General features: G+C 41.3%; 1 protein-coding gene across 2 annotated transcripts; it reads left to right on the forward strand.

The window, feature by feature from the left end:
- Positions 1-19802: 19802 nt before the first annotated feature.
- CLDN18 (claudin 18) lies at positions 19803-47437 on the forward strand. 2 transcript variants are annotated; one of them, XM_053600076.1, is made up of 5 exons: positions 19803-20101; positions 40341-40505; positions 41026-41143; positions 44118-44228; positions 45154-47437. In XM_053600076.1, exons 1-5 carry the CDS (start codon positions 19882-19884, stop codon positions 45323-45325), a joined length of 786 nt encoding a protein of 261 aa, XP_053456051.1. In that variant the 5' UTR covers positions 19803-19881; the 3' UTR covers positions 45326-47437. The 2 variants fall into 2 exon arrangements, with proteins under 2 accessions (XP_053456051.1, XP_053456052.1); XM_053600077.1 differs by lacking the exon at positions 19803-20101 and adding an exon at positions 27863-28203.
- The last annotated feature ends 14082 nt before the right edge of the window (positions 47438-61519 follow it).

Genomic DNA, 61519 nt, shown 5'->3' on the forward strand with positions numbered 1-61519 from the left:
GGTCTCTCCCATGGAGCATAATGGGAGGACTTTTGAACTCTGCTCCTTTGTTTATGGGGTACTCTGAGCCATTCTCTTGGGGGAGGGGACTCCCATCTGCTTGGTGATGGATTTTGTACCTTTTATTTGCATCCTTGGGGTCACAGCTTGCCTCGGCATGGTTGATGCGTGCTCCTCAACTTTCTCTTTTGGTGAAGCTCCAATCCACCAGGTTACTTGCTAAATTTCTGTCCTTTAACACTTTTTCTGGATGGAAGCCTCTGTGGAAAGCTGGATTCAGTCAGCCATCTTGTCCCGGAGTCTTCTTTTGGGGGAGATTTCGTATAGTTGATTCTATTTCAGTACTTGATATAAGTCTGATTCTTTCTGATTAACTCCAGGAAGTTGGTGTGCTTCCAAGTATTGGTCAATTTCTTTCAGATTTTCATATTTCTGAGAATAAAGTTTTTGTAGTATTCATTAAGGATTTTTTGAATTTCTGAGGTGTCTGATGTTATTTTGTCTTTGTCCTTTCTAATTGATGATATTATGGACTTTAATTTTCTATTTTTGGTTGGGTTGACCAAAGGTTTATCAATTTTGTTGAATGTTTCAAAAAACCAACTTTTTGATTCATTAATCTTTTGAATAATTCTTTTGCTTTCAATTTCATTTAATTCTGCTCCAATTTTAGTTATTTCTTTTCTTCTGCTGGGTTTGGGGTTGGAATGTTCTTCCTTTTTCAGTTGCTTAAGATGTCCCCTTAAGTTATTGACTTCCTCTCTTTCTGTTCTCTTGAGGAAGACTTGCACAGCTATAAATTTCCCTCTTAAGACTGCCTTTGTAGTATCCCACAGGTTCTGATAATTCATGTCCTCATTATTGCTTTGTTGCAAAAATTTGGCAATTTCCTTCTTAATCTCATCTATGACCCAGCTATCATTCACCATACAGTTATTTAGTTTCCATGTCTTTTTATGAGTACGTAGATACCTGTTATTGGTGAGTTCAACTTTTATTGCATGATGATCTGAAAAAATACAAGCAATGATTTCTATACTTTTAAATTTACTGAGGTTAGACTTGTGAACTAAGATGTGATCAATTTTGGAGGATGTCCCATGGGCTAATGAGAAGAATGTGTATTCAGTTTTGTTAGGATAAAATGTTCTGTAGATGTCTGTTAAATTCAATTGTTGTATGGTAAAGTTTAAGACCAAAATTTCTTTGCTTAGTCTTTTATTGGAGGATCTATCCAATACTGACAAAGGGGTGTTAAAATCTCCAACTATTATGGTGCTAGAAGATATTAAATTGCTTATGTCTGTTAGGGTCTCCCTTATAAATGGTGGAGCATTCTGGTTGGATGCATAAATGTTAATAATTGGTATCTCATCATATTGAGTGTTTTCCTTGACAAATATGAAGTGACCATCCTTATCTTTCTTTACTTTTGTTGGTTTAAAGCACAGGGTATCTGCAAATAAAATTGCCACCCATGATTTTTTCTAATTTCCGTTGGCCTGGATTACAGATGCCCATCCCTTTACCCTGAGTCTATATTTATCCTTTAAGGTAAGATGTGATTCGTGTATGCAGCAGATATCTGGCCTGAGTTTTCGTTTCCAGTCAGCCAACCTGTGCCTCTTAAGAGGACAGTTTAAGCTGTTCCTATTAATTGAGAGTATTGATAAGCCTGGTAGTATTTTGGGTGTCAGGTTTTTTGAAAGTCCAGTGGACATTTTTAATCTTTTCACCACTGTGCAAATTGGATTTTGGTCAAGATTTTCAGAGTAAGTTTACTGTGGTGGTAGAGCATTGTGGTGGTCATTATGGAGGATGAGTCTGAGGATATCCTGAAAAGCTAGATACGGCAAATTTCTTCAACGTGTGTATGTAATTATAGTATTTAACTTCTCTGTCATCAATGAAGCTCAATTTAGCTGGGTACAGGACCTGGGCTGAAAGTTATTTTGTTTTAGGAGATTGAAGGTCAATAACCATCCTCTTCTGGCTTGAAAAGTTTTAGCAGAGAGATCTGCAGTGCTTCTAATATTCTTCCCCTTGTAGGTTATGATTTTCTTACATCTGGCTGCTTGCAGGATTTTCTCCTTCATGTTAACTTTGGTGAAGTGAATTATAATGTGTCTAGAAGATGCTTCATCTGGGTTGAGTCATGCTGAATTTCAGTATCTCTTGCCATGCTTGGGAAGTTCTCCTCAATTATCTCTTGGAGTAGAGTATCTGTGCCTTTCAGACCATCCTCTTCTCCTTCAGGGATTCCTATGTGGTGAATGTTTGCTCTTTTGGAATGGTCCCACAATTCTCTCAGAGAATGATCCATTTTTGCTCTCCATTTCTCTTCCTCTTTGAGCATTTGGGAGCATTCAAAAGCTTTGTCTTCAATGTCAGAATTCCTTTCTTCTGCCTGTTCCATTCTGCTACTGAGGGATTCTACTGTATTTCTCAGATCTTTGAGGGCTGCAAGTTCTTGCCTCAATGTGTCAAAAGCTTTGGTGATTTGTCTTTGAATTCATTGAATTCTTTTTTTTTCCTTTTTTTTATTTATTAAATCATAGCTATGTACATTAATGCAATCATGGGGTACAATGTGCTGGTTTTATATACAATTTGAAATATTTTCATCAAACTGGTTAACATAGCATTCACTGCATTTCCTTAGTTATTGTGTTAAGACATTTATATTCTACATTTAGTAAATTTCACATGTACCCTGTGAATTCATTGAATTCTTGAGACAACTTTTGAACTGCTCCTTGAATTTCTAATTCCATCTTTACCTCCATTGTAGCAGCCCATATAGCCTATGGCTAGGAGGAGTGAGAGTTATAAGAAATACCTGTATAGCTCAATAATGGAGCACCTTGGTGAAAAGGGCATGGAGAGGGATTTGGCTCTCCTAACAAGCATGAGAGAGCTCGTGAGATGAGAGCATTGGTGAATTGGCAGTCTCTATGCCTGTGGTGTTGAGAGGCACGAGATCAGCCTTATATTAGACTGGAGGAGAAGGTAGTCAGGAGCATGCACATTCTACCATAGACCCGCTCACTCTGACTCTGTCACTTCTCCTGCCTGCAGAATGCCGGCATGGTGTCTCTCTGCTGAAGATCACTAAGCTCTACTAAAGACTAAGATCTATCTTTCTAAGAAGACTGCTTTACTCTCTCAAAGACTATCTTTCTCTCTGTGTCTCCCTTCTGCTAAGGTAAATAGCTATCAGGCACCTAAGAGCAATTGTTCCTGAGCAAGATAATAGCATAGCATCTGTGTCCGGAACACAGCTAAATAGACTGGGGCCAGAGACCAACCAGTCCCGGGCCCTGATAAGTGCCATTCATGAAGGGACCCCAACACTTCATTCTGTTAACCTTATTTGCGATTCAAATTCTGAATTCAATTCATCTCAGCCATTTGTTTATTAATGGGATCTTCTGTTGTGTCTCCTTTGTCATTCCTTGGGGGAGTTGATCTACTCTGATTATTCATGTTGCCAGAGTCTTTCCACTGATTCTGCCCCATGATTATTTTTCACCATTTGGCTAGAGAACCTGGCAAGGTGAAATTGAATTGAGGGCTCCTGGAGTTGTAATTAACCATCCCTTTACCAAAGAACTTGGACTGCTGAATGCAGTTTTTCCCTTAGAGCTTTACAAAGGTCCCATTCAGAACTACAGCCTACAAGTCTGGGGACCTGCTTGGTGTGATGGGGCTAGATGGTGCTGACCAGTTCAGCTAGTCTCTGTCCAATTCTAGTGAATCAGTGGCTTTGGGCTGAAATCACAGCTGTGGAGATATATAAGCGACTAAGACCCCCACACACACAGGCAACAACTAGAAGGGGAGAATCCCACTCTCCCACAACACAACCAGGGTACAACCTTGTTTGGTCCTCAGGTGAACGGCCTGGATCAAGAGTTCCAAACCAATTGTCTCGATCAACACAAACGCCAATCATGTGGGAGAGTTCCAAAGGTCTTCAGGCATCTAGGCAGCTTAATTTAACCCCAGTGGGAGGGACCGTGGAGCCACCACCACTATCAGGGGTGGCTGTTGCCACTGTCAGGGGTGGTGCCGTCAGTCTGGGGCTGTGTGCAGGTTGCAGGAGCTGGGGAGCTGGAGGGCATTGCCACCAGCCACAAGGGTCACAGGAGCCAGACAGGGAACTGGAGAGCAGAGCCACTGACCCCTGGCCTTAGGCCTCAGGAGCCAGGCAGGGAACTGAAGGGTGGAGTTGCCAGCAGTGGGTGGCATGGGTCACAGGAGCCAGGAAAGAGTCACTAGCCGGTGGGCCACAGGTTGCAGAAGTTGGACAGGAGTCACAGCCACGGCCTCCTCCTCCTAGCCACAGGAGCCCAGAGGGGAGTCTAGCCACCCACCACAGCCTGTTGAGCAGGGGGGCCAGTGGGCCAGGTCCCTAGTGGCTGGTAGCATGAGTCCCGAGCTATGCTTTTTCCAACATGGGCAACTCTCTCTCCCCTTGTGACTCCCTGCCTCTGTTTAAGTTATAGTTTCAGTGCAATTGCCCCACAGCTCATGAGGTGCCCTCCCCTAGCAAAAATCTGCCAAATGCTCCAGATTTTGCAGGAGATAGTCTTCCAGACAGGGGTGGGGGTGAGGTGGATTGGGAGTTCATGAAGGTAGGGAGAATATTAGATCCCTACCTACCAAGAGACTGCCTTGGCTTGCAGTGGTATCTCTCCATGGAGGGAGTCCTGGCCCTCAGTCATTCTCTCCCCTTTGGTGAAGCAAAAGGTCCTCTGTTCTCTATTGACTTCAAGCCACTCTCCTGAGGCAGAGAGGGGAAGGATTCCCCTCCTCTTTGGGATGGGTTTTGTATGTGGAAATCTGTTTCCTTGGAGTCCCAGCTTGTTGCAGCAGGGGTGATGGGAACCTATCGATCCTCTCTCTCAGCTCAGCTCCCGGTCTTCTGCTTTATTGGGTTATTTATGGCCATTATTTCTCCCTCTGGATGGAAGCCTCTGCTGAAAGCTGGCCTCAGTTGGCCATCTTGCCTCCTCCCCATAGAATTATTTTCATAATGTCATTTTAAGATTTTCATTGTGAGAATACATAAATTCAATTTATTTTGTATATTGACCTTGCATCCTAAAACCTCTTTCAACTCATTTATTAACTCTATTAAGTTTAAAGTTGATTCCTTAGATTTTTGTTATATAAGGATATAAGAATAAAGATCTTATTATAAGATTATATTATCTGCAAATACAGATAATTTTTCTTCTTTCTTTACAATCTGAATGTCTTTTATTTTCTTGCCTAATTGGCAAGAAATGTTGAGCAGACATTATTGTCTTATCCCTAGTCATAGGGGGAAAGCATTCAGTCTTTTACCATCAGGTATGATTTAGTTGTGGGATTTTCACAGATGCCTTTTATAAGATTTAGGAAGTTTGTAGTCATTTTTTCTGTCTAAAATATTCCTTTAGAATTTGTTACAGATTTGCTATTAGAGAACTCACTCAGTTTTTGTTCAAAAAAAATTTCCTTTCCATTCTTGAAAGATATGTTTGCCAAATATAAAATTCTAGGTTGACAGCTATCTTCTTACAGCACCTTAAAGATAATCATTTCACTGTCTTTTATCTTCCACTATTCCTGACAGTCCAACTATTGCTTCTTGAAGGAAATCTCCTTTTTTATATGCTGCTATTAAAAACACTCCTTCTCTTTAATTTTCTTCAATGTCATAATATGTCTAGCAGTATATTTCTTTTTTATTTATCTTGCCTGGGATTTTGAGACTTCTTGGAACTGTGCATCAATGTCTTTCATCAGCCCTGAAAAATTCTTAGAATTTTTTTCTCAAATTGTACTAACCCAAGCCAGCCAGTTAACAGATGTTTAATGTTTATATCATAGGGAATTGAATGTACAAAACTGAGTCATGCATCTCATAGTGCCATTTATTTAGATCTACCTTTTAAATTTTAAACTCTTTAATAAGTCTATCAAGGAGATACCTGCTCCAAAAAATCATAAAACTATAGGGAAGAATAAGAACTACAAAAAAGTGAGAAACATTTTATAGGATATTTTTAAGATAGCAAATTATTAATAAAAATTAGTTTTTCTTGCCGCTTCTAAATAAATGTTGAACAAATGGCTTGCTTTTCTTTTGATGACTTTTGTTTGAACAGAGAGCTCTGAATTATTAGTCTGCCTGTTCTTGATTTCTCCTTCTCCTAGCTTAGTTGCTCCACAAAAGACACTCACAACGTAATTTAGAAGACAGTTTGTCAATATTTTACTGTTAACCACTCTAGGCAAGGGAACAAATAAAGTAATAAATACAAAGAAGTAACAAAAATCTGGAATTTTCAAAATCTCCTACATCAGTGGTCCTGCATTACTATTTCTTATTACTTGCTATAATAATATCCAAGTCCCATTGGAAATAAGTTCACCACTTTTGTTCCCAACCATTAAACTCCATGCAACTATCTCTCTCCATGCAATTATCTCTTTTACCTTACTTGGGTGAGGTCTGGTAGCTACTACTTATAACTCCTCTCACCAAGTATCAAAATACAGAATGAACAATATCTTCTGCCAATAGTATATCTCCTTATCTCCATTTGATCACCACATGCTATTTTTGTGAGCACTTTATCACTAAAAGTAAGAAAAACTCAATCCAAGCTGGCTTGAGGCAAAGGTAGGATGAGATGGGAAGGATAAAGAAAGATATTTTGGCTCTTATAACTGAAAACATTTAAGAGTAAAGCTCTCTTCAGCCATGGTCTGGATATCATTGAGAACTAGTATTTCTCTCCATCTCTCCTTTCTACTTCTCTCTATACTGTCTTTATTCAAGATTCCAAAGCATCTCAACGCATTCATCAGACTCACGGCCAATGGTCCCTGGGAAAACATCCATTTTCTTTCATAGTACTCCCCAGAAAATGTCCCGAATTGAATTCCTTTGCCCTGGTTTGTATCATGTGCCCATCTATTATCCAAACACTGTGAGAAGGAGATGAAGATGCTTACTGGCCAGGCCTCAGTCTATACAGGAAACCCTTTACTGGAACCTAGTGGACTGTTAGGGATAAGAGGTTGTTCCTCAAAAGAACAAGGAAGTTGCTAGAATTGAGAATAACTAACTATCCCAGTTTACCTAAAGCTATGGAATTTCTCAGGAACTAAAACTTTTGATGATATAACCAGGACAGTCCTGAGTAAACCAGGATGGCTAGTCACCCTTTTGCTGTTATCAAATGATTCGAAAAGCTAATACTAAGCCACAATATCCTATGACCTACATGCCTATCAGAATCAGTACAAGATTCTCCTTTGAGATTTATGGCTCTCCTCACTTTCCAGTTTCAAGTTAGCCCTTCCTACTCTGTCTTCTATAGTTGAACACAACTGTCAGTCATCATTGTATGACAGCTGGGTGTATCTCACACAGAGAATATGTAAATCACAGTCTCAGCCTCATGCTGCTCACTTAGCCGGGTCCAAATAAGAGAAATCCACTCCAACCAGAACTTCTAGCTCCCTCTCTGTCAGTAAACTCCATCTTGGGGGACACTTACCAGTTTCTTAATCATCCTACTTATTCTCCCAGCCCCAGACTACACATCCTTTCTTTCTTCTCTTCTTTTTGCTTCATTTCAATTCAGTGCATTCTTTTTTCCTCTCTTCTCATTAGTCCCAAAGAAAGGGGCCACTCTCTCTCTGAGCCTCATGTCTTTTCCTCAGCCTCATAGTAAAACTCCTCTCCCCAAAGCCATCCCAGCACTGCTACTAGCCAGTCTCTTTCTCAATTTGCTCACAACTGATTTGGCCAATAATCTCCAAACAGGGAGTGTACCAGCCCAGGATAGACAAAATAATCAAACAGGGTATAGAACAATAATTTCCAAACTCCTATTTATAATCATTTTTATTATCCTCATTTAATTTTCATGTAAAGGTACATAATACAGAAATACATTAGCACATGTACAGTCACACATCACTTTGTGACAGGAATGCATTCCGAGAAATGCATCATTAAGCTATTTTGTCATGCAAACATCATAGGGTTCTCACACAAATGTAGATGAGATAGCCTACTACATACATGTAGTATAATCTATTATTCCTGGGCTACAAACCTGGACAGCTTATTACTGTACTGAATACCATGGGCAATTGTAACATATTGTAATATATATCTAAACATAGAAAAGTAGGGCAAAAATGTGGCATAAAAGAGAACTGTTTTATATATATAGGGCACTTAACATGAATAGAGCTTAGAAGATTAGAAGTTGTTCTGGGAAAGTCAGTGAATAAGTGGTGAGTGAATTCAGTACCTCTCCTCAGAATCACCTTCAGCTCAAAAGTCACATTTCTGGCCCCACTATGCTGGTATCATTCCTCCTAACCTTAGTAATGAGCATGTCACTGGCTCCCAGTTCTCTAGTTCAAGACTTCTGCATTTGGTTCATGGACTATCATGGTCTATGATGGTTTATCCATCTGAAAAGGAGATAAACAATGGAGGTAATGTAGACCATAAATACACACACGTGTGTATGCACACATATATACATGTATGTGTGTATATATATATGTATATCTTCTGGATGTCAAACATGGTCCTTTATTCTGACATTGACATTATCTATCATTTTCATATTAAAATATTCTTTCCCTATACCTCATGTGATTATGGTAATTATTGTCCTCACTTGACGAAATAATGATTTGGTAGGTCTCTTTGGGTCCTGGAATCCTTTAAATAAAATTTATTCATTCATAAAACCCAAAAGTCTGGGGATAACAAAACCATCAACAGCAGAAAATGTTCTGTTTGATTTTTTTTTTTTTTTGCAGTTTTTGGCCGGGGCTTGGTTTGAACCCACCACCTCCACCTCTGGCATATGGGGCTGGCACCCTACTCCTTTGAGCCACAGGAACCACCCTGTCTGATTTGTTTTTAAGGTTGAGAGAGAAGTTGATTCCTAGGGTAAAATAGAAATAGTCCAGAAGAGGTTACAAACTAAGACTTCCCAATTAATTATCATTCTTTAGCATGTTTATTTCCTAATAGCAGATTTTGGAGATGCTAAGAAGATAATGAGCCCAGGGCAATGAGCACCAATAAGGGGAGACTGAGGACCATCAGTACCATTATCACACCCTGTCAAGGGCTGTTTCTATCCTAGAACTTTTGCCCTAAAAAGGCTTCCTATATCTCAGAGAAGACCTTAATATAGGTATGCCCTGGTAACAGGAAAAACATGGTATCATGGAAGGCCTACTGCCCTTCCCCAGATTTTATACCCAGGAATTTTACATTTTCACAGCTACCACTGAATCAAATTCCCTGCCCCTACTGAAGCCTGATAGAATGACATAAGATTTTGTCCATGTTCCTAATGCATTTTACTTTAACACCAGTGGAAGCAAGGTTTGAGTTTCCCAACTGAATCCCTACTGGGCAAACAAATACACATCTACTTCTTGTCTAGCCTGAGAAGATAGATATTTAGGTGGGGTTTTCTTTAATTGAAAATCCATATGCTATTAGTCATTCCAACTGAGGCTTAAAAACATAGCCAGAAATAAAAAGTCAGTGAATGAATTCTGGGCAATGTTTTAGTTAGTCATGCTTTCTAGCTTTAGAATTGAATCTTGAGACTGCAAATGAGATAGAGTGCTTGAGCTATTTCTTCCTCTTGTCTAGTCAGGGGAATATTATCTTGTTACTCCCATAATCCAAACCAAGTGGAAATGAGTCACTACTTAGCTGAATCCTGCCATGAAACGCCCACATTAGGCTGAAACTCGGTTTTCAATGGTCATTTTTCTGAGTCATATTTGACCCAGCAGCATGAGCTCATGACAAGAACATACCGAGTGTGACCTTCAGAATCTGGAATGGGCATTTCACCTGGGAAGAGTAGGTGGGGCCTCCCACTTCTAGGAACTTGAATTTTCCTTTTCTGAACCCACGCTTATTGACGACAACCTCCGAACATAGTAATATTCAGCCTATTATTTTTCAATATGTTTCTATGCTGTAGATAAGAAATATTGTTTACTTCTTTGGAAATCAGAGACTCGGCTTGGTGAAATGATGTAAGTAAAATCCCACAATACTGTTAGAGTTTGGTCATGAAGGTGTTCACATGTGATTATATATACTGAGATTGCTTTACTCCCCGTTCTCAGATTTGGAGAAAAAAAAATCCTGCAAGTTTCTAAACATCCTTGCCCACTGACAATCAAGACAGAGGTTAGATTTAGGGAGTATCCTCTTGGCCACAGAGCTAAGGTATACATCTGGAGGGTCATCTGGGACCCTAACAGCCAGAGGGGAAGAGCTACAAAGAGCCAACCTCCCGGCCACTGAGAGGTCTTTTGAGTCCGAATTCTTTGTTCCCAGTTCAGACCCCAGTAGTGTCCCATTATTAGGAGTCTCAACATGTGCACTGACTTTGGTCCTCTTCAAAACACAGACCTTCACCAAGATACGATCCCTGTTCCTTTGGCCTTTCATGTAACTTTAATTCTCCCCCACCCCAACCCCATCCCCTGGGTTCCACTGTCCCTGGAGACATAAGTGAGATTGGTTTAAGCCTTCATTCCACACCCTGGGAAAGCCTACTGCCCTTCCCCAGATTTTATACCCAGAAATTTTACATTTTCACAGCTACCACTGAATCAAATTCCCTGCCCCTACTGAAGCCTGATAGAATGACATAAGATTTTGAGCGTTTTTTCATATGCTTATTTTCCTTTTTTATATCTTTTTGTCTGTTCAGCTCTTTTGCTCATTTTTTCTTCTTTTTATTTTTTTATTTTATTTTTTTCTTTAAGCATATTATTTTTTTTCTTTTTTTATTAAATCATAGCTGTGTACATTAGTATGATCATGGGGCACCATACACTTGGTTCATAGACCGTTTGACACATTTTCATCACACTAGTTAACATAGCCTTCCTGGTATTTTCTTAGTTATTTTGCTAAGACCTTTACATTCCACCTTTACTAAGATTCATATATACCCTTGTAAGATGCACCACAGGTGTAGTCCCATTAATCCCCCTCTCTCCCCTCCCTTTCCCCCTTCTCCCTATTCTTAGGTTGTAACTGGGTTATAGCTTTCATGTGAAAGTCCTAGATTAGTTTCATAATAAGGGTGAGTACATTGCATAAAAACAGAGAAGTAGATGTCTGGAACAGAATAGAGAACTAAGAGATGAATCCAGCTACTTACCATTATTTAATCTTTGACAAGCCAATTAAAAACATTCAATGGGGAAAAGATTCCCTATTTAACAAATGGTGCTGGGTGAACTGGCTGGCAACCTGTAGAAGACTGAAACTGGACCCACACCTTTCACCATTAACAAAGATAGACTCTCACTGGATTAAAGATTTAAACCTAAGACATGAAACTATAAAAATACTTGAAGAGAGTGCAGGGAAAACCCTTGAAGAAATTGGGTTGGGCGAGTTTTTTATGAGAAGGACCCCCCGTGCAATTGAAGCTGCTTCAAAAATACACTATTGAGACCTGATCAAACTAAAAAGCTTCTGCGCAGACAAGAACACAGTAAGTAAAGCAAGCAAACAGCCCTCAGAATGGGAGAAGATATTTGCAGGTTATGTCTCCGACAAAGGTTTAATAACCAGAATCCACAGAGAACTCAAATGCATTAGCAAGAAAAGAACAAGGGATCCCATCGCAGGCTGGGCAAGGGACTTGAAGAGAAACTTCTCTGAAGAAGACAGGCGCGTGGCCTTCAGACATATGAAAAAATGCTCATCTTTAATCATCAGAGAAATGCAAATCAAAACTACTTTGAGATATCATCTAACTCCAGTGAGACTAGCCTATACCACCAAATCCCAAGACCAGAGATGTTGGCGTGGATGTGGAGAAAAGGGAACACTTCTGCACTGCTGGTGGAATTGCAAATTAATACATTCCTTTTGGAAAGATATATGGAGAACACTTAGAGATCTAAAAATAGACCTACCATTCAATCCTGTAATTCCTCTACTGGGCATATACCCAGAAGACCAAAAATCAAATCATAATAAAGATATTTGTACCAGAATGTTTATTGCAGTCCTATTCATAATTGCTAAGGCATGGAATAAGCCCAAATGCCCATCGATCCACGAATGGATCAATAAATTGTCGTATATGTACACCATGGAATACTATGCAGCCTTAAAGAAAGATGGAGACCTTACCTCTTTCATGTTTACATGGATGGAGCTGGAACATATTCTTCTTAGTAAAGTGTCTCAAGAATGAAAGAAAAAGTACCCAATTTTTCTTCTTTTTAAATAAAAACTATATACTTAAGGCATGCAATATGATGCTTTGATACACACATACATAATAAAATGATTACTGTAGGCTGAGCACATTGGCTCATGCCTATAATCCTAGCACTTTGGGAGGCAGAGGTGGGAGGATGGCTTGAGTTCAGGAGTTTGAAACCAGCCTGAGCAAGGGTGAGACCCCATCTCTATAAAAATAAAAAAACTATCCAGATGTAGTGGCGCATGCCTGTAGTCCTTGGGAGGCTGAGGCAAGAGGATTGCTCAAGCCCAAGAGTTTGAGGTTGCTGTGAGCTAGGACACCACAGCACTCTACCCAGAGCAATACAGGGAGACTCTATCTCAAAAAAAAAAAAAATGATTACTACAGTCAAACAAATTAACATATCCATCTCCACATACAGTTACTTTTTAAGGTAAGAGCACCCCATTTGTAGATTTCTACAATTTTTTATCCATTCTTCCATCAGTGGACACTTAGGTTGTTTCCATAGCTCAGCTATTGTGAATAATGTTACAATGAACATGACAGCACAGACATCTCTTCAAGGTACTAATTTCATTTCCTTTGGATATATACCCAGAAGAGGAATTGCTGGACTATATGGTGGTTCTACTTTTAATTATTTGAGGAAACTCCATACTGTTTTACATAATGGCTGTACCAATTTGCATTCCCACCAACAGTGTACAAAGGTTTCCTTTTCTCCATATCCTCATTACACTTGTTATTTTTTTTTTTTATCATAGCCATCTAATTGATGTGAGGGGACAATTCATGGTAACTTTGACCTGAATTCGCCCGATGATTAGTGATGTTAGGTATTTTTTCATGTCCCTGTTGGCCATTTGTGTATTTTCTTTGGAAAAATGGCTATTCAGGTCTCTTGTTCATTTATTAATCAAGTTATTTGCTATTGAGTTGTGTGAGTTCCTTTTATATTTTTTATATTAACCCTGTATCAGATATATGTCCTGCAAATATTTTCTCCCAATCTATAAGTTGCCTTTTCATTTTGTTGATTATTTTCTTTGCTGTACAGCTGTTTTTAGTTTGTGTAGTCCCTTGTTGATTTATTATTGTTGCCTCAGCTTTTGGTGTAAACACCAAAAATCATTGTCAGCACTAATATCAAGACACTTTATGTTTTCTTCTAGAAATTTTATGGTTTGGGGTCTTATGTTTAAGTCTTTCATCCATTTTGAGTTGATTTATGTGTATGGAATGAGAATCCAATTTTACTCTTTTGCATGTGGATATCTAGTCTTCCCAACACCATTTACTAGCCTTTCCTCTTTGTCAAAAATTAGTTCACTGTATATGCTCAGGGCTATTTCTGCGCTCTATGTTCTGTTCCACTGGTCTATGTGTCTGTTTTTATGCCAGCATGATTTGATTATTATGGTTTTGTACTATAATTTGAAATCAGGAAGTGTGATCCCTCCAGCTTTGTTCTTCATCAAGTTTGCTTTGGCTACTCAGGATCTTTTGTAGTTCTGTATAAAGTTTAGAATCACTCTTTCTATTTCAGTGAAAAATGCCACTGACATTTTGATAGGGATTATGTTGAACCTGTATATCAGTTTGGGTGGTCTAAACATTTAAACAATATTAATTCTTCCAATCCATGAACACTAGATATCTTTCCATTTACTTTTGTCTCCTTCAGTCTCTTTCAGTGATGTTTTATAGTTGTCAGTGTACAGATCATTCACCTCCTTAGTTAAATTTATTCCTAATACTTTATTCTTTTTGATGCTATTGTAAATACTATCATTTTCTTGATTTCCTTTCTGGATAGACCATAACTGGTATAAAAAAAATAAGTGATTTTTATTTTTTTTTATTGTTTGGGATTCATTGAAGGTACAAATAATTAGGGTACACTGATTTCATTTGATAAAGTCTCTCTTATACTTTTGTCTCACCCCTAAAATGTGTGCCATACGCTGTGACCTCCCTCTCCACAAGTGATTTCTGTATGTTTATTTTGTATCTTGCAAGATTTCTGAATCTGTTTATTAGTTCTAACAGTTTGGGGTATTTTTTGTGTAGTCTTTAGGGTTTTCTACATATAGGATCACCTCATTTGTAAACAGAGATGATTTTATCTCTGTCTTTCCAATTTGGATTTCTTTTCCTTATTTGGCTCTTGCTATCATTTCCATTGTTTTAAATCAGGTTGCTCATTTTTTTTTTTTTTTTTGGCCAGGGCTGGGTTTGAACCCACCACCTCTGGCATATGGGACCAGTGCCCTACTCCTTGAGCCACAGGCGCCGCCCAGGTTGCTCATTTTTTATTGTTGAGTTTTAATAGTTCTTAGTGTATTTTAGATAAGAATCTTTTATCAGATGTCTTGTAATATTTTGTCTAAGTCTATGGTTGGTCTTCCCAATACACATATTTTGAGTTAATATTTATTTCTATTCTCAGTCTTTAAAAATAGAATTATATCATCTTCTGTATTTAACAGTATCTGTAATTACAGACAATGTCTGGAATTAATTCCTTTCTTTCAGGTTTTGTGATGATTTCCCTCTTTGACTTTGGTATTTTTCAATACTTCAACACATCCGGGTATGTATTTATTTTTATTTACCTTTCTTGGAATTTACCTGTGCAAGTTTAATATGATGCATATGCCTCTCATCAGTTCTAGAAAATCCTTAGCCAATAATTTATTAAATATTATTTTTCTCTTACTCTATTTGCTCTCTTCTTCTGGTATTCCTCTTAGATGTATACTGGAACCTCTCATTCTTTCCTCCAGTCCTCTGACCACTGTTTCATGCTTTCCATTTCTTTAAGTCTTGATCTACATTTTCCATAATTTCTCATTTCTATGTTTTAACTTATAAATGCTACCTCCAGCTGTGTCTAATCTGCTAATACCTGTTGGTGGTTTTCTATTGCTGCCATAGCAAATTTCCAGAAACTTAGCAACTTCAAAAAATACGAATTTATTATCTCACAGTTTCTATAGATCAGATATATGGCATGATAAAGTTGGATCCTCTACATAAAATCTCACCAGGCTTCAATTTAGCTATATGAAATGCCTATGGTTTTCGTATAAGGCTTGGGCTCCTCTTCCAAGCTCATCATTGGTTGGAAGAATTCATTTCTTAGCGGTAACAGGACTGAGGTTCCTGTTTCCTTAACATATGACCTCTTTCATCTTCAAGTTAGCAATAGTGCATGAAATTCTTTTTATTCTTCAAATTTCTGTGACCTTTTTGATGCATCACTCTTGCCTTCTGCTTCTTTGGGGGGTTCATAGGATTTTATTGGGCCTTTTTGAATAATCTAGAATAATCTGTTTAGCATCTGGTTAGCAGCTTTAACAGCTGACCTTAACCACCTGCAAAATCGTTTTTGCCATGTAATATGTTACAGCCATGAGAGTAACACAAGAGCCAGAGATCATGAGTGGGGTGAGAAGGCGCAAAATTACGCCTACTACACCATCCATTGAGTTTTTGTTTCATTATCTTTTTTTTGTTTTTTATGGTAACTTTTACTTGCTTATAGTTTTAGTTCCTTCCTTTATATCTTTAACTAAATATTATCTGATGGAGCTTCATTACAACCGTTTGTTAAATCTTGTGATGTTGTTTATAACCAAGTGATGTGCTGGAGTCAGCTTGCAAGAAATAATTCTGCCCATCTCTTTCCACCTTTGCATTCAGTGGCTTTACATTCATATTGGTAGCTTAAAATCAGCCATGGCATAGTGACTCCATGAAAATTGGCAACTTTGACTACATTTGGCGTGTTTTTCTTTTTTTCTTCTAAGAGTTAGAACCAATGTACCACCATTTGTAACGTATGTTAAGTTTAGGGTTTTGAGCTAAAGTTTGACAAGACTTTAAATGTAGAAATCCTGTGCAACACTCATTGAGGATTTGGCAGTTACCTCTGAGAGTCATTCCAGATGCATTATCAGCCTGAAATCACCTATTATTTTCTTCTCTCTTGTTTTTAACTCTAATTCTGTGATAGATTATGGAATTGCCTTTTAAAGCTACTTTCTTAGTGTGAGAATTACAGGACCATGAAGTGCATGGTGTAAATTTAAACATCAGTTACATAAGAGATAGAAGGTCATCGTAATGCAGTCTCAAAAGATGTTTTTCTTCTTTTCCACACATGGACCATCTCAGGCAAAGCCTAACAAGTTTCCTTGCTTTCTCCCTAGGAGAGTGGGCTCATTGTTCTAGTCTGTTTCTTCATTATATAAATCATTAAATAGATCACTAAATAAATCTTGTCCAGTGGTTCTCGAGTTACATTCCCTGGAGCCCTGTGAGATTCTAATAAATGACCCTGAGTGAGAATAAGAACAAAGTTTCCTCCCTCCATGCTACAATCCACAGCAGCACCCTGTGGGTGAAAGCTACAGTAGGCTAGAGTCACTGAGGACTTGCGCAGGTTATAGCCCTGAGCCTCAGCTCCTCCATTGCTACGCATGCCTAAGGTGGCAAAGGGGGTTGGAAGGTTCCCCAGAATAGATGAGAAACCAGTCTGGGAAATGTCTAGATAGAGATCAGCAGCTTAGAGACGGGATATAAATAAAGCTAGAAAGCAATGATAAGTACCCTTCAGCTGCAGCTATCTAACCTGTGGGCTGTAATTTTCCCTCATTAAATCCTACCTAAAGTATCCTTTGATTTGTAGTTTAGTGCTCCTCTGTCCTTCAGCCTGATAGCTTTCTTCCTTGGACAAAAGACTGACTGTTTAATTGAAGCATGAAACTATTACCATCTCACTTTTTGCTTTGTATATGTACATCCCCAAATCCCTAATAAAAGCCCTTGAATATTCTGCTCAAGGCAACATCCGTTAGCCTTCCTAGGGGCTGATATGGTGTCATCTCTCACAGTCAGAAAACTGTGTGTGTGTGTGTGTGTGTGTGTGTGTGTGTGTGTAAATTTTGCACACACACACTCTTCCTTTGTCTCCCAGACTCCAGGTAAAGTCTCTGCATAGAGGAACTCCCAGTTGGTTCCCAGGTTGCAACAGCATTATCTTCCTCCTGCCCTCCCACTGCCACACAAGAATACACATCCAAACACACACATAAACACACACACACACACTTTTTATGTACACAACATATTTGTCTTTCTAAAAATATTACCATCATAAAAAGGTTTCCCCATTTTTAAAATTAGGAAATGTCTAAGATATTCTAAACTCTTAAGAAGCAACTGAGGCACAGAGGTGTTACCCAACCGTCAGTGAAAAAAAGGTTGAGACTGGAATCCAGATTAAAAATAGAAAGGAATGATATTGGACAAAAAAAAATTAAGCCTTTTGTAACTAGAGATATTTTGTGTGAGAATCCTGCAATTTAACTCCTGACCAATGTGAAAAACACAAAGTGAGAATGGACATTAAATCAAAGCTTTTAGTTATATTATTGTTCATCTGCCCTACTAATATTAGCTGGTATTCTCAGAGTCCAGAGCTCCACATGTAATGCTCAGCATTTTGTATTTATCCCCCTCCCCCATTTAATCTATAAAACACTCCAGGAACTCTCCTCCTTGGTGCCATCTCCTATTTGGCATCATGGCCCCTCTTCGACCCCTTGAAGCCCAAGATAATCAAAAAGAGGACAAAGAAGTTTGTCTGGCACCAGACTGATATATCAAAATTAAGCATAACTGGCAAAAACCAGAGGCATTGACAACAGGGTCCATAGCAGATTCACGGGCAAGATCTTGATGCTCACATTGGTTATGGGATCAATAAGAAAACAAAGTACATGCTGCCCAGTAGTTTCCAGAAGTTCCTCATCCTCCTCACCTACAACATAAAGGAACTAAAAGTGCTGTTGATGTGCAACAAATTGTACTGAACAGAGATTTCTCACATTTCCTCTAAGAACTCAAAGCCATTGTGGACAGAGCAGCCCAGTTGGCCATCAGAGTCACCAATCCCAATGCCAGGCTGCACATCAAAGAAATGAACAGACAGCTCATGTGCACATTTTATTTGTGTTTAAATAAAACCATAAAAACTAAGAAACAAAATCCAGGGAAATAAGCACTATTATCTCATTGCACAGATGAAGACTCCTCCATGATTTCTCCACTGTTTAAGGCAGAGTCAATCCACAGTAGCTACAGTTTAACCACATAGTTCCATCAAATCTCTGCTAGCATCCATTCTCATTAATCATGTGTATCATGTTTGTGAACTTGCCTACTTACTAAAATTTATATTAACTCCAAAATCAATATTTGTAGCACTTCCACAGTTACAGTTGAACACGTACAGAGGGCAAAAATGTTGAGTTGCCCAAGTTGCATGTTCCCAGATGAGATGCAACAGGTTGAAGCATTACCTTTTTTCAGCTCTCACACTGTAAACAAGTATCATTTCTGAAGTATGTTTACTGCCACATTATTCACGCTTTTGTGCTTTTTGTTCATTTCATTTTATAATATGGCCCCTGAGCATAGTGCTGAAGTGCTGCCTACTGTTTGTAAGCAAAAGCAGGCTTTGATGTCCTTTATGGAGAAAATAGGTGTGTTAGATGAACTTTCAGTGGGCATGAATTTTAGTGCTGTTGGCTGTGAGTTCAATGCTAATGACCCAGCAGTTTATGTTAAATAAGGTCTTTAAACAGAAATACACAGAAAATGGGTGTGGTGGTACATGCCTGTAATCCCAGCTGCTCAGGATGCTGAGGTGGAAGGCTCACTGGAACCCAGGAGTTTGAAACCAACCTGAGCAACATAATGAGGCCCTGTCTCAAGAGGGAACAAAAAACACACAAGAAAGAAAAAATACAAAGTAAGGTTGTCTGTTGGTAAAAATGTGACCAGAGGCTTGCAGGCACCTCTAATGGGCAAGGATTCAGCATTCACTAATCCAACTTTCTTTGTGCTTTTATGGAATACAGTATGTGATTAATGGGAAGCAACTGTGTCTCATTGTGCCTCATAAACAGCCTCAGCCAAGTATTTTTGAATTAAGGTGACAACATGAACCTCAGCACGCACTTACCCTGTTTCCCCAAAAATAAGACATCCTCCGAAAATAAGACCTACTTACAGGAAAGATAAGACGTCCCCTGAAATAAGACTTAGCGCATCTTTGGGAGCACACCTTGACACTGTCTTATTTTCGGAGAAACAGGGTAGGAGGGCCAGGTAGATAAGGCCCTCGCATCTCCACATATTTAGTGGCTTAGCTATTCGAAACTCTACCTGGCAAACTTCAGCGCCTTTCAGGCAGCTGCCTCTGTACTTGTTTTACCCTCTACAGAGGGGAACCTGGTTAATCAGGAAAGAACCTCCCTGAAAAGGTAAACAGTGAGTAGAGTGTACATATGGTGGAAAACAAATGGCTCTTGGTACCATGTTGTGGAAATTATCTCTCGCAGATAAAGGAGCAGGGCAAGCCCAGGTGGCATTGGTGAGTAACCTCCTCCATCACAGGACCCATTCCTGACGTGTGCACTGAGAGAAAACTCCAGCCCCACACTCAGCACTCTCAGAACTGTGCTGTCCATTTGTCGTGTGGCACTCTGTGTCGACATCACACACCACCATGGCTGTGACCGCCTGCCAGGGATTGGGGTTTGTGGTCTCATTGATTGGGACTGCAGGTATCATTGCTGCCACCTGCATGGACCAGTGGAGCACCCAAGACTTGTACAACAACCCAGTGACAGCTGTATTCAACTACCAGGGCCTGTGGCGCTCCTGTGTCCGAGAGAGCTCCGGCTTCACAGAGTGCCGGGGCTACTTCACCATGCTGGGGCTGCCAGGTAAGGAGGTCCAGGTGCCTGGCTGGCTGGGGAGCAAGGGGGATGGTGATTGCAGTTGGAGAGGGGACTGCAGCCTCTGCATGGACACCACAAGCGGTGTCCATGGAGGAAGCAACTGCAATTCGTTTTGACTAGACCACCAGCCACTGCCACCATAGGAATCTTAGGGAGAGCAATTTTCTGGAGCTGTTGGAGCTTCCAGTTCTCTTAACTGGATGTGCTCAATTCTCCCCAAGAAGTTTTTTTTTTTTTAATAACTCCTATGTAAGCAATGGCATAGTTTCAATTATCCACAGAGAGAGGAGTCAGAAAGCCCAGACTTAGCTATTTTCTTCCTTTATCCCTGAGAGTGCCCCTCACTAAGTTGGGGACTGCCTATCACTTTGACAGAGTTCCATCTTCAGGCTCCCTTGTGCCTTGCCTCAGCCAGGTCAAGACACAAAGAAATAATAACAAGTGAAGACTTTATTCATATAGTGATTTTGTTATTTTATATATTCAACACTTATTTGTGGAGTGATCCTTACAACCTCTGGATTCTGTGGCCTTACCACCCCCTAAAATATGAAAGTATGCACCAGGCTGCGTATGATGAGGTGCCAAGTAAGGAGGAGCCGGTGCTGCAGGGGACAAGACGAGGGTGAAACTGCTGAGGGAAGACTTCCTCAAGGTGGAAAAACAAGTGACCCTCAAAAGGTAGTTAGAGTTTGGAGGGGACAGCAGTACAGCAAAGCCATGAGGGTGCTACCACTCAAGTCTTCCTCGGGGGCAAATGAGAGAACGACCTGGGCTAGAGGAGAGGGTTTAAGAGGGGACAATTATGGAAAGCAATGAATGCCAAGCTAAGGGGTTGGAAAGCCTGCAAGAGTTTTATTTTTTCTTTTAGAATTATGGTATTTTAAGAATATTAATCTGACAAGAGCATACAAAAGAGATTGAAGCAGGAGGACAGTCGAAGGCAAAGGCAGTAGAACCAGGGGGAGGGGAGGGACTGGCTATGCCAGGAGAACATGAGCTAGATGGGAAGGTGACCAGCAGCTAGTCAGTGGGGGCTCCCCAACTGGGGCTGCAGGGAAGATGAACCACTTACATGCCCCTATGTCTTGCTGACCCCTGCTTAGCTCTGGGTCTAACACGGGCTTCTCCTTAACCTCAGATGGAAAGTACCCATATCCTGCCTACAGGGTACGGCAGAGCTAAGGTCATAGTAGAGAGAATCAGTCTGCAGTGCTGACATCTGAAGGTTTCAGATGTTCTTCACAAAGGAGAAGTAACAATGGTAAATCATATACTGGTACTTGAGTAAGCAACTGCCTTGCAATTTTCATGACCTCTTCAGCCACCTTGTAAGCGTGGTGCTATCACTATCACCCTTTGAGACAAGAAAATTGAGTCTGAGTAACTTGCCCAAGGTCACATACAGCTGTAACCAGGACTCAAACCCTGTCCTGTCTATGCCAAAGCCCTGGTTTGTAACCCTAATAGGGAGTCACAAAGCACAAAGCAGAAATCTCTCCTGACCGAAAGTGGAGCCCCACAGCGCAGAGATACCTCCCTGTCCTCATTTCTTGACTAAGCCTAGCGCTGCAGCCTCTCAGAGCTGCCAACATCTCTCATACTTACATTTAAATGACAGCACAGAATTTTAAAATTTCCTTTGAGATATGTGCTCTCAAGAATGCAAGCACAGACTCTCTCAGGCTCAGCAGGAAGAAGATACAACTGAGTCTTCCAGGGAACTCCTAGGCATAAAACTGACGGTCACTTTCCTCAATAAAGTCATTTCATGAGGCCTATAACCAATAGCACAGTTGTTCTAGGCTGACCAAATTTAAACAAGGTCCCTTCTTGAAGGGCACAGGAAAGGAAAAGCAGAAAGTCTTTGGTCCTCTCACATACACAGAAATAATAAAGAAATAAACAATACATAGTAATTGTGGAGTTAAAAAATGTCTATTCATCTAACAAACATTTGTTGAGCACTGACTATGTCCCAAGCTGTCTACACATGGGGAATATGCACAGGGTGCCAAAAAAATATATACACACTTTAAGAGATGTCATCTACGTAGTTCTTTCCAAAGATGAATTGAAGGTACCATTACTGGTCAACTGTACCTAGACATGAGTATCCAATGTACCTATGCTTTTTGGGAATGGTCGATTTTACCTTCAAAAAGATCACTTAAAATGTGTATATACTTTCTTGGTACCCCAGGTAGATATCAAAAGGTTCATAAATTTAAAAAGAAAGATATACAGTAAACAGATCATTGCAAAGCAAAGTTTCTCAACCTCAGTACAACTGACATTTGTTGCCATGTAAGTCTTTCATGTAGGCAGCACTGCAGGACATTCAGCAGCATCTCTGGCCTCTACCGACTAGACAGGAGTAGCATCCCCACCCCACCCATTTAACAAGCAAAAATATCTCCTGACATTTCCAAACATCCCCTGGGGGGCAAAAACATCTCGGTAGAGAACCACGGCAATTAAGTGTAGCAAGTGCCATATACGGAACAGTGTACACACTGTGAAGAAAGAGAAGACTTCCAAGAGCAATGACGCTGAACTGAATTAACCTTATACTAACAAATAAGTTACCCAAGAAGGCAAACAGGCGAAGGATTTCTCAGAAAGAGAGACCATCATCTTGGAAAAGACACAGTGGCATGAGAGAGGATAGTGTGTTAAGAGAATTAAAAGAACTTACTTCTGTTTGTGTATGATAATAGATAGGGAAGGGGGGACACAGTACAATAATATATGTTAAATACTTAAGAATAATATGTTTGGGGGGAGTTTGGGGGTTTTTTCTGATTAATATGAGGATACAGATGATTAGGTTACAAGAAAAATGTTTAAATATTTGGCAAGAATTAAATTTTTTTTAAAGCTTTACTATGAAATTGTTTTAAAGACTTAAATGCAAATATTTACTTTTTAAAGACTTATGTGGAAATATATACTATAGGTTCCTAGATGGGAATATTCTAAGAATGTGAATTTTCCTCTAATTCATATATAATAATATTTATAATGGAATTGATTGAGACCTTGCTCTGTGCCAGGCATTGTTTTAAGAAATTAACAAATACCTGTATTAACATGTCTAATTTATATGATTATATAAATTTAAATAAATTACCTATATACACTTTAATCCTTGCAACAACCTTATGAGGTAAGCACTAGAATAATCTCCATTTGATAATAGAGGAAATTGAGGCACAGAGTTTAAGAATTTCCCTAATGGTGCTGTAGTAATAAATGGCAGACTTTCTCCAGAGTCTGAGCTCTTCCCCATTGCAAGAATTCTTATCAAAATACATGTAAGCAATTCCTGATAGGAACATGACAAACTGTATATTTATAAGAAAAGTGGGTGAGAAATTTTTTAAGGTTTTTTTTAAGAGTAATAAAAAATATTCAATCAAATTTTAAAGGTCTCATAATTAAAAGTGAGTTTTTGCATAAGGATGGACAAACAGATTAATGGAACAAAATCTAAATTTAGACATATGTGTGAATTTAATGAAAGATAGAGGATGTTTTACAAAGCACTGAGGAAAAGGGAAGGTTGTTCACTAAAGCCTACAGAAATTTTTGACTGGATTTTTCAGAAGGAAAAGGGAATTACAGTATACACTTACCAAAATAAAGCCCAGATTAATTAAATGTAAGAAAAATACATAAAACACTTTTAAATATTTCAAAACTATAAAATAATTCTAAATTTTTTTTGTCTCTTAAATGGAAAATCATTTTCTAAGCATTGAAACGAGGGAGGAAAACACGAAAGAAAAATAAGTTCATTTGACTACATCATTCAGCAAATATTTATTCAACACATTTTTTCTTCGGTCCCCATCCTCCCAGTTGATTATTCACCACATCTTATGCACCAGGCACCGGGAAGCCCATAAAATGAAACACATTGTGGTTTTTTTTTCCAAAACTATGAATGAAATTAAAAAAAGAAATAACCAATGGGAAAAGATGTCTTTAGCAATTACAGCAATGTATCAATATCTTTAGCAAATAAGTAGTTGATATAAATTTACAGAAGAAGTGCTAAAATCCCAGTAAATGAAGGAGTACAAACTGACAATTCAAGAAAAGGAAAACAATGTTTCATAAATATTTGGGTTTTTTTTAAATATTTGGTTTTTTTTAAAGGTTCAAAGTCAATAACTAAAGAGCTGCAAATTAAAACAAGTGATCACGTATAACTTACCAAATTCATAACGCAGGTAATAAATACAATCTTTCAAATACTTCTGTTTGAATGAAATTCATAGAAAGCAATATGTAAAACAGATTTTTTTAAAACTTTACACTTTTTGATCATTTAATTCTACTCCTAGGAATCTATTCTAAAAGAGTACTCAGAAATGTTACATGTAAGATGTTCATCATAATATTGCCTTTTATACAAAAACAATTGGGGAAAGATACAATCTAGCTATAAAAGAATAGATGCTGTTTAGGTGAATAATTGCACTTCTATGTACAGAATACTGATACACTCACATTAAGCAAAGTCTACAAGAGCTGTGATGACATTAATACATTTACAGTTTTGGGCCAGGTTTTTTCGGTTTGAACCCGCCGCCTCCGGCATATGGGGCTGGTGCTGCCCCGACATTAATACATTTAAATGAAAAGAGCAAAACATTAAAGAACATAATCCTGTGTTCATGTGAAAAATATATACACAGAATTGATAAAAAGGAAGTATGCCAAATATTTTTTCTAGATTTGTTCATAACTTCTCTTGATTTTCTATTATGAACACCAAAAGGTGGAATCAGAAATTAGGAAATACATTATAACATTTTAAAAGAAAAAAATTAATAGATATGTCAAGTATTTTTCTTGCTACTATATTTATATTGCTATTTGTGCCACCATTTTACCTAATTACTATACATGGTATTATAAAAAGCGGTAGAAATATTTTCTCCAATGTTGGTAAAATAATAGAAGTTCCTGAAAACTTACTTTCTAGCTTAAAATGATACTGCTAGAGCCATATTTAACTCTGAACACAGGGATGATGTCCCCAAGGAAGTCAGCAAAAAAAAATGCACCGTTTTAAGGACAATTACACAAAGTTGTTCCACTCCTATTGTTGTTAAACAGAATCAAACCAGGACTTAAACCCTAGAGATATACTTGATACGTTTCAACAAAGCTTGTTACCATGTTGTTCAGCAGATTTTACTCTGAGGACCCCATTCATTCTTTGGCAGATATAGCCAAAGTAGTGGGCCACTCAGCACACAAAAAACTCACCAAGAAGTGAAAAATCTCATTTTCCAGGTGTTTTAAAACATGTCAATATGTATTTTACATAGAAGTTTGTAGACTTACAATTTCTCTCTTCTCATTAAGTATTCTGCCTATGTGGAGATAGTTTTAGTCTATCCTTTAAAATTAACTTTTTTTCATCAAAAAAAAGAAAAAAGTCATTGCCACCATTTCAACCAAAAAAGAAAGCTCAATTCTTTATTACCTGAGTAACTTTTGTTTTATTTTGAAATTTTGCATAAAAACATTTTCATAAGGAAATTGACAGAGAAACTGCCATAAGTGAGAACAGATAACTTGTAATGAACTATTTTTTTATTCTTTATTATTTTGGTGGTATTATAGCCAATATATGGATGGGAGAGTGTCAGACAAATTTCATAAACTAAACAACTAGAAACTAAACTGTTAATGCTCTTAAGAATAAAACCTGCTTCTTGGTTGAAATAAGAGTAAGATGGACTATCCATGGCAACAGTAGCAGAATCATTCCCAAATTATTCCAACAGCATTTTCCAATCTAATTGGTCAATCCATGTCCATCAGCAAAGACCAGTGTTCCTCGTCCTACTTGTTCCCTCTCTGCTTTTTAGACCTAGCCTTGTAGCTCAGTTCCAGGGCTATACAGCCATCAATGCTTACTCACTGAAAGTCATACCACTGTTGTCTGCCCTCTTATTTTAGGTTTTCTAGCTCATGCTTTATTGTCTAGAAACACTAATCACAAATCCTAAAGTAAGGGGAGGCACCTGTGGCTCAGTGAGTAGGGCACTGGTAGGGCACTGGTCCCATATACCAAGGGTGGCAGGTTCAAACTCAGCCCTGGCCAAACTGTAACAAAAAGTAGCCAGGCATTGTGGCGGGCACCTGTAGTCTCAGCTACTTTGGAGGCTGAGGCAAGAGAACTGCCTAAGCCCAAAAGCTGGAGGTTGCTGTGAGCTATGATGCCATGGCATTCTACCAAGGGCGACAAAGTGAGACTCTGTCTCAAATAAATAAATAAATAATAAAAATTTTAAAAACCTAAAGTAAGATGTGACGTTAAGGGGGGTATCACTTCCATTCAAATTAGGAGGAGACTTTCATATTTGCTTTCTGTGTTTGCTGGGAATAAAGGTGTGGGATCTGTGGCTGGGTGCACCCAAGATAACACTGAAATGTCCAGACACTTGGGCTCATTTCCTGGAGAACCTATAAAGGTTAGAGACTAAAGGAAGAAACACAGAATGTGTTTTAGGGCCTTAAATTAAGATTTGGGAAGGTCTCATAAAATAACTCTGAATTCAAAGCCCAGACATGACATACATGATCCTCAGGAAGCAGCAATCAATCCTCTAATAAAACTGAGTTGTATAGACAAAACCTAATACCTGATATCTTTAGCCATGTCTCTCAACTGTGGTTATACAATTCCTGTTTTGACCAATTGTGATGAAAAATTTTATGCAAAATGTAGAAGATAGTATATGAGATCTGAAAGGGCTCTGAAGGATTCTAGTTTAGACCCTGCCCATTACAGATGAAGAAACTTGACCTACAAGGGCTTAGGAGTTTGCTCCCACATCACCCAGTGCAAGCTACAACATCAGAAGACCTTAAGACTTTCAGTGACCAGGCAGGAAAGGTGAGTCAAGTGAAGTAGAGATTAAGTTTGGCCCAGCAAGCCCTGGTCCCTCCTTTGGCCTTCGTGGGAAACTTCTATGTCTGCTATGGAGTCTTCACATGGTTCTGGGGAAAGAGTGAAAGCATGAGTTGGAAGTGAACAGCTCTTGGCTGCTTCTCAACCCACTTGCTATATCTCTGGACCTAGAGCATATCTCTAGGACTGGATCACCTGTTCTCAAAAATGGGGACAACATTACCTGCCCTGGCTGCAAGAGGAGGTGTGCAGGACTAGAAGTTGAGGTGGAAGCCCCACCCTCATGCTTTTAGAGTATCTGTGGTTCAAAGCAGTTGGACAAGGTCCTTAACTTATGTCTACTTCACTTGACTCACCTAAAAAAAAAAAAAAAAGAAAAACCACGTAAATAATAATCCCTGCCTTACCCATTTCTGTAAAATGGAAAGATATAAGTGAAAAGGAGTGTGAAAAGAGAATGTGAAAAGTCTGGTTTAGGATGGAGCATGGCAAGTCATCCTCAGCCATTTTAGTTTAAGTGAGGTCAACCAAAGTGGTCCCCAGTCATGTTCCCAGTGCTGGACACTTCACACCTCAGCCTCTTCCCCAGGCGCATCAGGGTGGGGCCAGGGCTGAGACAGGGACAGCTGGCACGGCCTGGAGGAAGGGGTCCTCCTGTGCCCTCAGCTCTGTGCTGGAACTACCTGGGTCTCCCAGCTCTGTAGGACAAGTGCCTCTTGGGGCCGCTTCTCTAACAAATGAAAAAATAATGCCCTTGACCCAGGAGCGAAACTGAACTATCTAAGGAAAACACTGTGAGCAAACACCGGGAGCAGAGGGAAACCATCTGATTAGAGCAGCTCCTGTCGAGTGCGCTGTAGGCACACACCTTGCAGCCGGAGGGCGGCAGCTTCTCTGAGGCGGCAGCCACAGGGCCAGTGGGCTTGGACCATGTCCACCACCACATGCCAAGTCGTAGGATTCCTCCTGTCCATCCTGGGCTTGGCGGGGTGCATCGCCGCCACAGGGATGGACATGTGGAGCACCCAGGACCTGTATGACAACCCCGTCACCTCCGTGTTCCAGTACGAAGGGCTCTGGAGGAGTTGCGTGAGGCAGAGCTCGGGGTTCACTGAGTGCCGGCCCTACTTCACCATCCTGGGCCTTCCAGGTAGGCATGGTGCGCCCCTGGGGAAGGACCTGGGGGGCGCAGGAAGAGATCTCAGTTCACACTGAGCCACGTTCCCGCCTCTGGGTGTGATCCTGGCAGCTCTGGCTCAGGATAAAAGCTATGAATAAGAGAAATTGGCTCTATGTCACATAGGGCAATGGTCATCAAGAAGAAAATGGGGGAATTCATATCCAAGACAAAGGAATTGCTAGTAAGGAGGCAGGCCATCAGAAGAATGGGTCTATTGTAAGAGCATGCTCCTGATACCTAGATGTTGCTCAAGGAGAAAGTAAATTACATGCATATATGAGCACGTCACTTGCTCCTTCTTGCACACACATGAGACTAGGGGAGTAAGATGGTGAGTGTTTTGTTATAGGAAAAGTCTATGGAGAGCTCATTTAACTTTATTCTCAATTCTATTAAATACTTCTCTTGAAAAATTGGAATCTCTGTAGGTGTCAAAAAAATGCCATTAAATTATAAATGTCCCCTTTTTTTCATTTATATTGAGAATATCTGATATACTCTTCTAAAAATCAATGTATATCAAAATATAATAATAGAGTTATATTATAATAAAGTAGGATATAAATATAATTACAAAGGGGACATCCTAGGGCCATTTTAGTTTAAGTGAGGTCAGCCAAAGTGGTCACTGGTCATGTTCCCAGTGGCAAACACGTCAGCTTTTATCCCAGGTGCTGGGGAAATAAGTTAAACTACTACTTTAATAGAGATAATTATTTCAAATAAGGATCAAAGCAACTTCGGATTCTAGATAATATGGGAGCTCTGTCTATATTTTTTTTAAGAAGTAAGCAAGAAAATAAGAGGCCAAGCTAATCAGTGACTTTAAGGGGTGGCCAAGATGTGACTGTGGTGGGGAAAGGAAAACGCTGTTAGGTTTTGCCTCTCTGAGACAAATACTTTGTAAACAAGTGCATGGAAATAAATTTTCCAGAAATTTTCAAGAAGCTATGGAGCCCTTGAAAATGAATTATGAAAAGCAATTCAATTAACTCATCTTCATTCTCTAAAAGAAATGGAAGATGGGTTTCAGAGTAGATTTGGATTATTCATTCCATTTTTGGGACACCATTCATTGCAGCTACAACAGGATCACTGACTCTGTGCAAAGACTTGCTTAGGGAAGCTTGGGAAGTAGAGCTCAGCCAGGGCAAAGAAAACCAGACTGAGGAGGTCTGGTACACTATAGTGGGAGGGGACAGGTCAGAGGAATGAAATGCAATACAGGGAACGTTGAGTTGCTAGCTACTAATTTTAACTATTACATGAAGAAGAAAATATTTTCCTTACATTCAAAATTAAGGCATGACTTCATGCTCAGAACCTCTTCCCAGAGCCCCAAGACATATCATCAATCTCTTGCTTACTCTGTATCACAGTTTCCACAAGTAAGGCTCCCAAATATTCCCACTCTCCTAAATGAGCTAATCCCATTTCTGCCACCCTAACTTGTCATTCCTATTCTACCAAAGGATCTTATCCTCCCTGACCCATCTCAGAATGTCTCCTCCTCTTCCCCCTTGCAAGTTTTAGTCTGGGCTGCAGCACATCCCCACTTTCTCCATGGGCTCTGAAGGCTTTGTGCCATCCCACCTGAGCTGTGCCCTGTTGATCAGCCCCTCTACTTCTGCCTCTTGCATCTCTTCTCCTGACTTATGACCTCCTTTCCTGGGAAATCTTGTTTTGATCCTGATCATGGTCAAGTTCTGTCTCTCCTGGGTCACTGACAACCAAACCAAAAGACTGCATTTTCCTACCAGCCCTTACCCTGTACCTTTATCAGTCTGGTTTCTATCCTTCATCTCTTTAGAGATGATGTTGACTATAGCAGAGGATCAGAGGAGTCTTCTCATCACTAGCTTCCAATTCTCAGTTGTCACCTCCCTAGACAATTCAAAACCCCAACACCTAAATCATGGTTCCCCATTTCCAGCTTAGCTAGATGTAGACACAACAGCCTGACACCAAGCCTTCCTACACCTCTCACCTACTTCCCTGACCTGTCGCTTCCCAGTCCTCCTCCCCCATCCTATCTTCTCCCTGTCCTTCTACTATACTCTAGACTTGATCCTGGACCCTCATTGGCCCCACACTCTTGAATATCCCTCTCTACCCCCCTAACTACCCTTTCCACAAATCTACCTTGAAGCCTCCTCAAGTCCCCAAATTGAATAGGATTTCATAGATCTCTGTACCAAACCCAGAGCATTTTCATGGCATTGAGCATATTAACCCTACATGACACTTCTCACCAATCTGAGAACCATTCATGGGGTAAGTACAAAGAGTACTCTACATAAACTGGCCTTCCTGGCACATGTAAACCTCAGGGGAGGTGACAGGCATATGTGTAAATATCAAATAGATGTCATGGGGGGGGGTTTACACCTGTTTTTGGAACATCATGAGAAAAGCAATTATTCAGTGGCAAGGATCAGGAGGGGAGGGAATCAGGATGGTTTCACTAACAGGTTCTGTTTGAGTCTGAACCGTAGCTTTTAACTTGGTTATTTATATATTTGTGTCATTCAGCTCCTGTGTTACAGGTCCCTTCAGCTAGGTCAGAATTATGCCCCTAGTTCCTAGGGCCTACTAAGGAGTGAGCATTCAGCAAATGGTTGATAAACAAGTTGAAATGAATAGGAAGAATAGTTTAAGTGTTCATGCAAGCCATATGAACTAAAAACAGGTCTAGGATTTCCCAAGAAAAGACAGGAGATTGCCTACGCACTACAACTTTTTGCTGTTTTTCTTCCATATGTAATAAAAGACTTGGCCCTCCTTGCCTGAAACAGATTCATTAGTTCATGAAATCACGTATTCGGTAAATAGCCTTTGCATGTCCAGGGACTCTGCTAATCAGAGTCGTTAATGTCATCTCTAGCAATAAACAAACCTAAATAGCTCAGGGGCTTAACAAAACCAAAGTTTACTCCCTGCTCACTAAAGTCCACGTTGGAAGAGTAGCCTCCTTGCAGTTACACTATTCAAAGTTGCTGAGGCAAGAGAAGAAAGGTTCAAAGGAGGCACAGCCACTCTTAATTGCCTCAGCCTGAAAGAACATTGGCCAGAGGTAGCCACAAGGCCCTGGGAGCTGGGAGACATCAGAGCTACAGCTAATTAGTGAGCACCTACTGTCTCTGCGACAGGAACCGTTTGAATAGTAACTGCCTGGGCTGCAACATAGCAACTATACTGATTTCAGTTCTGCTAAAGAGGCAATTCTAGCCCAAACCAGTGAGCATGCAAAGGATATACCATTGATTTATATTTATTTTTCATACAAATATTGAATTCCTCTATGTGTAAAATATTATCTGATATAAGATAGTAATAATATACTGTATAGCATGTGGCTTCAGAAGCCAGACATTTTTGTACGGTTGGCCTGCAATCAAGAAGGAGGTGGAGTTTGAGATGAGTTTCTACATTATAAAATTTCCCTGGCACTTAATGTCAGAGGAATGTAAATATAGCCATGAAAAAAAACAGCATAATTTTTCTAAAATGTAAGAGAAAGAAAGGAGAGGTGGGAGAGGGAGGGAGGGAGATCTGGTAATGCTAGGCACTTCTATTCCGTGTCAGGCCAGACATCACTCTGAGAGAGGAAACTCGGTTGCCACCTGTTGGAGGCCTGAGGTGTTTCAAACCCATGAAGGGAGAAGTCTTGGGCTCTCTGAGGAGGGTTTTAGGGTACAGTGGGCTTGGAGGAAGGGCTTCCTTAGATCACATCTGCAGGACCGCAGATGTGAATGTCAGGTCATGCCGCAATGTCCTCAGGACTCCTGGGAACTGGTAGTCTTTCCTCTGCCAGCAAGCTGTGGCCAGAGGGTCCCAATGTGCCCGTCTTGCATCTCCCATCCAGCATGGCCCACAGTGGCCATGGATGGTTGGGGGAGGGGAGTGGGTGCTGCTTTCTGTCCAATCTCAGTTGTGCTATGAAAAGTCAAGCTGGGGCGGCGCCTGTGGCTCAGTCGGTAAGGCGCCGGCCCCATATACCGAGGGTGGCGGGTTCAAACCCGGCCCCAGCCAAACTGCAACCAAAAAATAGCCGGGCGTTGTGGCGGGCGCCTGTAGTCCCAGCTACTCGGGAGGCTGAGGCAAGAGAATCGCTTAAGCCCAGGAGTTGGAGGTTGCTGTGAGCTGTGTGAGGCCACGGCACTCTACCGAGGGCCATAAAGTGAGACTGTCTCTACAAAAAAAAAAAAAGAAAAGTCAAGCTGGGCTGAACCAGTGTGGTAACTGGGGGCAGTTTCCAGCAGCCACCACAGAGGTGCACCCCAGTCCTACCTGTCTGGGTCAAGGGAACAGGACTCCACAAGAAACCAGGAAAAGCATTTCTTCAGATTGAGACTGCAGAAAAGGAAATATTTGAAATCACTGATAATCTGTGGCCTTGGAGAGCAGTGTGGATTTAAGAGCAGCCAGTCCTCATGGAGCAAGAATGGCTGCACTATAAATTGGCATCCCCAGATACGAATATTTGTTTGATGACTTAGATTTGGCCAACTAAAGGAATGGGCAGGAAGACTACCAGGAAGCAAAGGCTCAAAACAAACTCAAAAGCTGAAGGCAGCAATGTAAGGAGATGCAGCAGCCGAGAGGGAGCTTAGGGTGGCTGTGAACCCTGGTGAGGAGTAACATTAACTGGCCAGGACCTAACCTTTAACTTGCCATCAGAAACGATTGCTTTCTCTCGAGTATGGCAAGAGATTTAGGGAAGAGAGATCTGAGGCAGAGGAGCTGGAAAAAGTGCAGAGCAGGTAGACATGGAAGGTTGCAGAGAGTTTAATTTTGACCTAGAATTCAGGAAAGTACCACTCTCTAGCAGAGAAGTAAGCCTTTAAGTGTTTACAGAAAAGTACCAGGCACATACCTATGCCACTTTAGTTAATAATCATAAAACTCACTACCAGTTATTAAATTCTTCCTAAGTACAAGCTCTTTTATTGAAAGATCTCACTTAAGTTTTCATTCATCGGACAAAAATGTATTATGTCTATTTGGAACTTACAGCCATAGAATAATTTAATTCAGTTTAACAAGCTACATTAAGCAACCTACAATATGTTAATAATGTGGTACATGATGGTGGTAGCAGGACTGCTTACCTGTAGCCCTACCAGCTCTGTATAACTGATAGCCCAAGATTCCCTCTCGTATTCTACCCAGTCAGTGCATCATACAGTGCTCTGAGGAGAGTAGAAATACAGATAAATATCATTTACTAGACTGCACATCGAGTCTTTAATCTTCAAGGAAATAAGTATTAGCTTTATTTTTACAAAGATGGAAACTGAGGCTCAGAGGAAAAGGCAAAGTAACCTGCCCCAGGTCCCATGGAGAGAAGATACCAGAAGCAGTGTTTAAATACAAGCCTGAAAGACTTCCAAGCCTGTGCCCTCTTCCTCTACCTCATGCCCAGACCCTGTCTCTACATTCCCACTAGGAATGGGTTGCATTAGAATCAAAGAGATTGGTTTGGGCTCAAGCGCAATAAGAGCAGAGGGTATATAGGCACCTTGACCCATTGAAAGCAATATCGTTAGTGATGCACAGTTAGGAGTATCAAGTTTAAAGCACAGTCGACTTGCACTTGGTTCCTATTTCCCCTCTTGTTAGACAGTGGTAGGGAAGAACAAGGGACAGTCTATAAGCAGGGGGAGAAGGGGCAGAGACCTGGCAAACTCATGTCCCTAGCTCCATCATGTCCCTGGCTTGGCATTATAGTCAAGAAATGTTTTTTCTAATGTGTTTGCGAACATCTGGACTGAATTTGGTGCGGTTGGCAGGCCCTACAATGACAGGCAGGTGAGTTGGCATCAAGGGCACAGCTTGGTCACCTACATCTGTTTCCTCATCTGTGATGAGCCTCACAGTAAAGCATTTGTGTGAACATGCTCCTGGCCTGGCATCACTAAATCATCACTGCTATGTCGACACCACTCACAGCTCTCTAATAGGAAGGACATCTTATGTCTCAGATGTTTTTTCTTCTCCCTAATCAACTATCTTTTATGAATCCAAATATCTAAAGTAAAGATAATTGGGGGTCTTTTGTTTCCTTTCCTTGCCCTCATCCCACCTGTGAGACAGGCACATCACCATTTCTCAGCCCCTTTGCAGGCATGAGGTTCTTGATTTTTTAAAAATATTATTGGCTACATTTCCCCCTTTCTACCCCAATATGTAAAAAATAACAGCCACTGGAGAGTTAGGGAGTTTCCCAACAAACTATAAATCATATTTTCACACACAAGAATGGAGGTTTTATAACCAAACTGCATGTAACACAGAGAACAATTTCACAAAATCTAAAGCAAAAAACCAAAGGGGGAAATAATGCAAGACTGCTCATAAGTATTTTTTTTCTAAAGGAGCTGCCCTGTTTATTACTTCTTGCTATCGTCTGAATGATTTCACCGGTTGTGAAACTTATTTGTCTTTCTCCAATTTTTGGTGGAAAAAACTGGCCCTAGAAATAGTGTGATGATAAGTGAGTTATAATGTTGCAATGAGATCTCAGAGAGTCTCTTGACTGAGTCTCTTTCAGTTAAGCTGCTTTACCTCTCTTAAAAATGGAAAACTATCAGTATAACCTGGCTTAGTGTACCCTCAATGAATCCCCAACAAAAAAAAAAAAAGGAAAACTATTTCAGTGCAAGCATGTCTTTTTAAATATGTGGGCAAACATCTAAACATGTACACTTTGTTGTACATGTGAAGGAAGCACCATAAGGAACTGAGACTGCATCTATAAAGCCCAAGAGAACCTGTAACTGAGGTATAAAATGAGGATGCTGGAAGGGCGGCGCCTCTGGCTCAAAGGAGTAGGGCACCGGCACCACATGCCGGAGGTGGTGGGTTCAAACCCAGCCCCAGCCAAAAACTGCAAAAAAAAAAAAAAAAATGAGGCTGCTGGTGCCCTGATTACTTAATGAGCAAAGCTAAGACAAAGGAATCAGAATGTTCAACTCATGTCTCTGGTCTTTAATGGCAGGGGAAGCCACACAAAGCATCATACCCTCGGATGGCCTAGTCAGGGATACAGCAGCATTTATTGGTAGGGAGAAGCATCATCAGAATTATGTGGCTGGATTTTACCTTAGAGGTTATCTTAGTCTATTACTGCTATTATAACAAAAATACCTTAGACTGGATGATTTATAAACAATAGATATTTCTTTCTGACAGTTCTAGATGCTGGGAAGTTCAAGATCAAGACACTGGCAGATTCAGTGTCTAATGAGGGCCTGCTCTCCTCAAAGATGGCAAGAGGGCACCTCCTAAAGATCCACCTCCTAATACTATTGCATTGGGGATTAAATTTCAACATATGAATTTTGGAAGGACACATAACATTCCAACTGTAGCAAAGTTGAAAAGGGAGAGCAGTGAGGATGGGAACCCACCTGCACTGCCTCTCTCATCAGCGAGCTCCCCTGACACTATACCCATTTTTCCTGATCTCCCTCCTACGTGGTGCTGCTATGTATAAGCCTTTCTCTTCCTCCTCTTCTCAAACTTTCTTCCACTCTTGCCCATAGCAATCCCACACATAAGGCTGTTTCAAATCTTCACACCTACTTCATCACCATGTCAGAGGATTCAAGTTTGCATACAGTCAATACAAGCCAGGGCCATGTTAGGTTGGCAAAGGATAGGTTCTTTTTAGGGAAGGGGAGGAAACTGATAGTTACTGAGTCTGGTTTAGTTTTATGCTGGTGCCAAGTACCATCTGATCCTCATAACCTCTCTATGTAAAAGATGCCTTTCTCCCACCCCAGAACTAAGGAAACTCGTTTTCTTTGAGGTTAAATGGCTTGCCTGACAACACTCACCTAGCATTACATTGTTCTATAGTATTTCACAAGATACAAAGGACCTCCATGTTGGTTCCCTAGGATCTCTGGAGAATCTAGGCTCTTCCACCTTGTTATTAAGACCCTTTCTTTGGGGGTGTGGCCTCAGACTATGCCTCTTCTGCGACCCCCTCCTTTGGACTCCTCCACCAGCCCCTCCTGCCTCCAGGCTGAGGCCAAGCTCTGCCTGAAGGTGAGAATCCTTCCATCTTCCTGACTGACCCCCATGGCCCCAGCCCAGCCCTGTGGCTCCTGGTGAATTGCTGCCTCATCAGCCTGCCCTCGCTTCTCTGCCGGCTCCCAGGAGCTCTCTTTCCTCTCAGTTCCCCACTCTGAGTGCCTCCTCCTGAACTCTACTCCAGGGCTATTTTCCCACATTATTTCGTGAAATTTTATTATTAAGTAATTATATGAAAACCACTGGGGGTGAACCAAACATTATTACTTCTTTAAAAGCTCCCCCAGGAAATGCTCAGGTGTAGCCAAGGTTAAGAACCACACCTGAGGGCACCTCATCTTCAGTCCATAGCTACTTGGAGAAATAAGATATTTTGCAACAGCGAGGGAACACTGAGTTCCCCTTCTTCTGTTTGCTTCTTTCAGCCCTGAATCCTGCCACCCTTCAAGTCTGATAACACTTCATTATTCACTGGGAGGAATGCTGTAGTCACACCTTTGGTTCAGGGAATCAGGCTAGAAAGCCCTTTGGCTTACCTGTTATCAGCTGATAAGTCTCTTGACCAGAATATCAAATAAGTATAGCTAAAAAGAGAAAACTGCCTGCTTTGGGGGTGGAGAGTCCTCTGTTTATCTATCTATGGAGAAAGATTAGGATGCCAAATGGGAGGATCATCCAGCTGGAAGGGAAGTTCCCCACCATGTATCCCCTGGTCGGTCCTAGGAGGGGGTTCCAGCAATGAGTGGTGAATCGCATTTCCTCCTACTTCCGGGCACCTATCACAGTTGATAGCAGGAGCAAGATTGATGGTGGTTGCTTGTAGAATTCTCTTCCCAGCAGGGAAGCAAAGTTAAAATCAAAAGTTTCTTTAGAGAGGAGATAATCAGAACTGAGTGAGTGGCAATCATGGGGGTAGATCTAGAGTCACTGGACACTGTCATCTCTCCTTTAAGGAGACACCTGGTAAGAAGGCTCGCCCTCCATTCCTCAGACATTGGCAGAAGGCTCTTTAACAAGTTCTGCATGATCTAACTCTCCTTTTTCAATATTTCTGATTGATTGCCAATTCTTCCAGAATGACAAATTGCTTTACGATATACACCTTAGAGTGAATAAGCTGGCAGCTCCACCGACGGTGGCTGTTATTTGAGATGGAAAGCTTCCCACAGACATTGGCGAGCACTCCCTCCCAAGACTCCTGGAGGAGACAGGAATGCCCTTGTCTTGAAAGTCACAATTATAAATGATCTTCTAGGGCAGGTTGTTTCCTGAGATGATTTTGGGAAACTGTTCCTTTACATATTCTTAGCATCCATTTCAGAGGATGACATTTCATTGCTGAGTCTCTGGATTTGTAGGACATGGTTTCTTAGGAGCCTACAGAGCCCATATCTTGACAGCAACAAGATTCCACCTGTTTTGCAGAATAAGGTACCTCAAAGCAATGTGCTGTGATGGGAAAGTAAGGATTTTGTACAGTTCTGGATTGGACCCCCAGCTCTGCCTTTCCCTTGTTGTGTGTCCTTAGGGAAGTTACTTCACCTCTGAGTCTCCACTATAGTTTCCTCCACTATAAAATGGAGATAATACTATTGCAGCATTTTTGGAGATAGTTCTATGGTGCAGCATTTTTTGCATGGATTAAATTTTTTAATGTCTGAAAATCTCTTAATAGTTTTCAACCAAAAGTAGCAACCAGCTATGACAGAGCAGGATGGAGCTTTCTGTTTTGTTTTCAGCTTCATGAGCCTTTTGCCCACTGCAGTGTAAGCAGATCCCTCAGTATCTCCTTAAAGCAGAAAAAAAAAACTGAGTATTGCTCCTGTTTCTTTTCTATCCCCAAATTTGAATAATTTTGGACATTACTAACTGGCCTTGATGAGGGTAAGAATGGCGCCTCTTTTGAGTGCATCCCACACCTTCTTATTACTTAAAACTCAGCACAGTCTTCAACCATGTGAGTTACAGTGTGACCTTCATTAAAGTTTTGTTTCTCCTTTTTAAAAATTGCCTTCCTGGAAAATTACCCACCATGATGCTAAATGTGGGTATGTCCAAGAGTTGGGATAACAGGTTATTGGAGTTTTTTTTCCATGTTTACAGTTTTCTATAAGTTCTGAAATTTTTGTAACAAGCATTTATTGCTCATAGAACTAGAAAAAAAAACTCAGCTGTTTCAAACAAAAATGATGCCCTCTGCCACTTCTCTGACAAACAGACTATAGGATCTGACGTCTTTGTGGCTGTAAGGCTTGGCATGAGAGGTCCCTCGCATCTGCAAGGGGGAATGCCTGAGGGGCAGAAATTCTCCATCAACAATAAAACTTTATAGGTTAGCATTTCCAGATACTGGTTAAACCATCTTGTACAAGTTAAAACCACTTGATTAAAAATAACAGAACCCTGAATTAACTTGAACAGACAAGGGGATTTTTATTTTCTAATAATGGTGCTGGAATAGCTCCAGGAATCCAAGACTGTGTCTGGACCTCAGGAATATCTGGAGTCGGGATCTCAAACTCTATCAGGACTCTCTACCACCCTCTTGGGTTTGTCCACTTGTCATTGTACAGCACCTTACCAGCTCTCTTGATGTGATGACAACCCCAGATTCCCAGGATTCATGTCTTGTACTTTGTACTTATAGTGATGTTCTCTGTGTCCAGAGGATAAACATTGTGCAAAAGGATTTCATCTGCCTAGTTTGAGTTGGATGCCTATTCTGGGTTCATTAGCTGGGTCAAGGTGCCAGGTATTAGGTCACAGCCTGAAAGATCAGGGTCAGTAGTGCTACCCAAAGTGTGTCCTGCCTACCAAGCAGGCCCACAAACTATTACCCATCTAAACAGTTCTGGTACCAAAACTGAGAATAAACATTTCTAAACTTTTATAACAATTTGACATTTCTGTGATACTCAAGCATGTGATTTTGTATTTTTCCAGGCCATTAATTTGTGTCAAATTGGATATTTTAAACTTTAAATACCTACAATTTGAAAAGCACTGATGTAAGACATGGCAACTCTTTTCAGGAATAATATGCTTAAAAGAGGTAGGAGAGCATAGTGGAAGGATAAAACAGTTGGTGTCCAGCACATAGCTCTCTAGTGTTCACACAACTCTGCAGTTCAGCTCTGCCAGAACAACCCACAGTAGGGGTCTTGGCCACTGGAAGACACCAAGAACTAATCTGTCTCCCATGTAAAGTTCATTATGTTTGTAATGGACTTAATGACTGTCTTTCCCCACTTTGGCATGAGCTCCATGAGAACAGAGACCATATCTGACCTGTTAGCAACTGTCATCCTGTGCCTAGTCATGGGAGCCGAGTAAACAATTGTGGTGATGAGTCACTGCACTTTAAGGAGGTACTAGAGACAGCTTTAGATATATCTGGAAGCATGGTCACTGCAGGAAAGTCCCTGTATTGATTCCCAGAAAGGAGACTGCTAATAACCCGTGGTCATGTCGGAAAGCTGGATATTGATGTAGTGACCATTTTGCATACATCTGAAACCTAGAGCTCACCATGGCCCCAGTAGTTCCTTGTGGAAAGGGACAAAAATGGGATGCCCTTGATGCCTTCTTAGTGGCCCTGGCTTCATCATATGCTACAAATGAACACTAGCTTTTTAAAGTGGACACAACTATATAAAGCTTTGAGCTCATGTGCAAAGACAGGAGAAGAAAGATACTTGAGTTAGAAGTCATAGCTACATGGTTTTTCTATAAGGCTCATCAATAATTTGTAACATTACTTTAGACAAACCATTTTCCCTTTCTGGATCCCAGATTATCAAGCTTTAAAATGAGGAAACTGAAATAGATACATTCCAAGGGCCCTCTCAGCTCCAACCGTTCATAATTCTCACTCTGTAGACATCTATAGAGTCTATGCGTGTCCTTCATCAGTCAGATGATGCCAGGGTTCACAGTTTGTGGGCTTGATGTTTCTCAGAGGTTTGGTGCTGGTTAGTGGTGACAGCTTTGTGGTCTTTCCCAGAGTCTCATTAGTTGTGTTGAAAGGGTCTTATTTGTCTACTTGTGTTCTGCCCCTTGTCCCACAGCCATGTTGCAGGCGGTGAGGGCCCTGATGATTGTGGGCATTGTCCTGGGGGCCATAAGCCTGCTGGTGTCCATCTTTGCCCTGAAATGCATCCGCATTGGCAGCATGGAGGACTCCGCCAAAGCCAACATGACGCTGACCTCTGGGATCATGTTCATTGTCTCAGGTAAACACAGAGCCTGCAGTTCCCACTCCTGGGAATGTCGGAGTTACATCATTCTGGTAGAGGAAACATGACTCTTCCACAGTGTTGAACATGGTTCACACTGGGATTCAAGATCTGAGTTTGGAGGCCCAATTATAGTCTACAGAATCATCATGAGTGCTAAGGTCCCTCTTAGCTGCCTCCCCAATCCCAATATAAGCCAGGATATATGCTACTTTACCACAACCCTAAAGTAGCCATGTGATTCAATCCCTAAAAGACATTTTCTAATCTAGAAAATGATTTTAAGGGAAGAGCTTTTGACATCACCAAAGAATCAGACCCAAGGCATTTGGACTACTGACCCTAGGTCCCAAGATATGTGGGAAATCTTTTTCTGCACACACACAAATCCTTCCACAATAAGTGAGATAAGACATGCTGAGTGTCTATCACAATGGCTAGCATATAGTAGAAATTCAACAATCAATGCCTTTATTAATCATTCTGACTCTGGGGCTTTCTTGTTCTTTGCTTACAGGTCTTTGTGCAATTGCTGGAGTGTCTGTATTTGCCAACATGCTGGTTACTAACTTCTGGATGTCCACAGCTAACATGTACACCGGCATGGGTGGGATGGTGCAGACTGTTCAGACCAGGTAACCACCTAAATCTAGGTCTTGGCATTCCATGGTGAATATTGTTGTAAGAATCTGATTAAACACATGTGCCTAATGTGACTGTCAGTGGCTGAAATAGCAAAAATTTATCACAGGCAACCATGCCATATAGTAAATCAACAATCACCTGTAAATTCATAAACTTCATTTCAGTGAAATGTTCTTGGTGATATGACTTGAGGCTGATCTGACATTTGCATTGAAATACAGTGACAGTTCACAGTATTTATCTAACGCTCTTATACAAGCTCCATTGTGGTGGCAATGAAACTGACACTATTAACCCAGACATGTAAATGAACATCAACTTACCTCTACAGTCCATAATGGGAATCTAGCTAGAAACAGGGAAAAGTTTGAATAGAAATGAGCAAGGAGAAGGGTGGGTGAGAAGAGTGATGTTTCTTCCTTCTACAACTGCTGGTTCTTCCCTGCCCTTGTACCACACACAGCCTGCAAGGTGTTTCATATGAGCCTACATGTTTCATTTTATAATCTGAGCTGATCACCAGTCTTTTAAAATCAGAAGTGTTATGAATTGAGTTCCTTAGAAACAGATCGTGAAAAGATGAACCCTGTGTGAGTGTTCATGAAGGAAGGGAAGGCTGGTCAGGGAGTGAGGGAAGCAGGGCTGGAAAGGTGACTGAGCCAAACAAGGGTGTGATTCCAAGTGAAGCCCTGGACTCTGCCTGACCTGAGGGGAGTCCATACCTCAATGCCAGACATCTCTGTGGGCAAAGTGGCTCTAGTGGCTGAACCAAAGACAGAATCCCAGGGACAGTCACAGGGCCATAAGGTAAAAGAAAAGAACACACAAACTGGGGGAAGAAGCACACAGAAATGGTAAGGGGCAGAGCACCACTGGTACCTACCACAAGATTTTACATCTCTCTCTCTCTCGTTCTCTTTCTCTCTCTCCCTCACTCCCTCTCTTTCTCCCCAGCTTTGTATAAAAACATAAATCAGAAGATCTGGCAGCACCAGACCCTCATTCTCATATGGCAGCCGTCTCTGCAGCTGAGAGGCAGCTGTCAGCTGGACTCACTGTCCAGTCTTCCACAGTCCCCAATGCTCCCAGATGGCCCAACTCTAAGGCCATTTTTCAGTGTGCCTGTGGGGATCTCCCCATAAATTAGAGTGAGAAACTGCAATGTGTTCTTATATCTAGTTCACTCTACTCATTTATGTTTCTTTCCTACCCCAGGTAAGTATTTAGTCTTGCTAACCTTGACCCAGGGTGTCTACACTGAGGAAGACACCACGTTCCCCACGCATAGAAGATAGTATAGCTTAACAATTCACAAGGAGGAGGCTCAGCACCCGTAGCTCAGTGGTTAAGGCGCCGGCCACATACAATGAGGCAGGCGGGTTCAAACACAGCCTGAGCCTGCTAAACAAACAAATAAAAAATAACCGGCATTGTGGCAGGCACCTGTAGTCCCAGCTACTCAGGAGGCTGAGGCAAGAGAATCACTTGAGCCCAAAAGTTTTAGGTTGCTGTGAGCTATGGTGCCATGGCACTCCACCGAGAGGGCAACATAATGACACTCTATCTCAAAAAAATAAATAAATAAACGAACAAAAAAAAAAACAATAATTTACAAGCAGGGCCCTGAAGGCAGAGTTACATGAATTTGAATCCTCATGCCATGTCCTTGCTGGGTATTTAAAGAAATTACTTAACCTCTCTGATCCTCAGTCTCCTCTTCTGTGAAAAGGGAGTGATAAGTCCTATCACTGGGTTAATATACCCCCAGAGTGTTTTCAAGGGCTGAGCTCAGTCAACTAGTTTTGTCCTATATACACACTTGGTCATGAGGTTTATGCTACTTATTTTACTTCTGCTAAAATGTGTGTGCTTTGTAAGCACATCTAAAATATGGTGCTTTCCTAAGTAGCAGAGGATTGCACACACATTGCTGTCTTCCTATTGCTAGTGTAATGGCCTTAACTTGTGTAGTAGATTTTAAACATATCAGCTATAATTGGTGTTCCTCAAACAGTCTTCATCCTCTTTGAGGAACACAGAGAGAAACCAAACCTCCAAGGGAAGGCACCACTGTGCTGAGCTCTCCTTTTCTGTTCTTGGAGATGGAGGTCAGTACCAGCTAGCATCAAAATACTGACATCCTAACAGTTTGAAGTCACTGAGGGTTTGGGATACCTATCTCCACCATCCAAAAATGTCCATTTAGAATCACAATTATTTTATTGCTGGGAAAGTTTGTTCTCACTCCTGTTCTGAAATTTAGTACCCCTGGATTGTACAGGGGAAGGGTACCTGCTTTGGACTCAGACCACTGCAGGTGAGAATTCCAGTGTGGTCTGCAACTGAAGCACCATGAGACCAGGGTCTCTGTCTATGATGTGTACACCTGTGTCCCAGTGCCAGGGCAGTGCCAGGCACAGAGTAGGACCTCAGTTAATACTTGTTAACAGATGAGTACATGAACGGAAGAAGGAATGGCCACTCCAGTTTAGTTCTTTCTGAAGATAAGATTCCTACCTCTGTGAGTGGAGAGGGTTGTTTGAGATAAGATGAATGTTTCTTGGGCCACAGTGAGCACTTAAGAAACAAAGATTTCTCCAGAAATAATAACTTAAGACTGCTTCCATATCCCTCAAATTTCTCTTGTCAAACCTTCAAGATACTTCTCTTTGCCATAAAGAGAGGGGGATTTCCCGGGATGTTTCTCAGAGATCAGGTTTATAATTTTATGCCTGAGTGATGCTCAAGTCCAAACAATGGTATTTTTGAAATTAGCATCAATTCCAATCCTACTCTCCAGGGTACCTGATCAGTTGGCTGTGACCCAAAAAGTGTGTGTTCAGGGGCCATGGGCAGGGATAGATGTGAAATCCAACAGTACAGAGAGAAACAAGCATGGCCAGGGCAGAGGGCAAAGTCTGGGGAGTTGAGTCAGCCACAGTCACAGCCCCATCTCCCACACAGGTACACCTTTGGTGCAGCTCTGTTCGTAGGCTGGGTCGCTGGAGGCCTCACGCTGATTGGGGGTGTGATGATGTGCATCGCCTGCCGGGGGCTGGTACCTGAGGAAACCAAGTGAGTCTTCCCATCCCATGCAGTCAGAGATTTCATTTGTTCAGAGTCCATTTTAATGTATAATTTGCAGACAGAATGATTTTTCTGTGTATATGGAAGAAATTTATTGACTGAAGGATAATTGAACCTTCTTTTGTATGGGGAACCTACAAAACAGAACAGGAATGTTTCAGTCTGGGAAAACCCCATTCATCTAGGTTCCTTTGAGCTGCTATGCTCTAACTCAGTGGCTCTTTCAGCTGGGAGCAATTTTCTCCCACTCAGGGGATGTTTGGCAACATCTGAAAACATTTTTAACTGCTACAGATTTGGGAGAGTGGAGGGAAGTGATACTGTCATCTAGTGGGTAGACTCCAGGGCTGCTGAGCACTCTGCAATGCACAGGACAGTTCCATGACAAAGGCATCTGTTCCAAAATGTCAACAGTACTGCTGTTGAGAAACCCTGTTGTAACTCCAGAAATCCGGGTTGGAGAACTGGATTCCAGCGTGGATCTATTGCTGACCAGCCCTGTGACCTCCAGCAGGTCACTTGCTCTCTGAGCCTCCATATAATGAGCAGATTAGAGAAGGACCATACACAGGTATCTTCCAGCTCACAAATTCTATGATTGTTTGGCTTAACAGTGTTTCTCTGAACATTGTTTCTGGTTCAGCTTTACTTTTATTGACTAACAGAGGGAACTCGCTAGTCACCGACTACCAGCTTGGCAAAGTTCTAATACAACGTAGGAAATTCTACTCCACTGCAGAGGCAGAAAACCAGTACCATGAAAACTAGGGTGAACAACTGTCCTGGTTTGCCCAGGATGGATGGGTTTCCAGAAATACTGAACTTTGAGAGCTGAAACTGAGATACTTTAAATGAAAGGTTAGTCCTCCTACCAAAGACATATGTGGTCATGGAATGTTTCTTTTTCCTTCAGCTACAAAGCCGTGTCTTACCATGCCTCAGGCCACAATGTTGCCTACAAGCCTGGAGGCTTCAAGGCCAGCACTGGCTTTGGGTCCAACACCAAAACCAAGAAGATATACGATGAGGGTGCCCACACCGAAGAAGAAGTACAATCTCGTCCTTCCAAGTATGACTATGTGTAATGCTCCACGACCCTTTGGCATGAGCAGAAAAAACTCTCAAAGAGAGCCCACCCCCAAAACAAGGAGATTCCATCTTGATTCCTATTACTTTTGACTCACAGCTGGAAGTTAGAAAAGCCTTGATTTCATCTTTGGTGAGGCCAGATAGTCTTCACCACATGTCTCTGTCTCTAAATAGTCCATCACAAAACAGCTCACTTATTTATGAATTAGAGGCAATGGTTCGTGTTTTCAATCCTGTATTTCTTTTTCTAAATATAACCTTTCTAATCTGATGATAGAATGCAGTTAGAATTCCTGTCTGATTTGATGATTAGAGTTTGGACAAACTCCTCCCCTCCCCATTTTAGTCAACAAACCCATTGATGATCTATTTCCCAACTTGTCCCCAAGAAAAATGTTTGAAGGAAAAAAAGGACATTAGTCCAAAAGACATTACTTTCTGCTGTTTGATTTTTGTGTCCCCCAACCCCAACTTGGCTACTAATAAACCCTAATTGAAGAAGAGTTGATAGAGCAGCAGTTCTCATTCTGTGGGTCACAACCCACATGAACTGTGTTAAAGGGTCGCAGCATTAGGAAGGTTGAGAACCATTGTGATAGAGGAAAGATATTTGTAATCTCTCCAGCCCATTATCTGAGTTTTCTGATGCCATGATCTTAAAAGTTATCAGATCAAAGGGATTTTTCAATTTGAGGCAACCAAGCCTAATTCTAGCAAGAAGATCCCAGAGGTTTTCTGAGCTCTCCACTGGAATTCTGTTTCTATCACAGGTCAGGAAATGGTCCTTAGAAAAATGAGAAAAGGATTTTTATGTTTGTAATCTAAGTCCTAAACATAGTTACAATAAACAATGTGCTAATAAAATGATATACATTATCCTTCTGAATTAGCCTCACCCCTGAACATAGATAGAAAAAAATGAAAAAAATAATTGCTTTAATATTGTCTGTATTATACTTTTTCAAGTCACACTTCAGTTCAAATTTCATGAAAGCTCATTGATCCTAATTCTTCCCTTTTGAGGTCTCCATAACTCCGATAACTCATAATAAGTGTCACTCATATAAAAAGTAAATAATGAAACACAGCAAATCCCAGGAAGTTAAAACTAGTTCCAGTTCTTTAAAACAAAAAAATGAGCCTAAATATAATGTCATGTTTCCAAGTGACCCATGTCTACACTTGCATGGCTACAAGCCACTGCCAGTTGACAGTCACACTTATTTGGCACTGTGGTCTGTTTTCTTACTCTGAAAGCTGTTTCCTTCACTAAATTCACCAAGTGCGGTTGGGCCATTGACTATTCAGGCAGAACTGAAAGCTCTTTGAGGCACACACCTTCCCTGTCCCTTCCCCTTTGAGCAGAATGCCCAAAACTCCTTCTTCCAAGACACCAGAATCCCATTCCAGAACCAAAGCCACAATAGGCCTCCCGGGCAACCCAGGTAAGGGTAGTCTCTACAACCTACCAAACAGGGAGCAGCATTGGCCATTGGGTTATTATTTGGGGGAAAAAGTCCTTACATCAATAGTGCATATAAAAAGCACACATTCAAAGGCTTTAGTGAATGCCCAAAAGCTTCTTCAGGCTGAATAAATTATGTCTAGAGAAAGACCAGGTCATGTCCCATTAAATAATAAGGCATCATCATGGTCACCAAGAGCCAGACCAGTAAACTCAGAGACCCTTCTTATTGGAACAGCAATAGTTGAGGGCCAAATTGGAGAGGACACTCATGTAACTCATTGCCTGAGACAGGGTAAAAAACAGACAACCAATTGAAGGAGGAAGAAAAAGAAGCAGAGGTGATGAGCAATCTAAGATATGGAGATTGTTAAGAGTCCTGGACATTTGAGCTAAAAGTCATCCATTTGAGTTGAAGGCCATGGGGCATATGAATTCTGCTTCCTACCGCTAGAAAGTCCCTGGTCAGGTCTGAAGCAGTAAGGTGTGGTTCAGCTGGGTTTTTAATTAGGACATTCTCTATCCAATACCAAATTGTTTGAAAGCCTCCAGATAGTTATAATTGTGCTTTGTAATTTTGTTGTTATTCCTCTTATTGTATTTGCATTGAGTATTGACCTGCATGTTTTGTTACTTAAATATTAAAAACATGGTTATCTTACATTTGAATAGCTTCTGTTCTTTTTTCCTAAATTTTAGGAAATGGAGGTGGGAAGCTGAATGCATTTTCCTGGGAGTATTTCTGCTTTCAGAATCTGTCTGCTGAGCAGCAGCCTATCTACCTGGAGGCCAGCTGGGTACAGTGGTTTCTGCAAGTTGGGAACCCTTAATAAAGGGAGTTTCGATAGCAACCAGGGATGCAGTATGGGGTCCAAGGACCAAGTTTAGCCTATCTGACCCTGAGTGCACCAGCCTGATGTCTAATTTCATTAGGCAATCGACGGGCCAGAAAAACAAGAGAGCCAATGCCTGCCCTCTTGATGCTTCCAATGGTTGGGTTGATCCCGTCAATAAGCTGTACTAATGAAGGCTGTATCAGGCTATGGAAACAGCATAATTTGTAGAGTAACAACAGCCCAACTTCAAATCCAGGTCACACCACTTCCCAGCTATGTTATCTTGAGTAAAGCCCTTGCTCTTTCTTATTTTCTGATGTATAAAATAGAGATAATAAGGATAATGGAATAATGCAAGAATAATGCAAGTAAAAAATACCCACTTGCACAACTTTAAGACAAACAGGGCTTCTGGCTTATGTAATTGGATGTCTGAGGCCAGGGGAGGCTTCAGGTTCAGCTGAATCAAGGGATATGATTAAGACCTTTTTCTGCCCATATCTCAGTTCTTTTCCCTCCATTGGTTTGTTTCTTAAAAAGATTGTTCTACATTTGCTCCTTCTACGTGGGCCAAGAAAAAAAAAATTTTTTTAAAGATTGTTCCACAGGATAACAGTGATAGCTGCTCATATTTCCAAGCGTAAAGCCATGTTTCAACTAGGGAACCTAGCCAAAAGGAGGCATCTCTTTCCTAAAACCCATAGGAGAAAAATATCCTGATAAAATTCACTGGACTATATGCGTCACATAGCCATCCCTAAACCTCTTCCCATAGCCAGAGAAGTGGTATCTAGCGTGGTGAAGACTGAGTCCAGTCAAAACATGGAGATTTGTCATATGCCACGAAGACCCAGAGTCCTTAAAAATCAGGAAAACTCATTGTATTGCCTCACTTTTTCTCCTTTGGTTGAACATGAACTCTAACAAAAGCTTCAATGGTATATAACTTCTGAGCCTCCCTGACCAGTTGCCAAACAGCACAACAGTAAAGAAAAGGAGACTCTGAGAGATTACTCTCATTCTCTGAGCCACAGGTGCCGCCCTACTCTCATTCTCAAAAAAAAAAAAACCTGATAATTAAAACTCTCACAATATCCAGAAATAACCACTTTGCATTCAGTTTTAAACAAGTGAGATTATGAAAGTGATTAATAGAAAACTGTCCTCTGTATTATAATTTTGAACTTTTCAAATTTAGATTTTCTAAAACTTAGGGGCTTTTTGAAGATTCCCTATGCAAAGACAAAAATGGACAAATCAAGCCACGAGTATATGCTCAAAATATGACTCACTATGGTCACCCACAAACATCTCTGGAGTCCTGAGTGCTGACTACTGAGTGTTTTATTATCGTTAACCTTAAGATCCAAAAGCAAGGGGTTTAATCAATCTTTCTATAGTATTCTCAATTCTTTCACCTTTTTCCTGAGTAATATCTAGTTCCCTCCTCCCTCCACAGGGCATTGTATACACAGGGCTGATCACTGGAATGTTCAAACGGTCGATTTTTGCCAAAATGCCTGGTATCCTGAAGCAACATGGTTGGAGATACAATGAAAGCTTTCCTCTTTATTTATACTTTCCAAGTTTTCTTCAATGAAAATATCTTTATTTTATATCTAGGGGGAAAAAATAAAACTAAAAACTGAAGGGAAAATCACAGAATAGTAAATAACACCCAGACACGAAGTCCACAGGGCAGGTATAATCTGTTACCATCTCAGGCAGCTTGGAGGGAGGAGCCATCAAGTCACAGCTGAGTAGAGCTCTCTGTTTATTCTGAATCAATAGAATAAAATGGTCATAAGCCCAAACAAGTGACCTTACACTATGTTGTTTTAGATTTCCTTCCCCTTTAGAGATCCTTTGGCAATGATTTCTTCATTTGACCACCTCTACTCACCTCTAAAGATGAGAGAGCAGATCCCCACACCCTTATTACAGACAAAACCCAGAAAGGAGAAAGGACAAGCTCAGGACCCTTGCTCGGGCATGTGAGGGGAACCAGAACAAGAACTAACTATACCCAGGGTAGCCTCTCGCTTGCTCCACAAGGCCAAACATCACTCCATCTTTTCACTTCCACTGGCCTTCCCAGCTCCCAACTCCTTTCCATGGCCAGAAGGGCCAACAGAAAGAGCAAGGGCAGGTTTGCTTCAGGATGGGTAGCCTAATGCTGACAGGTGAAGTGATCCGAGCCAAGCAGACCCATCTGTGTGAACAAAGATCCAGGACAGACCCTCGGTCCCCAAACATTCATCACATGGAACTTGTGAGACCTGTGTCTGATAAAGAAGGGACTTGGTATGAGCTACGCATGGAATATTGTATACCTAAAGAAGACTTTGGGGGCATCTGTGAGTTTCTTATGGTTTCTAGAAGATCATTTCAGTCTCGTTGGTGTGTTACCACTGAACTCTAGTCAGAGATGTTAGGCATCAGGCAATATTCAGGAGCTTTCTTTTATATTGGAAATAGCAAAACTTCAGAAACCTAATGTTTAGTCTGTGTTCTGTTACTAGTAACAGAATAGCCAAAACTGCTTAAAGTTTCTTACAAAGAAATGAAATTTATTCTTTATAGCCCTGAAGGCTAGGAAGGCCAATGGGGCATAGGTGGTGTGGGTCTTCTGGCTGGTGGAGACTCTCTGCAGAGTCCTGAGGCAGTGCAGTGCGTCACATGGTGAGGAGACTGTTCCAGCTCAGGTCTCTGTCCCACTTCTTATAAAGCCACCAGTTCCACTCCTGTGATAACCCATTCCTCCTTTAACCACTAATCCATTAATCCATTCATGATGCTGGAGCCCTCATGACTCAATCACCTCTTAAATGTCCCACCTCTCCTTATTGACACATTGGGGATTGAGTTTCAACACTAGTTTTGGAGGGGACACACATGCAAACCATGGCACTCAGGCTGAAATAAAAATGAAGAAAACAAAATAAACCCTCTTTCAACAGACATTAGAAATTAAGAGAAAAGCATTGATGACAGAAATGGATGATGACGAAAAGTCACTCTTGGACTTTAAAAACCACAGACAGTTATTAATGTTACTATCACGGTCATCCTTTGAGAACCTACAAGGTCCCAGACATAGTTCCAGGCCCTTTTTGTGCACTATCTCCAAACCTCCATATGACCTCCATGAGCACAGTATTATTATCCCCATTTCAAAGGGGAAGAAACCAAGTCTCAAAGGCGTTAAGGATATTGCCCAAGTAAGGTGACCAACCATCCCAATTTGTCCAGAACTGTTCTAGTTTAGCACTGAGAGTCTTATGTTGAAAAAAAACTTCTCAGCTCTGAACAATCCAGGCCAGCTATGCCCAAGCTACAAATCTATTAAACAGGAAAGTGTGGATTCCAACCAGTATTTGTCTGGCTTCACCCCAAACTTTCTTTCCACTATGCAGGAGGGAATCCCATAAAATGGGCAAAATAAATTCATACATACTTAATATGTATTCATACATACATAAATTCATTCATTCATTCTTTTCTCTATAAAAAGAATAGAAGAAAGGAAAAGAGGGAGGAAGGCAGAGAAGGAATTAAAAAACAAAAGGAAGAAGAAACTCATGTAAATCTACTCTAAAGAAAAAAAAATTGCCAGTGAAGCCAATGAAACAATTTACTACAAAATCTCAATTTATCAATGCTCAAATTTTAAAAATTGCTGAATGAGAGTGTGTCTGTTATAAATAGTGCATGGACAGATAGTGAGGATGGGGTGGACATAGGGCTCCCTGGTCTCCCCTGAGCTGACACATTGATCCTCTGCAAAGCCCTCAGGGTGCTCTGTGATAACTACACACTCTCAAGGGCTTCCAGACCAAAGAGCACTGTGGTGTAATGCCACCCGGAGGGGCAGAGAAAGCCCTAGAACCCCCAAAGTGCACTGTCTGTAGAGAAATACCTGTTTCCTCCAGTGGTGGCAGCCAAAAGCTACCCATGTATTACTGAGGTTGGGTCTGGGCCCAGCTCATTTCCTCCCAGAGAGGCTTAGCCTTCACCTTAGGCTAGTGCTTCCCCAGTAACATCTGGCATCTCAATCAGTTTCCATCAGCACCGAGAGGTTTCCATTCCTTTCTTGTCTCAAGTGGACCTGCTAGCTCTGGTTTCAGGTTTCCCCTGTTATCAAAGCTGCCACCCTTAGCACTTGTTGACAATAAAAAGCCTATTTATTTTATTCAACAGGCCAACTTGAATTTCCCCAAAGAATTTTTTTGAAAGGTAAAATATCAAACATATTAAGAATGTAGGACTTTGTCACCCATACTTACCAAAGGAGAGAGGTTGCCATGGCAATGCCTCTAGTAAAGAGGATGGAGTCCACCTGAAGGGTAAATAAAATACCACAATGAGACACAGGCTGCCTCAGCAGCCAGCAAGGCCCTTATGATACTGGAAGTGCTTGCCCAAGTCTTAGAAGTTAAGTCTTAATTAAATGAGAGTGAGAGGAACAAAAATGTTGAAACTGCAAAAATACATTTTGGGGGTAGGGCTAGGGGCTAGTTAGTTAGGTGGAGAAAATTTGAAAGTCAGTAGTGAATGGATATGACTGTGTCTTCTTATGAGGTATGGCAGAACCCTCCCACCGGTAGCTTTTGTGCAGAGAGACCAGTCCCCACCCGTCTGCAGAGGGGCACTTCTGAAGGAGCAGAGAGAGCCCAACAAAGAGTTCATAAAGAGCTGGCATCAGGGTGGCGCCTGTGGTTCAGTGAGTAGGGCACCAGCCCCATATACCAAGGGTGGTGGCTTCAAACCCGGCCCTGGCCAAACTGCAACAAAAAACAGTCAGGTGTTGTGGTGGGCACCTGTGGTCCCAGCTACTCGGGAGGCTGAGGCAAGAGAATCGCCTAAGCCCCAAATCTGGAGGTTGCTGTGAGTTGTGATGCCATAGCACTCTACCAAGGGCGACAAAGTGAGACTCTATCTCTAAAAAAAGAAGAAGAAGAAAAGAGCTGGCATCAAATAAACACATGACCCCTTTGCTGACACACACCAAGACTCCACTTGTCCATACTCTGTGAGCCAGTAGCCCCTTATCTTAGGAACCTGCCAAGGAAAATCACCTTCTCTCCAAAAAAAATGGGCTGTAGGCACAAATAACTTCAATGCATGGTTATTTTTAATTCTGTAGAACTAGAAAAAGTTCTGTAAACTTAATTCTAACAGCAGGGAGAAGTTAAACTATGTTAGAGTTAACCTAGAAATATGCAGAAAATAAAATTGAAGCTCAAGAAATTTTCACAATAGATGGATAAATTCTCATTCTTTTTACATGAAAAGGTAAAAATCATCATTATAAATACCACATGGTCTGAATCATGGGGAAAACAGAAAAGAAACTGGAAAGAAATACATCAAACTGTTAAAAGTTCTTGTCTCTGTAAGTCCTGAGACTTGGGTGAGTTTATTTTCTTCTATTCTGTTTTTCTAAATATTCTATAAAGGATATACAATTTATATGTTTGAAATAACAATGAACTTTCTGAAAGACCCAGTATGTGTTGTCCCACCCCATACCCATTCCCAATACTCTTTGCTCTTGCCTGCTTCTACTGTAGAGGCTAAAAAAATTCAAAGTCACTTTTCCTGCCACTTTTGCACCTAGAGAAGCCACATGATGCAATAACCCCAACCAATAAGATACATGTGGAATTCCAACCCCTTTCCTTTCCCCACTCTGCCCAGGATGCAGACATAGTGACTGGGACTGCATCTGGGTATCAAGCTGAGAAGGGCAAGAGAATCACAGAGATGCTGATCTTGACACTGTCACTCAGAACCAACAGCAGTAGCTGACACTTAAGACCTTGACAAAATGTATTGGAAGGATGAATTAATGCCTTTTGCAAAGATTTGGATAGAACTGGAGACCATTTTCCTAAGTACCTAAAGAATGGAAAAACAAACACCACATGTACTTGCTGTTAAATTGGAACTAACCAATGAGCACACACGTGCACAGAGGGAAGGAAAACTCAGTGGAAATCAAGCAGGGGGAGGGGGAGAAGGGGAAGAGCAAAAATCTGCCTAATTGGTACAGTGAACACTATTTGGGTGATGGGCACACCTAAAGCCGTGACTCGAGCATTGCTAAAGCAATCCATGTAACCAAAAACATTTGTACCCCCTTAATATTTTGAAATTTAAAAAATACAATATGCTATACAATTTTTATCAGTGCTTCTATGCTAATGTAATTTAACCTGGAGAGATTTGGATTTCCTGAATACCAGTATGATTTATTTTTTTAGAGCTTTTGTTTTACTTTATTTTGGACTATTTTCTACCATAGTATGCATATGGGGATTTAAAAATACATTGTGTTAATGAAATTGTCCTTTTAAAACTGAAAACAGCTGGTAAAATGTCTTTCAGATGGTGTGCTTGAAGCTGGACAGATACAAATAAAGATAACCATGTTGGGTTTTATTTTGTTTTTTAATGTATTGGAGAAAGCAGCACCACAGGCCAAGGGGCAGGGGTTCTCCACCACCAGATTCAGTGGGGAGATTTTATAAAAACTGATGCCCAGGTCCTAACCCTGAAGACTGATTTAAATGGTGTGGGATGTGGTCTGGGCATCAGGATTTTTTTTTTTATTCTCCCTAGGTGATTCACCTATGGTTGAAAACTCAGGCTGAGAACTGTAGGATCTTGCTATGTAAACTATAGGCCATGACCCAGCAGCCTTAATATTACATGGGAGACTATTAGAAATGCAGAATCCTAGGGATGCAAGGCTGGTTTAACATACACAAGTCCATAAACGTGATCCACCATATTAACAGAGGCAAAAATAAAGATCACATGATCCTCTCGATAGATGCAGAAAAAGCATTTGATAAAATCCAGCATCCTTTTCTAATTAGAACACTGAAGAGTATAGGCATAGGTGGCACATTTCTAAAACTGATTGAAGCTATGTATGACAAACCCACACCTAGTATTTTACTGAATGGAGTAAAACTGAAAGCTTTTCCTCTTAGAACTGGAACCAGACAAGGTTGTCCTCTGTCACCTTTACTATTCAACATGGTGCTGGAAGTTCTAGCCAATACAATTAGGCAAGACAAGGAAATAAAGGGGATCCAAAAGGGAGCAGAGGAGGTCAAACTCTCCCTCTTTGCTGATGACATGATCTTATACTTAGAGAACCCCAAAGACTCAACCACAAGACTCCTAGAAGTCATCAAAAAATACAGTAATGTTTCAGGATATAAAATCAATGTCCACAAGTCAGTAGCCTTTGTGTACACCAATAACAGTCAAGATGAGAAGCTAATTAAGGACACAACTCCCTTCACCATAGTTTCAAAGAAAATGAAATACCTAGGAATATACCTAACGAAGGAGGTGAAGGACCTCTATAAAGAAAATTATGAGAGGGGAGACAAGATGGCGGACTGAAGCCAGCTTTCAACAAAGGCTCCCGTCCAGAAGGAGAGTTAAGGGACAGGAATTTAGTAAGTATCCTGGTGGACTTGAGCCTCACCAAGAGAGAAGGCTGAAGAACGCACATCAACACCGCTGAGGCAAGTTGTGATCACAAGGACGCAAACAAAAGGTACAAAATCCACCACCAAGCGGACGGGAGTCCCCCTCCCCCATGAGACCGGCTCTGTAGCCCCACAATTGAACAAGTGGGCAAAAATTAAAGCCCCTCCCACTACACTCCACGGGAGAGACCTTCTAAAAACTGGACCTACCTCCCCTACTGGGGTGCCGTGGCGTTCTCCTGCCGGACATAGGGCTGAATAAAACTTTGGGAATCCTTTGCCGGCAACCCTGAATCCCCGGCGCTCCCCTCCCGCCCACTGAGGTCCGGAGGCCTGTCCCCCAGGACTTCGGATCCTTGGGTGATTTCTCAAGGGGAGTGGACAGTCCCCGAGTGGCGACTGGTCAGCATTGACTCTGAGGCGCGCCGAATGAGGAGAGGACACCGGGCTGAGGGGGAGTCACGCCTCGCGGCACTTCCCTGCGGTGCAGTGCACCAACCCTCCCCGGGCATACGGGGCCCAAGACTGAATAAGACTCTGGCCTCCCCGCTGAGAGCTGAGAACCCCTACTCTCACTCGGGGTCTGAGGGCCTATCCCCCAGGAGTTCGGCTCCTTGGGTGATTTCTCGAGGGGAGTGCACAGTGCCTGAGCTGCGTCAGGTCAGCGCTGACTCTGGGATACGTGAGCAAGGAGAGGGCACTCCGCTGAGGGGAAATCAAGCCTTGGCGGCACTTCCCTGCGGTGCAGTGCAGGAGCCCTCCCCGGGCACAAGACTGAATAAGACTCTGGCCTCCCCGCTGAGAGCTGAGAGCCCCTACTCTCACTCGGGGTCTGAGGGCCTATCCCTCCGGAGTTCGGCTCCTTGGGTGATTTCTCGAGGGGAGTGCACAGTGCCTGAGCTGCGTCAGGTCAGCGCTGACTCTGGGATACGTGAGCGAGGAGAGGGCACTCTGCTGAGGGAAAATCAAGCCTTGGCGGCACTTCCCTGCGGTGCAGTGCAGGAGCCCTCCCCGGACCGTAGTATTGCGTGAAACTGAATGAAACTCTAGCTTCGCCCCGCCCCACTCCCAATCGGGGTCTGGGGGCCCATCCCCCAAGAGTTCTGATTCTTGGGGGATCTCTTAAGGGGTGTGGACCCAGCACAAACTGCGGCCGCTCAGTGCTGACTCTGGGGCGCGGGACAGAGGAGAAAAGGGTCGCCTGAGTGCCCACACCAGAGCAGCAGTTCCCTGGAGGTAGATCAACAGCCGTTTTTTCTTTAACGGCAGAACGCTCACTTCTGGATATTCTGAGGCCACACCCCCTGTCTCCCTGGGCAACCAGAGGAGGCCACCGGTGTCACGGCTCACAAACCCAGAAGCCTCCAGGGCGGGGCCGACCCAGAGAGGTGTTCAGACGCAATTCTCCAGCAGCAAAGACGTTTGAACTCAAAACAGCCCGTCTCCTGTAGGCGACGACAGGAGCAGAGACAGAACCTCACAAAGTTGTCTGTTCTGTTCTGTTCTGTTAGCAGCATCCATCAGGGACGGGGCTAAGCCTGAGTGAACACCTCCTTCCCATCACCTGCATCAAACACTCAAAGATGTCAGGCCCCATCTCCTCCTGCTAGATAGCGGCAGTCTGCGGGGGCCTGGCAGACTTCCTCGCGATTCAGGCAGGTGCAAACCCCTGGAGTGTCTGTTCACTGCAGGCAACTGGGTTAGCCATCTGCAGAGATACCAGTGACTGGGTCCGACGGAGGGGCAAAGTGGGGAAGGAGACGTCAACCTTCCCAGACTGCTCTGTTTGCGGGGTGGCTCCTCCTGACTCCACGCTGCACTGGGGTGAGCTGTCTCAGAGGAGTCACCAGGCCCCTGTGATCCAGTTCCCAGAGACCTCTTGAACCCTTCCACCTGAGACAAGTGCCGATTGAGACAGTTGATTCGGACCTTTTGAACTGGGCTAATAGACTGAGGACTTTTCAGGTGGTGCCCTGGGTGTGCGATTGTAGGAAGGTTTGATTCTCCTTTTCCAACTGGGGCCAGAGGTGGGCAGGCGGGGTGACTTAATTGCTGATTTTTCCACACAGCTGAGACTTCAAGCCAGAGTAGAAGTTGCAATAGGATAGAACAGAAACCAGCTGAAAACAAGACAGAACCACTTTGCTCCACCACACCAGACAGGGCCCCAGTTTCTCAGGCCACAACACTGTACGGGCCCTCGATAAAACCCCAGGGGAAAAACCAAAGGGAGTAAACCATGGGGCGGAATCAGCGGAAAAACTCTGGTAACATGAATAACCAGAATAGATCAACCCCCCCAAGAAAAGATACGGCAGATGTGATTGAAGATCCCATTCATAAACAACTGGCTGAGATGTCAGAAGTCGAATTCAGAATTTGGTTTGCAGACAAGATTAATAAAATGGAATTAGGAATTCGAGGAGAAATTCAAAAACTGTCTCAAGAATTTAACGAATTTAAAGACAAAACCACCAAAGACTTAGACACACTGAAACAAGAACTTACAGCCCTCAAAGATATGAAAAATACAGTAGAATCCCTCAGTAACAGAATGGAGCAAGCAGAAGAAAGGATTTCTGACATTGAAGATAAAATCTTCGAACGCTCCCAATCTCTCAAAGAGGAAGAGAAATGGAGAGCAAAAACGGATCACTCACTCAGAGAGCTCTCAGATAATTCGAAAAAAAATAACATAAGGGTTATAGGAATTTCGGAGGCTGATGACGTGGCAGCCAAGGGCACAGAGGCCCTTCTACATGAAATTATGAAAGAAAATTTTCCAGACATGCCTAGAGAATCTGAAATCCAGATAGCAGACAGCTTCAGAACCCCAGCACGATTCAACCCCAAAAAGCCATCTCCCAGACATATCATAATTAGCTTCACTAAAGTTAACATGAAAGAGAAGATTCTCAAAGCAGCCCGGCGAAAGAAAACTATAACGTACAAAGGTAAGAATATTAGAATAACTGCAGATCTCTCTGCTGAAACTTTTCAAGCAAGAAGAGGCTGGTCATCAACTTTTAATCTCCTAAAGCAAAAAAACTTTCAACCCAGGATCTTGTATCCAGCTAAACTGAGTTTCATCTATGATGGAGAAATTAAATACTTCAATGACATTCATATGTTGAAAAAATTTGCCATAAGTAAACCAGCTCTTCAGGATGTTCTCAGACCTATCCTCCACAATGACCAACCCAATCCTATACCACAAAAGTAAACTCACTCAGAAACTTCGGATCAAACTCCAACTTCCACACTGGCGAAAGGATTAAAAATGTCCACTGGACCTTTGAAAAACTCGATACCCAAAATTCCACCAGACTTATCCTTACTCTCCATCAATGTGAATGGCTTAAACTGTCCTCTAAAGAGGCATAGGTTAGCTGACTGGATACAAAAACTTAAGCCAGATATTTGTTGCATACAAGAGTCACATCTCAACTTAAAAGACAAATACAGACTCAGGGTGAAAGGATGGTCATCCATATTTCAGGCAAATGGTAATCAGAAAAAAGCAGGTGTTGCAATTTTATTTGCAGATACAGTAGGCTTTAAACCATCAAAAGTAAGGAAGGACAAGAATGGTCACTTCATATTTGTTAAGGGTAATACTCAATATGACGAGATCTCAATTATTAATATCTATGCACCCAACCAGAATGCACCTCAATTTATAAGAGAAACTCTAACAGACATGAGTAACTTGATTTCCTCCAGCTCCATAATTGTTGGAGATTTCAACACTCCCTTGGCAGTGTTGGATCGATCCTCCAGAAAGAAGCTGAGCAAAGAAATCTTAGATTTAAACCTAACCATCCAGTATTTAGATTTAGCAGACATCTACAGAACATTTCATCCCAACAAAACTGAATACACATACTTCTCATCAGCCCACGGAACTTACTCCAAAATTGATCACATTTTAGGTCACAAGTCTAACCTCAGTCAATTTAAAGGAATAGAAATTATTCCATGCATCTTCTCGGACCATCATGGAATAAAACTTGAATTGAGTAACAACAGGAATCTGCATACCCATACAAAAACATGGAAGTTAAATAACCTTATGCTGAATGATAGCTGGGTCAGAGATGAGATTAAGAAAGAAATCACCAATTTTTTGGAACAAAATGACAATGAAGACACAAGCTATCAGAACCTCTGGGACACTGCAAAGGCAGTTCTAAGAGGGAAATTTATAGCACTGCAAGCCTTCCTCAAGAGAACGGAAAGAGAGGAAGTTAACAACTTAATGGGACATCTCACGCAACTGGAAAAGGAAGAACATTCCAACCCCAAACCCAGTAGAAGAAAAGAAATAACCAAAATTAGAGCAGAATTAAATGAAATTGAAAACAAAAGAATAATACAACAGATCAATAAATCAAAAAGCTGGTTTTTTGAAAAGGTCAATAAAATAGATAAGCCTCTGGCCAACCTAATCAGGAAAAAAAGAGTAAAATCTCTAATATCATCAATCAGAAACAACAAAGACAAAATAACCACAGACTCATCAGAAATCCAAAAAATCCTTAATGAATATTACAAGAAACTTTATTCTCAGAAATATGAAAATCTGAAGGAAATAGACCGATACTTGGAAGCACGCCACCTTCCAAGACTTAACCAGAATCAAGTGGAAATGTTGAACAGACCCATATCAAGTTCAGAAATAGCATCAACTATACAAAACCTCCCTAAAAAGAAAAGCCCGGGACCAGATGGTTTCACGTCAGAATTCTACCAAACCTTTAAAGAGGAATTAGTACCTATATTACTCAACCTGTTCCAAAATGTAGAAAAAGAAGGAAGACTACCCAACACGTTCTATGAAGCAAATATCACCCTGATCCCCAAACCAGGAAAAGACCCAACAAGAAAAGAAAATTATAGACCAATATCACTAATGAATATAGATGCAAAAATATTCAACAAGATCCTAACAAACAGAATCCAGCAACACATCAAACAAATTATACATCATGACCAAGTTGGTTTTATCCCAGGGTCTCAAGGCTGGTTCAATATACGTAAATCTATAAATGTAATTCAGCACATAAACAAATTAAAAAACAAAGACCATATGATTCTCTCAATTGATGCAGAAAAAGCTTTTGATAATATCCAGCATCCCTTCATGATCAGAACACTCAAAAAAATTGGTCTAGAAGGGACTTTTCTTAAACTGATAGAGGCTATCTACAGCAAACCCACAGCCAATATCATATTGAATGGAGTTAAATTGGAATCATTTCCACTCAGATCAGGAACCAGACAAGGCTGCCCATTGTCTCCATTGCTTTTCAACATTGTAATGGAAGTTTTAGCCACCGCAATTAGGGAAGAAAAGGCGATCAAGGGTATCCATATAGGGTCAGAAGAGATCAAACTCTCGCTCTTCGCAGATGATATGATTGTGTATCTGGAAAACACTAGGGACTCTACTACAAAACTCCTAGAAGTGATCAAGGAATACAGCAGCGTCTCAGGTTACAAAATCAACATTCATAAATCGGTAGCCTTTATATACACCAACAACAGTCAAATTGAAAAAGCAGTTAAGGACTCTATCCCATTCACAGTAGGGCCAAAGAAGATGAAATATTTGGGAATTTACCTAACAAAAGACGTGAAAGATCTCTATAAAGAGAACTATGAAACTCTAAGAAAAGAAATAGCTGAAAATGTTAACAAATGGAAAAACATACCATGCTCATGGCTAGGAAGAATCAACATTATCAAAATGTCCATACTACCCAAAGCAATATATACTTTCAACGCACTCCCTATTAAAGCTCCACTGTCATATTTTAAAGATCTTGAAAAAACATTACTTCGTTTTATATGGAATCAGAAAAAACCTCGAATAGCCAAGACATTACTCAGAAATAAAAACAAAACAGGAGGAATCACACTACCAGACCTCAGACTTTACTACAAATCGATAGTGATCAAAACAGCATGGTATTGGCACAAAAACAGAGAAGTAGATATCTGGAATAGAATAGAGAACCAAGAGATGAATCCAGCTACTTACCGCTATTTGATTTTTGACAAGCCAATTAAAAACATTCAGTGGGGAAAAGATTCCCTATTTAACAAATGGTGCTGGGTGAACTGGCTGGCAACCTGCAGAAGACTGAAATTAGACCCACACCTTTCACCATTAACTAAGATAGACTCTCATTGGATTAAAGATTTAAACTTAAGACATGAAACTATAAAAATACTAGAGGAGAATGCAGGGAAAACCCTTGAAGAAATTGGTCTGGGTGAGTATTTCATGAGGAGAACCCCCCGGACAATTGAAGCAGCTTCAAAAATACACTACTGGGACTTGATCAAACTAAAAAGCTTCTGCACAGCTAAGAA

This window comes from Nycticebus coucang, chromosome 8, assembly GCF_027406575.1.
Source record: "Nycticebus coucang isolate mNycCou1 chromosome 8, mNycCou1.pri, whole genome shotgun sequence".
NCBI classification, from domain to species: domain Eukaryota; kingdom Metazoa; phylum Chordata; class Mammalia; order Primates; family Lorisidae; genus Nycticebus; species Nycticebus coucang.

What these genes read in the sequence shown, in the direction of transcription:
- CLDN18 (XM_053600076.1), top strand. Translation starts at nt 19,882, where the DNA reads ATGGCTGTGACCGCCTGCCAGGGATTGGGGTTTGTGGTCTCATTGATT. An exon ending in CACCATGCTGGGGCTGCCAG is followed by an intron (nt 20,102 to 40,340) that starts GTAAGGAGGTCC and finishes CTTGTCCCACAG; the next exon opens with CCATGTTGCAGGCGGTGAGG. An exon ending in GTGCAGACTGTTCAGACCAG is followed by an intron (nt 41,144 to 44,117) that starts GTAACCACCTAA and finishes TCTCCCACACAG; the next exon opens with GTACACCTTTGGTGCAGCTC.